The sequence below is a fragment of the Cololabis saira genome, chromosome 16, assembly GCF_033807715.1.
Source record: "Cololabis saira isolate AMF1-May2022 chromosome 16, fColSai1.1, whole genome shotgun sequence".
NCBI classification, from domain to species: Eukaryota; Metazoa; Chordata; class Actinopteri; order Beloniformes; family Belonidae; genus Cololabis; species Cololabis saira.
Genome location: NC_084602.1, coordinates 37429276 through 37501364, shown reverse-complemented (window position 1 = coordinate 37501364; position 72089 = coordinate 37429276). Strand labels below are relative to the sequence as shown.

Genomic DNA, 72089 nt, shown 5'->3' with positions numbered 1-72089 from the left:
TTTGATGTATAACACACCTGGGTGCACGTTACGGTTCGGGCTGAATTAACTGCCGAAGGAATGGCATAAATTTCGCCAAAATGACACAATTTATTCAAAATGGCCGACATCCTGTTCGGTTTCGGCCATGGCTCCAAGAGACTTTTCTTTAAGTTGTGCCATGATACAGGTGTGTAGCGATTTTCGTGCATGTACGTCAAACCGTATTGTGGGGCTTGAGGCACAAAGTTTTCCGGGGGGCGCTGTTGAGCCATTTTGCCACGCCCATTAATGCAAACCATTAAATATCAAATTTATCGCCAGGCCTGGCTTGTATGCCAAATTTGGTGCCTTTTGGGGAACTATCAAATATGGACCAATCAGATGAAGGGGGGGTGCGCTTGTTGGCGTCTAGCATCGCCACGGTAACACTTTTGAAAGAGAAAAGTAATGCGTGTAGTCGCAGGATGGAGACGCACATTTTGATGTATAACACACCTGGGTTCACGATACGGTTCGGGCTGAATTAACTCTCGAAGGAATGGAATAAATTGCGCCAAAGTGACACGATTAATTCAAAATGGCCGACTTCCTGTTCGGTTTCGGGCATGACGCCAAGAGACTTTTCTTTAAGTTGTCCCATGATACAGGTGTGTACCGATTTTCGTGCATGTACGTCAAACCGTATCGTGGGGCTTGAGGCACAAAGTTTTCAAGGGGGCGCTGTTGAGCCATTTTACCACGCCCATTAATGCAAACCATTAAATATCAAATTTTTCGCCAGGCCTGACTTGGGTGCAAAATTTGGTGACTTTTTGGGCATGTTAAGGGGGGCAAAAAGGCCATCACTTTGTCAGAAGAAAAAAAATAATAATAAGAAAAATTCCTGCAAATACAATAGGGCCTTCGCACTGAAGGTGCTCGGGCCCTAATAAAAATTCCTGCAAATACAATAGGGCCTTCGCACTGCAAGTGCTCGGGCCCTAATAATAATAATGATAGTAGTAATAATAATGATGATAATAATAATGATGACAATAATGATAATAATAATAATAATGATAATTAAAGCTGCAAGCAGCGATGAACGGGCCCTCGCACTCACGGCCACCGCCCCCATAAGCATATCAGAAATGACACCACCCACGACTTCCTATGTCAAACCATTCAAAAGTTATAGTAGAAAATCGGGACAACCAATCAGAAGAAGGGGCAGGGATAATTCAGGCCAATGAAGCTCAAGGACTCAATACCGATTCAGGTGACATCACCCACAACTCTATGTCAAAACATTTAAAATTTATGGCAGGAAATATGGACAACCAATCAGAAGAAGGGGCGGAGCTAATTTTCACCAATTATGGTCAAGGACTCAATATCGAGTCCCATGACACCCCCCACAACTCTCTATGTCAAACCATTCAAAAGTTATGGCAGAGAATAGTATCCTAGGGGGCGCTGTTGAGCCGTTAGGCCACGCCCATTAATGCAAACCATGAAATATCAAATGTATCACCAGGCCTGGCTTGCATGCAAAATCTGGTGACTATCAAATATGGACCAATCACATGAAGGGGGGGCGCGCCTTTTGGCGTCTAGCGTCGTCACGGTAACACTTTTGAAAGAGAAAAGTAATGCGTGTAGTCCCAGGATGGAGACGCACATTTTGATTTATAACACACCTGGGTGCACATTACGGTTCGGGCTGTATTAATTGCTGAAGGAATGGCATAAATTGCGCCAAAATTACACAATTAATTCAAAATGGCCGACTTCCTGTTCGGTTTCGGCCATGGCGCCAAGAGACTTTTCTTTAAGTTGTGCCATGATACAGGTGTGTACCGATTTTCGTGCATGTACGTCAAACCGTATTGTGGGGCTTGAGGCACAAAATTTTCCGGGGGGCGCTGTTGAGCCGTTAGGCCACGCCCATTAATGCAAACCATGAAATATCAAATGTATCACCAGGCCTGGCTTGCATGCAAAATCTGGTGCCTTTTGGGGAACTATCAAATATGGACCAATCAGATGAAGGGGGGGTGCGCTTGTTGGCGTCTAGCGTCGCCACGGTAACCCTTTTGAAAGAGAAAAGTAATGCGTGTAGTCCCAGGATGGAGACGCACATTTTGATTTATAACACACCTGGGTGCACATTACGGTTCGGGCTGTATTAATTGCTGAAGGAATGGCATAAATTGCGCCAAAATTACACAATTAATTCAAAATGGCCGACTTCCTGTTCGGTTTCGGCCATGGCGCCAAGAGACTTTTCTTTAAGTTGTGCCATGATACAGGTGTGTACCGATTTTCGTGCATGTACGTCAAACCGTATTGTGGGGCTTGAGGCACAAAATTTTCCGGGGGGTGCTGTTGAGCCATTTTGCCACGCCCATTAATGTAAACCATAAAATATCAAATTTATCGCCAGGCCTGGCTTGCATGCCAAATTTGGTGCCTTTTGGGGAACTATCAAATATGGACCAATCAGATGAAGGGGGGGTGCGCTTGTTGGCGTCTAGCGTCGCCACGGTAACACTTTTGAAAGAGAAAAGTAATGCGTGTAGTCGCAGGATGGAGACGCACATTTTGATGTATAACACACCTGGGTGCACGTTACGGTTCGGGCCGTATTAATTCTCGAAGGAATGGCATATATTGCTCCAAAATTACGCGATTAATTCAGAATGTTCAAAATGGCCGACTTCCTGTTCGGCTTCGGCCATGGCGCCAAGAGACTTTTCTTTAAGTTGCGACATGATACAGGTGTGTACCGATTTTCGTTCATGTACGTCAAACCGTATTATGGGGCTTGAGGCGCAAAGTTTTTTCGGTCTGAACCAATCAGATGAAGGGTGGGCGCGCTTTTTGGCGTCTAGTGTCGCCACGGTAACGCTTTTGAAAGAGAAAAGTAATGCGTGGTTTCGGAGGATGGAGACGCACATTTTGATGTATAACACACCTGGGTGCACGTTACGGTTCGGGCCGTATTAACTGCCGAAGGAAGGGCATAAATTGCGCCAAAATTACACAAAATTAATTCAAAATGGCCGACTTCCTGTTCGGTTTCGGGCATGACGCCAAGAGACTTTTCTTTAAGTTGCCACATGATACAGGTGTGTACCGATTTTCGTGCATGTACGTCAAACCGTATTGTGGGGCTTGAGGCACAAAGTTTCCAAGGGGGCGCTGTTGAGCCATTTTGCCACGCCCATTAATGCAAACCATTAAATATCAAATTTTTCGCCAGGCCTGACTTGCATGCAAAATTTGGTGACTTTTTGGGCACGTTTAGGGGGGCAAAAAGGCCTTCCTTTTGTCAGAAAAATAATAATAATAATTAAAGCTGCAAGCAGCAATGAACGGGCCCTCGCACTCACGGCCACCGCCCCCCATAAGTATCAGAAATGACACCACCCACGAATTCCTATGTCAAACCATTCAAAATTTATAGCAGAAAAAAGGGACAACCAATCAGAAGAAGGGGCGGGGCTAATTTCAGCCAATGAAGGTCAAGGGCTCCATAAAGAATCTGATGACACCACCCACGACTCTCTATGTCAAACCATTCCAAAGTTATAGCAGAAAATCGGGACAACCAATCAGAAGAAGGGGTGGGGCTAATTAAGGCTAACGAAGCTTAAGGACTCATTACAGAGTCCCATGACACCACCCACGACTTCCTATGTCAAACCATTCAAAAGTTATAGCAGAAAAAAGGGACAACCAATGATAAGAAGGGGCGGGGCTAATTCAGGCCAATGAAGGTCAAGGACTCCATACAGATTCCCATGACACCACCCACGGCTCTCTATGTCAAACCATTCCAAAGTTATAGCAGAAAATCGGGACAACCAATCAGAAGAAGGGGCGGGGCTAATTAAGGCCAACGAAGCTTAAGAACTCATTACAGAGTCCCATGATACCACCCATGACTTCCTATGTCAAACCATTCAAAAGTTATAGCAGAAAAAAGGGACAACCAATCAGAAGAAGGGGCGGGGCTAATTAAGGCCAACGAAGCTTAAGGACTCATTACAGAGTCCCATGACACCACCCACAACTCTCTATGTCAAACCATTCAAAAGTTATGGCAGAGAAAAGTATTCTAGGGGGCGCTGTTGAGCCGTTAGGCCACGCCCATTAATGCAAACCATGAAATATCAAATGTATCGCCAAGTCTGGCTTGCATGCTAAATTTGGTGACTTTTGGAGAACTATCAAATATGGACCAATCACATGAAGGGGGGGCGCCCCTTTTGGCGTCTAGCGTCGCCACGGTAACACTTTTGAAAGAGAAAAGTAATGCGTGGTGTCGCAGGATGTAGACGCACATTTTGATGTATAACACACCTGGGGGCACGTTACGGTTCGGGCTGAATTAACTGCCGAAGGAATGGCATAAATTTCGCCAAAATGACACAATTTATTCAAAATGGCCGACATCCTGTTCGGTTTCGGCCATGGCTCCAAGAGACTTTTCTTTTAGTTGTTCCATAATACAGGTGTGTAGCGATTTTCGTGCATGTACGTCAAACCGTATTGTGGGGCTTGAGGCACAAAGTTTTCCGGGGGGCGCTGTTGAGCCATTTTGCCACGCCCATTAATGCAAACCAGGAAAATATCAAATTTATCGCCAGGCCTGTCTTACATGCCAAATTTGGTGCCTTTTGGGGAACTATCAAATATGGACCAATCAGATGAAGGGGGGGTGCGCTTGTTGGCGACTAGCGTCGCCACGGTAACACTTTTCAAAGAGAAAAGTAATGCGTGTAGTCACAGGATGGAGACACACATTTTGATGTATAACACATCTGGGTTCACAATACGGTTCGGGCTGAATTAACTCTCGAAGGAATGGCATATATTGCTCCAAAATTACGCAATTAATTCAGAATGTTCAAAATGGCCGACTTCCTGTTCGGTTTCGGCCATGGCGCCCAGAGACTTTTCTTTTAGTTGCGACATGATACAGGAGTGTACCAATTTTCGTTCATGTACGTCAAACCGTATTATGGGGCTTGAGGCGCAAAGTTTTTTCTGTCTGAACCAACCAGATGAAGGGTGGGCGCGCTTTTTGGCGTCTAGCGTCGCCACGGTAACGCTTTTGAAAGAGAAAAGTAATGCGTGGTGTCGGAGGATGGAGACGAACATTTTGATGTATAACACACCTCGGTGCACGTTACGGTTCGGGCTGAATTAACTGCCGAAGGAATGGCATAAATTGCGCCAAAGTGACACGATTAATTCAAAATGGCCGACTTCCTGTTCGGTTTCGGGCATGACGCCAAGAGACTTTTCTTTAAGTTGTCCCATGATACAGGTGTGTACCGATTTTCGTGCATGTACGTCAAACCGTATCGTGGGGCTTGAGGCACAAAGTTTTCAAGGGGGCGCTGTTGAGCCATTTTGCCACGCCCATTAATGCAAACCATTAAATATAAAATTTTTCGCCAGGCCTGACTTGGGTGCAAAATTTGGTGACTTTTTGGGCATGTTAAGGGGGGCAAAAAGGCCATCACTTTGTCAGAAGAAAAAAAAAAATAATAATTAAAGCTGCAAGCAGCGATGAACGGGCCCTCGCACTCACCGCCACCGCCCCCCATAAGCATATCAGAAACGACACCACCCACGACTTCCTATCTCAAACCATTCAAAAGTTATAGCAGAAAAAAGGGACAACCAATCAGAAGAAGGGGCGGGGCTAATTCTGGCCAATGAAGGTCAAGGACTCCATACAGAATCTGATGACACCACCCACGACTCTCTATGTCAAACCATTCAAAAGTTATAGCAGAAAGTCGGGACAACCAATCAGAAGAAGGGGCGGGGCTAATTAAGGCCAAATAAGCTCAAGGACTAATTACAGATTCCCATGACACCACCCACGGCTCTCTATGTCAAAACATTCAAATGTTATAGCAGGAAAAAGGGACAACCAATCAGAAGAAGGGGCGGGGCTAAGAGACTTTTCTTTAAGTTGCGACATGATACAGGTGTGTACCGATTTTCGTGCATGTACATCAAACCGTATTGTGGGGCTTGAGGCACAAAGTTTTCCGGGGGCCGCTGTTGAGCCATTTTGCCACGCCCATTAATACAAACCATGAAATATCAAGTTTATCGCAAAGCCTGGATTGCATGCAAAATTTGGTGACTTTTGGGGAACTATCAAATATGGACCAATCAGATGAAGGGTGGCGCACTTTTTGGCGTCGAGTGTTGCTACGGTAATGCTTTTGAATGAGAAAAGTAATGCGCGTCGTTGCAGGACGGAGACGCACATCTTGATGTTAAAAAAGACACACAAGTTGTTGACAACCTTTGCATTGAGCTGGAATCGAACCCTCGATCTCTCACATGAAAGACGGCGATGCTACCCCTCAGCCACGAATCAGCTTGGCTGTTTTCTGACTGACTGATAGAGGAGAGACCAACATAGCGATATAATAGAGTCCCGAATTGTTTTTTCGTATTTTTTAAAATATTTGTAAGATATAAATATTAGTAAAACCCCACTATTTGTGCTTTTGTGATAGCATGTTCCAGTCTTTACTTCCTAGACAAACACACTGCATGGAAGGGAGCGTTTGATTTATTGTTCACGTAACGTTACTTTTATTTTTCACAACCAAACCACGCACTTTATTTATGTCATTTGCACCGGGCAAGGACAAAAAATAAATGATTCCACAAAAAATTCCAGAGATTTTTGTGGTTGGCTGACACATTACCAGCATATTTCAAATATGTCAAACCATTCAAAAGTTATAGCAGAAAAAAGGGACAACCAATCACAAAAAGGGGCGGGACTAATTCAGGCCAATGAAGGTTAAGGACTCAATACAGCTTTTGATGACACCACCCACGACTCTCTATGTCCAACCATTCCAAAGTTATGGCAGAAAATCGGGACAACCAATCAGAAGAAGGGGCGGGGCTAATCAAGGCCAACGAAGCTTAAGAACTCAGTACAATGTCCCATGACACCACCCACGACTTCCTATGTCAAACCATTCAAAAGTTATGGCAGATAAAAGTATTGTAGGGGGCGCTGTTGAGCCGTTAGGCCACGCCCATTAATGCAAACCATGAAATATCAAATTTATCGCCAAGTCTGGCTTGCATGCAAAATTTGGTGACTTTTGGAGAACTATCAAATATGGACCAATCACATGAAGGGGGGGCGCGCCTTTTGGCGTCTAGCGTCGCCACGGTAACACTTTTGAAAGAGAAAAGTAATGCGTGGTGTTGCAGGATGTAGACGCACATTTTGATGTATAACACACCTGGGTGCACGTTACGGTTCGGGCTGAATTAACTGCCGAAGGAATGGCATAAATTTCGCCAAAATGACACAATTTATTCAAAATGGCCGACATCCTGTTCGGTTTCGGCCATGGCTCCAAGAGACTTTTCTTTAAGTTGTGCCATGATACAGGTGTGTAGCGATTTTCGTGCATGTACGTCAAACCGTATTGTGGGGCTTGAGGCACAAAGTTTTCCGGGGGGCGCTGTTGAGCCATTTTGCCACGCCCATTAATGCAAACCATTAAATATCAAATTTATCGCCAGGCCTGGCTTGTATGCCAAATTTGGTGCCTTTTGGGGAACTATCAAATATGGACCAATCAGATGAAGGGGGGGGTGCGCTTGTTGGCGTCTAGCATCGCCACGGTAACACTTTTGAAAGAGAAAAGTAATGCGTGTAGTCGCAGGATGGAGACGCACATTTTGATGTATAACACACCTGGGTTCACGATACGGTTCGGGCTGAATTAACTCTCGAAGGAATGGAATAAATTGCGCCAAAGTGACACGATTAATTCAAAATGGCCGACTTCCTGTTCGGTTTCGGGCATGACGCCAAGAGACTTTTCTTTAAGTTGTCCCATGATACAGGTGTGTACCGATTTTCGTGCATGTACGTCAAACCGTATCGTGGGGCTTGAGGCACAAAGTTTTCAAGGGGGCGCTGTTGAGCCATTTTACCACGCCCATTAATGCAAACCATTAAATATCAAATTTTTCGCCAGGCCTGACTTGGGTGCAAAATTTGGTGACTTTTTGGGCATGTTAAGGGGGGCAAAAAGGCCATCACTTTGTCAGAAGAAAAAAAATAATAATAAGAAAAATTCCTGCAAATACAATAGGGCCTTCGCACTGCAAGTGCTCGGGCCCTAATAACGCGAAGAATTCCTACAGATACAATAGGGCCTTCGCACTGAAGGTGCTCGGGCCCTAATAATAGTAATAATAATGATAATAATAATAACAATGATGATAATAATAATGATGATGATAATAATAATAATGACAATTAAAGCTGCAAGCAGCGATGAACGGGCCCTCGCACTCACGGCCACCGCCCCCCATAAGCATATCAGAAATGACACCACCCACGACTTCCTATGTCAAACCATTCAAAAGTTATAGCAGAAAAAAGGGACAACCAATCAGAAGAAGGGGCGGGGCTAATTCAGGCCAATGAAGGTCAAGGACTCCATACAGAATCTGATGACACCACCCACGACTTTCTATGTCAAACCATTCAAAAGTTATAGCAGAAAATCGGGACAACCAATCAGAAAAAGGGGCGGGGCTAATTAAGGCCAGCGAAGCTTAAGGACTCATTACAGAGTCCCATGACACCACCCACAACTTCCTATGTCAAACAATTAAAAAGTTATAGCAGAAAAAAGGGACAACCAATCAGAAGAAGGGGCGGGGCTAATTCAGGCCAACGAAGCTTAAAGACTCATTACAGAGTCCCATGACAACACCCACAACTTTCTATGTCAAACCATTCAAAAGTTATGGCAGAGAAAAGTATTCTAGGGGGCGTTGTTGAGCCGTTAGGCCACGCCCATTAATGCAAACCATGAAATATCAAATGTATCACCAGGCCTGGCTTGCATGCAAAATTTGGTGACTTTTGGAGAACTATCAAATATGGACCAATCAGATGAAGGGGGGGTGCACTTGTTGGCGTCTAGCGTCGCCACGGTAACGCTTTTGAAAGAGAAAAGTAATGCGTGGTATCGCAGGATGGAGACGCACATTTTGATGTATAACACACCTGGGTGCACGTTACGGTTCGGGCTGAATTAACTGCCGAAGGAATGGCATAAATTTCGCCAAAATGACACAATTTATTCAAAATGGCCGACATCCTGTTCGGTTTCGGCCATGGCTCCAAGAGACTTTTCTTTAAGTTGTTCCATAATACAGGTGTGTAGCGATTTTCGTGCATGTACGTCAAACCGTATTGTGGGGCTTGAGGCACAAAGTTTTCCGGGGGGCGCTGTTGAGCCATTTTGCCACGCCCATTAATGCAAACCATGAAATATCAAATGTATCGCCAGGCCTGGCTTGCATGCCAAATTTGGTGCCTTTTGGGGAACTATCAAATATGGACCAATCAGATGAAGGGGGGGTGCGCTTGTTGGCGTCTAGCGTCGCCACGGTAACACTTTTGAAAGAGAAAAGTAATGCGTGTAGTCGCAGGATGGAGACGCACATTTTGATGTATAACACATCTGGGTTCACGATACGGTTCGGGCTGAATTAACTCTCGAAGGAATGGCATAAATTGCGCCAAAGTGACACGATTAATTCAAAATGGCCGACTTCCTGTTCGGTTTCGGGCATGACGCCAAGAGACTTTTCTTTAAGTTGTCCCATGATACAGGTGTGTAGCGATTTTCGTGCATGTACGTCAAACCGTATCGTGGGGCTTGAGGCACAAAGTTTTCAAGGGGGCGCTGTTAAGCCATTTTGCCACGCCCATTAATGCAAACCATTAAATATCAAATTTTTCGCCAGGCCTGACTTGGGTGCAAAATTTGGTGACTTTTTGGGCATGTTAAGGGGGGCAAAAAGGCCATCACTTTGTCAGAAGAAAAAAAAAAATAATAATAATATTAATAATAATAAAAATTCCTGCAAATACAATAGGGCCTTCGCACTGCAAGTGCTCGGGCCCTAATGATGATGATAATAATAATAATAATGATGATAGTAATAATAATAATAATAATAATGATGAGGATGATGATAATAATAATAATAATAATAATAATAATGATAGTAATAATAATGATGATGATAAAATAATAACAATAATAAAATAATAATGATAATAATAATGATGATGATGATGATAATAATAATGATACAACAAGAGAGTTCCTGCTGAAAACAGCAAAAATTACAAGAAAAATACAATTATTTATAACCCAAATGTTTATGTTGACTACCTTTTAATTTTCTCTCTCAATAATAACAATAATAAAACATGTTATTTAATACCCTTTTGCTCCAAAGGTCACCTCACAGAAGAATTCAGAAATAACAAAAGCAAAAAAAAATTTAAAACAATAAAATAAAAACCAATTTAACTTTCTGTCTAAGTTTTTGTGTCCTAATTTTTTTATTTTATTTTTTTTAAGTAACAAGTTTCTTGATTTAGTTTTTCTGTCCACCTGTAGACGGGTGTCCTGGTCCTCGTGTCCACCTGTAGACGGGTGTCCTGGTCCTCGTGGACAGACGTCTCCAGGTGTCTCAGGTCTGAATGTTTCTTCTCCAGCTGCAGGTTCCAGATGTTTCCACTGACGTCCAACAGGAAGTAGATCCGGACTCATAGGACAGAACAGTCCAGTGGATCTCTGGCGCCCCCTACAGGCCTGCAGGGGTGACGTTTCTCCAGCAGGGGTGACGTTTCTCCAGCAGGGGTGATGTTTCTCCAGCAGGGGTGACGTTTCTCCAGCAGGGGTGACGTTTCTCCAGCAGGGGTGATGTTTCTCCAGCAGGGGTGACGTTTCTCCAGCAGGGGTGACGTTTCTCCAGCAGGGGTGATGTTTCTCCAGCAGGGGTGACGTTTCTCCAGCAGGGGTGATGTTTCTCCAGCAGGGGTGATGTTTCTCCAGCAGGGGTGACGTTTCTCCAGCAGGGGTGATGTTTCTCCAGCAGGGGTGATGTTTCTCCAGCAGGGGTGACGTTTCTCCAGCAGGGGTGATGTTTCTCCAGCAGGGGTGATGTTTCTCCAGCAGGGGTGACGTTTCTCCAGCAGGGGTGACGTTTCTCCAGCAGGGGTGATGTTTCTCCAGCAGGGGTGACGTTTCTCCAGCAGGGGTGACGTTTCTCCAGCAGGGGTGATGTTTCTCCAGCAGGGGTGACGTTTCTCCAGCAGGGGTGATGTTTCTCCAGCAGGGGGCAGCAGACGCCGAGCAGCCGCTTCCTGCCCCCCGGTGGTAGTTTTCTTTTCTTTTAGACATTTTTATTGGTTATACATTAAGCAATATACATATGTTCACAGCGTTAAAGGTTCTAGAGAATAAAGAATACAAGCATAGTGTGGCTGTAAAATTCAAATACTTACAAACAGTACTGGAGTTGAGGGGGGATGAGGGGGGATGGCATCCCCCCCTGAAATAAAAACGGTCCAAATCATCCCCCCTGTAAAACTGCCATCCCTCCTTTCCATCCCTTATGTCATTTCATCAATGAATGTGGTTTTACTGATATTTCAACATTTAGAGTCATCACCAGAAAAATAACACCAGAAAAATAACTTATTTGACAATTTTCACCTGTTTCAAGTCAATTTTCACTTGAAATAAGTAGGAAAATCTGCCAGTGGGACAAGATTTATCTTCTTATTACAAGTAAAAAAATCTTGTTCCACTGGCAGATTTTTCTACTTATTTAAAGTGAAAATCTACTTGAAACAGGTGAAAATTGTTGTTTTTTTCAGTGATGACTCTTGTTTTAAGTGTAATGAGATTTTTCCTACTAAAATGAGACATTTTAACTAGAAATAAGACAAATATTCTTGTTAAGATTGTGAGTTTTTGCAGTGATCCATGTTACTTATCCTGTGAAGGACAGAGTCATATTGATAAGTTCAGAAAAGTGTTTTTTATTGTTGTGTTTTGATGTATTTGATGTAAGCCCAGTGGATATTTAAAGCTTACAGAAGGCTGCATTTAACTGCTGCTATGTCATTCCTGCAGTATTTCTGCAGCTGTTTTGGTCACTGCTATTATTTGTAATATATTATATTATTTGTAATCAGCACAAATTATCTGTCCCCATATGATAAAATCCACCATCCCCCCTGATTTCTTTTTACAACTTGAGTACTGGTTACAAGTATAGAAGATCCCTCTACCCGTCCCCCAACCCTCCCGACAATCCCCATTGTCCCTTTGAGTCCAGATGTACATAAAAATGATTGTCCATTACTCCAGTGTAAAAAATAAAAATTTTAAATTAAAAAAAAGAAGAAAGAAAAAAAAAGGAAAGAAAGGGGAAAAAAAAGGGGGGGTACACTATTAAATTGCAAAAATAATAATGAGGGATATTATGAGGGAAAGCAGCCGCCGAATAATATTCTAGTTGTCATTCAGTGGTGTTTGTAAATTATCATAATACTCCAAAAAAGGTGCCCAAATTCTCCTAATGTTTTGTGAGGAGCCTTTAATGGTGTATCTGATTTTCTCCAGCTTAAAAAAATGCATAAATTCTCTAATCCACCTGGTGAAGTTAGGTGGAGCTTGTTCTTTCCAGGAAAGAAGGATGAGACGTTTAGCAATCAAGGAGGAAAAAGCTATACAGGACTGTCTCAGAAAATTATCATGGTTTACAGCTTAAGAAAACTCAAATATCCTATCTCAAAAAATTCAAATATTCTGGGAATCTTAATCTTAAACTGTAAACCATAATCAGCAATATTAAAATAATAAAAGGCTTGAAATATTTCAGTTGATTTGTAATGAAACCAGAATGTATGACTTGGTTTTTTAAATTGCATTACAGAAAACAAAGAACTTGAGTCCAAATAGGGCACATACAGGATTGGGGTTGATGACTTTTTGAATCATTGTGGAATATGCGTTAAAAATGTTGGTTAAGTTTGGGGCAGGACCAGAACATGTGGTAGTTTTATCTTCTCCACCTCTTATTAAAGACAGAAACCACCAGCAGATCTTTGGTAGATACATGTACCTGTTTATTGTTGTACGTGGACATTAGTACCCAGACGGCACAGACAAACTTCATTATTACAAATCACTTTCTTTAAAAACAGGGTGACCTTTTTATTTTTATTTTTTAATTCTTTTATCTGCGGGAAGATCCTTTCACAGAAAGGACGACGGACGAAGACATACAGACTCTCACAAAGTGACGCCAGAGGAGTAAGTCTTTTTGTGAACCCTTAAAGGACGCGGGTTATTACTGTATGGCTATGTACCTTAAAGACACCCTATGTAGTAACGCCACGTCCGGCCACAAGGGGGGCGTCTACACCACCCGGTTTGAAAATACTCACAATAACGGTCCAGCGAGTCTTTAGGACCACGCCCTTGTCTGGTGCGCCCCCGTGTGGTCGGAGGTGGCACTACAACACTTTGTATCTTTAACAAAAGGCTGTTTTATTACAAGTAACACGACTGTCAGTCAAAATATCCCTTTAGACACTTTCCATTATTGAGTAATCATAAGTTTATAACAGTCACAAACAAACGGTAAGAAATATAGACGTTCCTTTTTAATTACATGATTATATCAAATCGTGTTATGACATAAAAGCTTTTTTTCTTTAAAAACCCGCGGAGAGAACGACAGTTTGACATCTTTGAAAGTAACATTTTGTTTTACCGTCTTTTTATTTGCTTAGAAAGAGGACGCTGGGGGACCAGGACACTTTCTCATGACCTCTGACCCGGACGTAACAGCAAATACGTGGCGGGGTTTCCAGGAGACTGACAGCGCCCGGTTGTGTAATAATAATAATAATAATAATAATAATAATAATAATAATAATAATAATAATAAGACTAAAAACATTGGCTTGACGACTGAAATCAACATTTTGTTTCACTTTTCTGAGCCATTGTCAAACATTTCAATACTCAAAGCTGCTCTAAGTTGCAGTACCACCTCTGGCCACATGGGGGGGGGGTTATTGATCTGAGGGGGTAACCTCCCTTTAACATCACTCTGTCACATTAAAAGGTCCAGTAAAAGCATCGTACACCAGAACCTGACCTGGGAACCTTCGTGTGCTGTGCTGCCCCCGTCTGGTCAGAGGTGGAGTTACTACATACAGTGGCTTTAAAGTGGATGTGACATGATTCCTCTAGTTTTTCGGGCATTTTAACTGCTACAAAGCTGAATTCTTACGTCAGGCGTTACAAGCTTAAGACAAACTGAGATGTACGGGATGTTTTTGTCGTTCCGTGTCACATGACGAGGATGCCGTCGTGTCTTAAAGTATGGAGGATTTTTAGTGCCAAAATTAAATAAATACATAATTAATTAAATGTTTTATTAATTAATTAAAATGGGAATGAAATATATCATTCATCCATTAAATGTGTCATTAATTAATTACATGTGTAATTAATTAATTAAAATAAAATTATTTTTAAGTAAAAAAATCTAATTATTTCAATTTTTAATTAATTAATGACACATTTAATTCATGATTTTGTGTTGCATGTGAACCATGAAATATCAAACACTCACACGCACGAAATCATTAATTAAATGTGTCATTAATTAATTAAATACTGGAATAAAAAAAAAATGTTTTACTTAAAATGAATTGTATTTTAATGAAATAATGAAATATTTAATTCCAATTTTAATTAATTAATGACACATTTAATTAATGAAATATTTCATTCCAATTTTAATTAATTAATGACATTTAATTAATTAATGATATATTTAATTCCCATTTTAATTAATTAATGATGTATTTATTTATTTAATTTTGGAACTAAAAATCCTCCACATTAAAGGGGCAGCGCGCGTTTATTATAAAGATGGCTTCTGAATATGCGTCATGATGTCAGCGATATAACCGACAACGGAGGAAGGAACGTACGGACATTTCCACGGCGAAGGTTTTCAACACGTCACCATTAACTGTTTGGAGGTCGGATGGTGCAAAACTAACGTAGATCATCAGTTGATGAGGCACAAAAGGCCGTGTGAGGTTAAACGTTTAGGTCCTGTAACCCCCGGTGAGGCCTGACGGATCGGGCCGGTCCTCGGTACGGAAATGTCCGGCCTGTTGGAGGAAGGGGACGTGTCGTTTTCCACAAGGTCCTCGGAGAATACCGGTCCACGCTGGTTTGATCCCGGTATCAATGTGGGTGGAGCTCCGATGACGCTCCATCTCAAACTGTCTCACCGCGGCGCCGTTTTTAGCAGATATGCGTGATTCTGCTGAATCTCTCCAAGTTTTCTCTTAAGATTTGATTGTAGAACTTAAACTTGAGTTAAAGTATAATTCATAATAGAGGGTTTGCATTGACGTCACTTTCCCACTGGACCAGCCCCCTTACTCACACTGAGTGGCAAAAACATCAGCAAAAAACAGCTGCAACTAGTGGAGAAGACGAGTTTCCTGATATTTATATGTACTTAATTTCTACACCAGGAAATACACGAAGCAAAGCTTGAAGGCTTACAAAAGTCTTGACGCTTGGTCCGACTTCAAGGCAGGATTTGTTGGTGAAATTAAAGTGATGAGGACACCGAACTTTATGATTTGACCGTTTAACGTTAGCTACCCAAAAATCCAACATTACCTGATACAAAATGGGAACCACAAATCCACACTGCAAAAACTCAAAATCTTACCAGGAATATTTGTCTAATTTTTAGTTAAAATGTCTCATTTTTAGTCAAAAAATCTCATTACACTTAAAACAAGAGTCATTACCAGAAAAACATTATTGTGATTTGACAATTTTCACCTGTTTCAAGTAAATTTTCACTTGAAATAAGTAGAAAAATCTGCCAGTGGGACAAGATTTATCTTCTCATTACAAGCAAAAAAATCTTGTTCCACTGGCAGATTTTTCTACTTATTTTAAGTGAAAATTTACTTGAAACAGGTGAAAATTGTTGTTTTTTCCAGTGATGAGTCTTGTTTTAAGCGTAATGAGATTTTTTGACTAAAAATGAGTCATTTTAACTAGAAATAAGAGAAATATTCTTGTTAAGATTTTGAGTTTTTGCAGTGTACGTTTCGGTGTCTGGAATCCAGTTGTTTCTGTGAATTGCAGCGATCCATTTGTCTCTCTAAAGCTTATTTTTCGGCAGTTTGTAAAACGATAACTCTATGAGTACAGTCGATCGCACAACAGCTCTTTCCATTTTAGATGTTTTCCAGTTGCTCAAACTGAAAGTTTACGCTGCCACTCAGTCTTTCTGACACTCAGTGGAATAAACCTGCTGTGAAGTCTCATCTGTGACGTCATGCACATCCCCTCTATAAAGCATGAATGAACCTGTGTGGACGTTGTTGTCCCGGTTTCGGACATGAGCAGAAGATTTCAAAGCTGCAGCTCTTTATAATCCGATCCTTTAACTCCAGACGTGGCTCCAACCTTCACTGGCGTTAATTCAAAACGTCAGAAACGTCCAGATTTCGGCTCCGTCGAGTTGCATTTGTTTGACGTTTAAAAGATAAAAGCGGCTCAGACCCGCTCAATACTGTCGCGTTTGATCGTAACACTGAACGACACGCAGATATGACTCATATAAAAAAAAAAATACATCCCAAAGACATTTGTGCTGAAGTGAAATAGAAAAAGTGTAACAGGAAGTGGAGCAGAAGTGTCAGTTTGAACGGCTCCCGCTCCGGCGGCTCCGGAGTCGATGGGAACTAAACTGGATTCAAACTGGACGTAAAGCTACATGTTCAATCTTCAAATGCATGAAAAGTTAGTTTGATGCTCCGAAGCGGCGGACTGGAGGTCAGAAACTGTTTCTGACGAAGGGGGGGTGTGATTGTCACGGCGACGTCTGTCGCCTGCATAGACCGATGAAAGGCACGAGTGTTGGCGAGTCCCGCCCGTTTTCCTGCAGAAATGACTCTGAAATGTTCGATCACGCTGCAGGAAAATAACGTGGAGACAGTTTTCTTTGGTTTGCAGAGACGAGCCACGTCTCCGTAGGACTTTAAAACGTTGGCAAACACAGTTTTGGAGACGACAGGCGAACATGTCGGGTCCCGTGGCGTCGCCTCGCCGGCGTCTCCATCCCTGAGGCCTGAAACCAGTCCTGCGTCCGGCCCGGAGGCGCTGCGGTAGGGAGCCAAATCAAGGCCAAAAGTTTTGCTAATTTGAAAATAACATTTGAACCTGAAAATTCTTTTTTAGTTTCAATTTTTTTTTTCAGTTTCAAATCTTTTTTTTCAGTTTCAATTTTTTTTTTTTCAGTTTCAAATCTTTTTTTTTCAGTTTCACTTCTTTTTTTTCAGTTTCAAATCTTTTTTTCAGTTTCAAATCTTTTTTTTTCAGTTTCACTTCTTTTTTTCAGTTTCAAATCTTTTTTTTTCAGTTTCAAATCTTTTTTTTTCAGTTTCACTTCTTTTTTTTCAGTTTGAGATCTTTTTTTTCAGTTTAGGACTTTTGAAAGTCTACTGAAAAAAAAAAAATTGAAACTGAAAAAAAAGATTTGAAACTGAAAAAAAAAAATTTTGAAACTGGAAAAAAAGAATTGAAACTGTAAAAAATAATTTTCAGGTTCAAATTTTATTTTCAAATTAGCAAAACTTTTGGCCTTGATTTGGCTCCCTACCGCGGCCGCCGCGCCTCCGTCACACCACGAACTCGGGCACCTCGTCGCTGCTCAGGTCCAGGGAGAAGTACTTGTTGGTCCTCTTGATGGGGAACGGCTGCTGCTCGGCCAGCATGCCGGCGCGCTGCTCGGCCAGGCCGGGGTAGTTGGTGCCGGTACCGGTGCCACCGCCGTTGCCCCCACCGTCGCTCAGCTCCTGCGCGCAGCCAAACGTGTAGCTGTGCGCCGTGTCCTGGCACAGCTCCGCCCACTGCTGGCAGTCCTTCTGGTACAGCCGCACGTCGTCCAGCGACTGGCTGTGGCGGTCGGTGGACGACGGAGCCTTCCTGCAGACGGACGTCTGAGGGGGAGGAAGCAGATCAATCAAACTGATCAGCAACGACCAGATGCTTTTGGATAAAGTTGGTGTTAATTATTAATTAAGTTGTACAAGTTGGTGTTAATTGTGTGGATTTCATCTTATTTTTTTTTTTGCTTATTCATTTTCCGGACAGATTTCGGTTCGCTACTCCTCCTACAGATTTCATACGACCGAGGCGCATCATATATCAAAACGTGCGGCTCGAACGGAAAAAGTGTGGTATGACTTTTGGTGTTGAAATTCCCATTTTTCCCAAAGTTATTCCCCCAAAAAACGCCCAAAAAAACCTGATTCAAAGCGGATGGGAAAACATTAAAAAAAAAAAAAAAAATCACCTTTTTTCTGACTCATCTAACTTTCCCATACCCGCACATAGAAATGTCATTCAAACTTCAAAACGGAGGAAAACTTCTCTTCTCTCCAAAACACCAACACCTACACTGTTCAAGATATGAGCCCTCAAGCGAGGACTGGAAATCACTTTTTTGTCAAATCTAGAGTGGAGCTCTACTTTTCTAGAGTGCGGGGAAGAGTAAAAAAATAACCTGAATTTTTATTTGTAACTCGAGCTCACGGCCAAACCGTGAAAAGGAGACCAATAATTCTTGGTCCGAATGTAGACATAGATGTTGGGATTTATAAAATGTGACTTTGACAGGCGGGGTATGCACAAAATTTAAACAGGGGGGGGATAAAGCGGCGCGAATTCCTGCCTCTGTCTCCATTGACTGTAATGTAATCAAAAGTTTTCTTCAAAAAAATCTCACTTTGTTTTCGCACTGCCGTTACAAACACATTTTAAGGAATATCTGAATAAAATTAAGATTGTCAGAATCTGCCGGGTTCTGTGTCTCTCACGATGTCTTTGTTTTTCTGCTAGGAGCTACGGTTTTCTCACAAATCAGAGTTATTTGAGAACTTGAGGCAAAATCTTGGTTTTTCTCACAGCCAACATTATTGTATATATAAATATATAAATTTGTATATTATATATACAAATTAGCCCCGCCCCTTCTTCTGATTGGTTGTCCCTATTTTCTGCTATAACTTTTGAATGGTTTGACATAGAGAATCATGTGTGGTGTCATCGGACTTAGTTTTGAGTCCAACACCTCTATTGCTTGCAAAATGCAACAATGTACAAAAATGGGCAGCAGCCCGCCGTGGCACTCTCGAAATTTCTGCGAGGAAATTGTCTAGTTATACTTATTATATATTTATAGTTATATTTTTTACAATTAATTAATTGTACATGTATAATTGAGTATAATTAATTAGTAATTATAATTAAATAATTAATTTTAATTATTTTTTTATCTTTAACGCCAGAATTAAAAGTTCAGTATAGGTGGGGGAATGAATCTGTACCTGCGGCAGCGACTCGATGCTCTGTCCTCTCATCTTGACGACGGTCTCCGAGGAGCTGGAGGTGGAGGAGCTGACGTCCTTCACTATCAGACCTGCAGAGAACACAAGAACCGGGTTCAGGTGAGGAGTCAGAACCAGACCTGGTCCCACCTGAGAACCAGACCTGGTCCCACCTGAGAACAGGTCTCTACCTGAGTATCCGTGGTTCTGCTCCGGGGACATGGTCAGCATCTCCTCGGTGATGTGGATACAGAGCTCCTGGTCCAGCGCCATCTCGTGCAGCTCCTCGTAGTCCTTGGGGTCGTCCACCAGCATCTCGATCTCTGCTGGAGCAAAACACGGCAGTGAGACGCCAGTGAGACGCCAGTGAGACGCCAGTGAGACGCGGGATCGTCGTCCCTCCTCCCCAGACGCGGAGCTAGAGGGGGGGCCGGGTCAGCACTGAAAGCCCCAGAAATCTGATTGCCCCCCCCCAAATGCCGCCCCAGATGATTGACAGATCAGGGCACCGCGTACGTCTTGGCTAAAGGAGCCAGTTGCGTTTTGAAATCAGCGACTCCTGACTGCTACGTCCCTCCTGTACAGTAGTTGGCGCTATGAACCACAAAGAGTTGTAATCCACCTTATAGAATTAGTGTCAGACGTTTTCTTTGCTGGAGTGCCGGGAGCCAAATTAAAAACGGCTAAGAGATGGACAAAATAAAAAGAGGAAGAGGAGGAGAAGGATACATATCCTTGGTGGACAGTGAAGTCTTCAGTCACTTTTTAAATCACTTTTGCGTTCAGATAAGAGATTGTTTTGCTACAAGCCACGGGTATCAAGCTAACGTTAACGTTACATCTCATGGCGTCTACAGATCAATCACCAGTGTCAGTTTCCAACGGCTGCTCCACATTAACGTCTACATTTAATTCGGGTTGTAGCTTATATTTACGTTCTGTTTGTGAGTGAGTAACTGTGTGAGTGAGTAACTGAAAAGTGTAGGTTTGTGTACATTTACCATTTTTGTTAATTGCAGTTATTGTTTTCTTTACATTTTGTACAGTGTGAATAAACTTAAATTTATACACAAATCTCATCTTCTGTGCTTAAAACATTTCAACATTTAGAGACTCCGATTGTACCGTATTGGCCCGAATATAAGACGGCCCTGATTATAAGACGACTCCCTCTTTTTCAAGACTCAAGTTTGAAAAAAGACTTTTTGAACACCAAATTCAATTTTTATACAGAAAATAACTACAGTACATCTGAAACAAATGATTATAACAATATATTCGAGAAAAAAAAGCCTGTTATTTTGCCTCATTCAAATCACCATCTTGAAGTTTGCATCATAACTGGCCGATCTTCAACCAGCTTTTCTCCAGATTGTCGCTACGTTTCTCCATTTTCTGTTATCTCTTCTTTTATTTTCTTCTCTTTTCTTATACTATTTTTTATTTTTCTTCTTCGTGCCAGGGGTTCCTTTGGCCTGGGGAGTTAAGTTCAGCATTTGCTTTAAAGATATCTGGCGCCATCTAGCGGTGTGAATGGGTATAACGTCTAGACCCCGAATGTAAGACGACCCCCACTTTTTCAGTCTTGTTTCAATGTAAAAAACACCGTCTTATATTCAGGCCAATACGGTAATTGATTGTTCGAGGAACTAATTAATTGTCATAGTCTGTGGACCCCCTGAAACAGCCCTGGCACCCTCTGGCCCCCCCAAGGGTAAAAGTCTAGCTCCGCCACCACTCCCCCCCGACGGGGATCCTCCCGGTTCTCTCACCGTCGTCGTCCAGGATGCGCTCCTTGCCGCTGCTCTCGATGCCGGAGGTGTGGGAGCTGCCGTGGCTGGTGGTGGAGGAGCTGCAGGTCCTCAGGGGCCGGTGGGCCGGCTGGCCCGGGGCCCGGAAGCTGTCGGCCTCGATGCCGGACGTGTGCGAGCTGCCGTGGCTGGTGGTGGAGTGGCGGGACAGACGCTTGTGGTGGGAGACGCTGCCGGCGCTGCTGCCGCTGGCCCGCGAGCGTTTGTCCAGCTGGTCCATGTCCAGATCCAGAGCATCGCTGATGTACGACTCCCGGTACTGCTTCTTCTCTGGAGGGGGAAAAACAGACGGAGAGAGAGGCGTTAGCACTAAAGTCAGTTATGACTAAATATCAACGAACCTTTATCAACTGAGGAAAACGAGACACAACGAAAATGCTGGTCATGTGACGATAACGAAAATTAAATATATAATGCAATATTGTAGAGGAATAAAAACCAGAGTAAAATGTAGATTACTAAATAAAATGTGTCTTCATTTTCGTTGATCAAAACGAGATTAAATGTTGTAACAAAGATCCTTAATCTTCATGTTTCAAGTAGCTACCTCTGGTTTAGTCTTTAGATCTTTGGATCCACTTTCCTACATAGACGTGGAAAAGAAAACCCAACGTGTCGTTGAAAAAGAAAATACGTTAGAGTATTAGGGCCATGCAGGAGAAAAAATATTTGAGAAGGGAATTTTTTTTTTATTGTGCACTTCGAGAAAAAAGTCGAAATGTTGAGATTAATGTTGAAATACAATTTCAAGAATAAAGTCGAAATTTCGTGAATATTTCATGAAAAGTTGAAATACATTTCTATGTTTTCTCGAAATTGTACTTCAACATTAATCTCGACATTTCGACTTTTTTCTCAATATTTTGACTTTTTTCTCGACATTTTGACATTTTTCTCAAAGTGCATAATTAAGAAAAAAAATCTTCCTCTTTTAAAATATTATTTTTATTTTCTCCTGCCTGGCCCTAATGCTCTTCCGTAAGAAAAAGATGGTGAGAAATGCAGAAAAATAAATATGTTGTAAACTCAAATTAGAGTCTTCTGTATCTGGAATGAATGTATTCTTGAGTCTATAAAGTAACAATAATATAATAATAAGATAATCTTGTTTGAATTGTAAAATGGGTTTGGCTAAATACAATCTTTGAATAAAACTAGACTAAAATGGACAATTCTGACTAAAATAAGACTAAAATGGTCAGACTTTTAGTCGACTGAAACTTGACACGACTAAAAGGAGAATGAACGTGACTAAAACTAATAAAAACTAAAATAATAGCTTGACCCAAAGGCTAGACTAAAACTCAAACTGAAACAGGCTGACAGAAACAACAGTATTTAGCTCCGGGTCTCAACTCCCGGAGCTGCAGGACGGTTTCATGTTTCAGTTTCCCAACAGCGACTAAAACGTCCCCAGAGGGAGGAAGTCGTGGTGAAACGTCCAACACTGACCACGACAGACAGAACCGCATGTAAACAACAGGGAGGTCAAACCCTAATGTTTGTTTTTATGTGGATCCACGTTGTTTTTCTTTGTTCGGTCATCTGAAAACACTTGAATATTCCTCTGAGAGAGAGAAGGGACATCAGCCGTCTGGGACTAGTGACCAGTGGCGTCTCTGTTGCACACCTCGTACCCCTTTTACACCAAACCGGTTCCTGGTCCTATTCTGGTTCTGGTTCTGGGCCAGGGCTGAGTTTGGAACCAGGTTTTCTGTTTCCACTGACAAAGAACTGGCCAGAAGAACCGGTTCCAAAGTAGCACCAACTCTTTGCTGGACTAGATCGGGGGTCGTCAACCCGCGGCTTTAGCTTTAGCGCCGCCCTAGTGGCTCCTGGAGTTTTTTTTTTTAAATGTTTGACCTTTTTTTTTCCTTTTTCTCTTTTTTTTCATCTTTTTTTCTCTTTTTCTTTCTTCATTTTTTTCTTCTTTTTTTTCTCTTTTTCCCCTTTTTTTCTTCTTTTTTCCTTTTTTTCTTCCTTTTTCCTTTCCTTTTTAATCTCGACATTTGGACTTTTTTCTCGACATTTGGACTTTTTTCTCAACATTTCGACTTTTTTCTCGAGATTGTACTTCAACATTAATCTCGACATTTCGACTTTTTTCTCGACATTTTGACTTTTTTCTTGACATTTCGCTTTTTGCCATTTGCCTTCATTCTTATACATACAAAACTTTTAATTTTTTGCGGCTCCAGACATATTTGTTTTTTGTGTTTTTGGTCCAATGTGGATCTTTCAATATTTTGGGTTGCTGACCCCTGGACTAGAGGAAAGAACCGCTTACGTAAGCGGAGGGGGTGGAGTTATTAAGACCAACGGCAACAGCAAGACTGGGAGACGGAGACATTTTCAAATCAGAATGAATCTGGATGCAGCAAAGCATCATGGGAGGAGGAGGAGACAACCTGTCTTTTAGAGATGTGTCCATGGAGGAGCTACGTGAACCAAGTCCTGTTAGAGCAAATACCTGGTTGTTGCTGAAACTTTCACACAAACACAGAGACGTAACTGACGTTTGCAGAGACGTAATGACGTGGTTCCTCTTAACACCCGAGCTGTGGAAAAACTAACTGGTTCTCAGCTGGTTCCTAGTTGAACAAGTTGTGAACCAGAACCAGCTCTGGAACCGGTTTGGTGGAAAATGGGTATCTGTGGTCTACTTATCAGTAAGCCACGCCCCCTCAAACGCAGTTGAGCCAATGGCTGTTGAGTATCAGCTCCACAGGGATCACAACTGGGACATCTGCACTTTCAACTCCACAGGAAAACACTGGAAGATCCTGACCCTGAACTAGGGCTGTGCGATTAATCGATTTTAAATCTAAATCGGATTTATTAATCAAGACGATGTTAAAAAAAGGAAAATCGGAAAATGGATTTTCCTTTTTTGCAGCTGGCTGCATGCGTCTAGTCATCTTTGTTTGGTCAAGAAAATTGTAAATGTTGTCACTTTAATAAACTCGAGGAGGATTTACAGTATCTTTCAATTGCACTTCATTCCAATAGGGAAATTTGTTTGCTATTTTTCTTTAAAAATAAAGATAAAATATTTGAAACAATTTATTCCATTGTCTTTTGTAGTTTTACCAAAAAAATCGAAATCGAAAATCGGGTTTTCAGAGAAAAAAATCGGGATTTTATTTTTGTCCAAAATCGCCCAGCCCTACCCTGAACCCAAACGGATCAGAGGTAAAAGTCTGCTTGAACTAAGATTTAAGATCAACAAGCTGGTTTATATGTTTAAATGAAATCAAAATAGCACAAATATTGGTAGAATTAGGGGTGTGTTTTTTCTGAGTGACAGCTGCATCACAGTCCATCGTGTCAAACAGGAAGCTGTCATCACTTTAGTTACTTTAGTTACTTTTATCTATCTATGACGGTCCAAGTGACAAATACACCTGACAAAACCATCAAAGCCACTGACCGAGCCCGGCAGGTACTCCAGGAACTAAATAGTAGTGATGCACCGAAATGAAAATTTGTGGCCGAAACTGAAACCGAAAATAATAATAAACACTTGGCCGAATACCGAACAGTTCACAGTTTTTCATTTATTTTGCGAATTTTTTCACCATTGCATAAATCAAATAAATTTGATTTAGGCATGCTTTTCAAAGAAAAAAATCTTTTACAAAATTACAAGGTAGAAAATATTTATTGAACATAAAAAACTGAAAATTCTTTAATTTCCAGCATTATGTTGTTTTGGTTCCACCTCCTGGTGAATGTTAGGTAAAACTCTTATGTGGTTACTTTTTGGTTGGTTGATTTATGTTTGTGTTGCGCAAGCGTAACGGGAGCGGCCAGTCTATTTCCTTATTTTACAACGCCGTTATTAATTGTTCGTTTTTTTTCCCACTTATTCCACTGAACACCGAAAATGTTTTTTTTCGGCCGAACAATTTTGGTTACCGAACAATCGGTGCATCACTACTCCAGGTACTAACAGGTACTAGCAGGTACTCCAGGTACCGCAACCATCAGATTTGTAAAGCCCGGTACCGGAGTCAGACAGGGAACTAGAGGCCGACTGATGCAGCGTTGACGTACCTTCGTTCTCCTCCAGCCGGCGGACCTGCTTGAGGACGGGCTGCAGGTTCATGTAGAGCCGGTGGCTGTTGCTGAGCAGCTGCAGGAGGTGGCGCGAGCGGACGGGGCAGCCGGTGTAGTAGATGAGCTTCCGGGCCGAGGGCAGGCCGTCGGGCAGGATCTCAAACTTCTTCCCCTGAGGACGGAGGGAACATTAGCAGATGAAAACATTACTCTGATTTACAGCATTTCATATTGTGAGATTACGACGCGGGAATGTGGATCGGAGACGAGTCGGTGCCAGAAGAACCCGGGGCTGAACATCAGCGACGCAGACGTCTGTTCTTGTAAACTATTCTGTTTAAATACAGTTCAGCCATCAGTTCCTGGGTCTGTTCTTCATTTCCTCGCGAATACAGAGCAGTTTTTTTTCTTTTCTTTTCTTTCTCAGCGGTTCTGGTCGTTTTCCGGGGAGAGACTTGTTGGCTGCATGCACGGAAAAACTGAAATGGAGGGTTTGAGTTTCCTCCAGCGCCTTTTTCTGGCAGTGACCCGTCGGCGAGGTCGTGTTCGGTTCAGACGTCTGAACATTTCAGCGTTTTGATGACAACCCGATTCATTTCTGACCGAACTGTACTTTGTTCCTCTGACTCGGGGCTCGGCAACCCGAGGCTCTTTAGCGCCGCCCTAGTGGCTCCTGGAGCTTTTTCAAAAATGTTTTTCCTTTTTTTCTTCTTTTTTTCTTTTTTCTCTTTTTCTTACTTTTTCCTTTCCTTTTCAATCTCGAAATTTCGACTTTTTCCTCGAAATTTTGACTTTTTTCTCGACATTTCGACTTTTTTCTCGAAATTGTACTTCAACATTAATTTCAACATTTCAACTTTTTTCTCGAAATTTTGACTTTTTTCTTGACATTTCGACTTTTTTCTCAACATCTCGATTTTTTCAAGAAATTTTGACTATTTCCGCGTCATTTCAACTTTTTTCTCGACATTTCAAGTTTTTTCTCAACATTTCAACGTTTTTCTCAAGATTGTACTTCAAAATTAATCTTGACATTTCGACTTTTTTCTCGACATTTTGACTTTTTTCTCAAAGTGCATAATGAAAACAAAAAATCTCCCCCCAGTTATAACTAATATAGAAACATGCAGCATGTGTTGCCTTCATTCTAAGGTTTATACAAGACTTTTCATTTTTTGCGGCACCAGACATATTTTATTTGTGTTTTTGGTCCAATATGGCTCTTTCAACATTTTGGGTTGCCGACCCCTGCTCTGACTGAATCTAAACGCTTAAGCGTCGTTAAAGACCTCCGGCTTTGTATCGTCGGGGGAAATCGTTCAGGCCTGACAACTTTGCTATAAAAGATCATTTTCGACTTCCTGTTCAAATCTCTGGACCGGCAGGAAAACGCCGGGTGGAAACTGCAGGATAAATTGTCCCTCGTGTTGAGTGAAACCTTCGAAACGGTGAAACAAAACTAGTCCTACAACTGAAGTAGCAGCGAGGGGGCGCCACAGGGCACTGTACTCGCACCACTGCATTTGTGGGGGGAATCAGGGATGGACCAGAGACTGAGGACAGAGATCTGGAGGACTGGTGGGAACAATCGTCTCATCCTGAATGAGATCAAGACAAAAGAGGTGATTGTGGAGTTTAGGAGAGCCGAGAAATCGAATAGTTGTTTCATTATGGGAGATCCTTCAGACCTCTACAAGAGATCCTTCAGACCTCTACAGAAGATCCTTCAGACCTCTACAGGAGATCCTTCAGACCTCTACGATAGATCCTTCAGACCTCTACAGGAGATCCTTCAGACCTCTACTGGAGATCCTTCAGACCTCTACTGGAGATCCTTCAGACCTCTACTGGAGATCCTTCAGACCTCTACTGGAGATCCTTCAGACCTCTACTGGAGATCCTTCAGACCTCTACTGGAGATCCTTCAGACCTCTACAGAAGATCCTTCAGACCTCTACGGAAGATCCTTCAGACCTCTACGGGAGATCCTTCAGACCTCTACGGGAGATCCTTCCTTCCAACAACAATAAACCTCTACAAGGACTCTTTGAAGAGACTTAAATTACATGAAAACTACAACAATTAACTTCCTTCTGGGGATAAATCAAGTGTTTTCAAATCTGTAATCGATTTGAATTTGAATAAAAAAGAGGTTGTTTGGGTTTTACATCTCTAGTGGAAGTAAAAAAACACACACAGAAGGGATTCAGTGATTTGTGGATGTAAACAGATCCTGATGGGACACTTGATTGGTTTTCTACATCCTTCTGTTTTTATTCGGGGATAAAAACCCAGAAACATCTGAAAACTGCGGACTGGGGGGAGAACTGTTCCAGCGAAGAACATCCCAGAATCAGCTCCCTGCTGCTGGACAGAAATGTCAGTCCTTCATCTACTTTAAAGCTGCTCTATGCAGCGATACCACCTCTGACCACACGGGGGCAGCATGTCACAAGCATGTTCACCTTCCAGGTGCCACTCTGGTTTCACGCTGCAAGTCACTGGAAGAACTTTCCAGGCTTTTCTGGTGGGCCACACACGAGGACCTGGCGGCGTCCGACCAGCACCAACCAAGCCAGAAGCGAGTTAGGAGCTGAGCTGCAGGAGCTGCAGGAGCTGCAGGAGCTGCAGGAGCTGCAGGAGCTGCAGGAGCTGAGCTCCAGCGCCGCATCCGCAAGAGGATGTCGTCATCCTCCAGGGCGGGGGTCGGCAACCTACGGCTCTAGAGCCGCATGCGGCTCTTTAGCGCCACCGTAGTGGCTCCTGGACCTTTTTTTCCTTTTTTTCTCTTTTTTTTCCTTTTTCTTTTTTCCCTTTTTCTTGTTTTTTTTTTTATTTTTTCTTGTTTTTTTTTATTTTTTCTCTTTTTCTTTTTTTTCTTCTTTTTTTCTTCCTTTTCCCTTTCTTTTTTAATCTCGACATTTTGACTTTTTTCTCAAAATTTTAACTTTTTTCTGGACATTTCAACTTTTTTCTGGACATTTCGACTTTTTTCTCAACATTTTGACTTTTTTCTCGACATTTCGACTTTTTTCTCAACATTTTGACTTTTTTCTCGACATTTCGACTTTTTTCTCGACATTTCAACTTTTTCTCGACATTTCAACTTTTTTCTCAAGATTGTACTTTTTTCTAGAAGTGCATAATGAAAAAAAAAATTCTTCCCCCAGTTATAACTAATACAGAAACATGCAGAATGTGTTCATTCTAAGGCTTATACAAGACTTTTCATTTTTTGCGGCTCCAGACATATTTGTTTTTTGTGTTTTTGGTCCAATATGGCTCTAAAACATGTTGGGTTGCCGTCCCCTGATCCAGGGGAAGCAGATGGAGCTGGAGGATCGGGGCGGGGGAACGTACGCGACCTCGTTACCTCGGAGCAACGTGACTCTCCTGGCCGGAGCAACTCCCTCCTGTAAACCCCGATACCAAAGATGATCTCAAGTCGTCCCCGACGCCAAAACCCAGAAGGAAAAAAGCGTCGCAGCATCTGGTGCTGATTGACCCGCGGGTCCCCGGGCCTCGTCCCGCCTCGGGCTGGATGACGCCACCGGCGGGGCGGAGGAGAGGGGTGTTAAGCTGAAGGGTGGGACGGGGCCACGGCGGGGCAAAAAAAAGGAAAAAACCCGCAAAAACACAAAGACGAGGCAAACAGGACGACTGCAGCGTGAGCTGAGAAACACGTGCTGAAATCAGACCAGAACCAAACACCAAACCTGGAGCCCCCTGGGATCCACGAATTGGAGATTAAAAACTGAATTCACTTAAAACGTGTACAGGACTGTCTCAGAAAATTTGAATATTGTGATAAAGTTCTTTATTTTTTGTAATGCAATTAAAAAAACTAAAATGTTTTACATTCTGGATTTAAGATTAAGATTCCCAGAATATTCTAATTTTTTGAGATAGGATATTTGAGTTTTCTTAAGCTGTAAGCCATAATCAGCAATATTAAAATAATAAAAGGCTTGCAATATTTCAGTTGATTTGTAATGAATCCAGAATGTATGACATTTTTGTTTTTGTAATTGCATTACAGAAAATCACAATATTCTAATTTTCTGAGACAGTCCTGTATACCCCAAAACCAACGGTAAATTACGATAAATCTACGTGGACGGCCGCACCTTCCACCGTGCTATCAGCTAAACTCATCAAAAGATCTAGTTTTCCCCGAAAACCTCAGTTTTTTTAAACTCCACGGTACCTGAAGTGTTCCTTTTTATTTATATCTTGTTGCTGTTGGTTTTCTTTGGTTCATTAATTAGAAATAAAGTGACGTAAAACCCTGTTTTTATAATGGAAGTGGACGGGAGAGATGACAGTTTAGTCCGACCTGGCAACGGGGGCGGGGCTTGACTAAGGGTCAATTTGCGTAAAAGATGTTTTTTTTCTTGGACTAAATTAACTTTTCCTTCGATAAAATACTCCAAGAGGGGTCACTAAACGCTGGGGACACTGCTGTCTTCTCTGCCCCCTCCCGCCCCGCTGCCCTCATGAACAAAACAAACAAATGCCGGTGATTCATGGCCAGCCGTGTCTGGTGACCGAATAAATTAGACAAGCTGAAATGATTTGTTTACAGCATGAGCTCTTCCAATTTCTTTCTTTTTTTGCACTTTAAATGGATATTGAAAGGAGTATTTGAGTTATTTATATCTTAGTTATTTATTTCATACTAATAACTTTGACTTTTTTTTGTTTATGCCCAAAAAAGGAATGTTTTGTTGGACATGAGAATAACTAGTGCCATGTTTTGGCCTTTGACTATGTTTAAAAGTATGAAAACATTACAGTTTTCAGTTATAATTGCATAAATTGTGTATATTTCATTACTTTATGTACTGTCTTGGGGTTAAATTTGCATAAAATGCTAAAAACTAAATTCTCAAAAGTTAAAAAAAACACAGAAAATGTGGGCCACGAGGGAACCGGAGACGGTTAATTAAACGGATGAAGAAAGATGTCGTGTTTATCGGAGGAAGAGGAATCTCTGCTGCTGATTAGGTGGAAATATGCAGCGTGCGGTGAAACGTCTGATTAGTTCCAGAGACGAGAGAAGGAGCTGGTTCTGATCCACAAACATGACAGGAAGTGGGGAAACCCGGTCCAGAGAGATGAGGAGGAAGAGGAGGAGGACGAGGAGGAGGAAGAGGAGGAGGAAGAGGAGGAGGACGACGTCTCAGCGTCCACTCACCACGAACACCAGCTTGCCCACGTTGGTCCAGGGGAAGTCGTACAGGAGCTGCCGCACCGAGCCCACGTTCTGCAACACAACACACTCGTCAGGACCATGTTTAGAATACTACAGACCAGGTTTAGAGTACTACAGATCAGGGGCCTCATCTATAAAGCTTGCTTGCGCAGAAAAAGTGCCTGAAAGTTGCGGAAGCCACCTTCTACGCAAAGCCTCGGATCTAAAAAGAAAAAACTAACCGAAAAATCTGCGTATCTCTACGGCAACCCTCACCCTCCCGTAAGAATTTACTTAAGACACGGGGACAGGCTGTGAGGTGGTGAAATGAAGCCAGATTCATGTCATACTCTTAATAATGTCATCACATATCACAACATAATATCAGACTTATAATAAAATAGTGCTGGTAACGGAGCAGGCGGCGGGGGAGGGAGGGGGGGGGGGTGCCGCTCCGAGCCCACTACTCCACGCCGAAGAGGAAAAAAGAAAGTGTTCTGATTAAAATAAGGAAAGTTGGACTATATAACAATTGCGTTCATAAGGATAAAGTTTTTAAAAAAAATAAAAATTAAAGACATAGTCTCTTCTCCCCGTGTGTGTCTGCCTGTCATGCACGGGTACGTGCGCGCATGTTGTGTTTTACTTTTAAGCCGGAATTATGGTTCCGCGTTACACCAACGCAGAGCCTACGGCGTATGGTGCGCGTCGCCGCGTACCCTACGCCGTAGGCTCTGCGTTGGTGTAACGCGGAACCATAAATCAGCCTAGAGCAGCTCTGAGGGGAGACGGGAGGGAGGAGGGGGAGCGGGCCCCGTCCCGTCTTCGCATCGCCCGCCTTCGCACAGAGAGTCTGGATGGTTTGCAATCACAGGCTGAGCCTACCGTTAGTTTTTAAACTGTAAAAAGTGGGGGGGACAAAAACATGATTTTGAAAAGTGGGGGGGACATGTCCCCCCTGTCCCCAGTGGTAATTGCGTTGTGGCACTAACTGGCAGCAACGGCGTGCTGCCACTCAATCGCTTTATTTTATTTTATACTATTTATATATTTATTCTAACTTTTACTGTGACCACCAAATAATGTGGTTTTCCTGTCCTCCACCTCATCTACAACATCTAAATCTAAGTCTCCGTGAAATTCAGTGGCACGGTTGCTCGACACGTCTCATTCATTCTGACGCCAAACAGGCTGCAGGAAGCCACTGCGCATGCTCAGTAGGCTCATCCATCTGCATTTATGGTAAAAAATGGGCGTGTAGAGGGTGGGATATGAGGCGGATTCAGCTGCGCAACCTTCCAGCTGGACTGTGATTTATAAAGAGAACATTGCGTGCAAGATTGCGTGCACATGGTTTTATTGATCCAGATTTTTTTTTGCGCCCGCCATTTTCGGCTTTTGGGTGTACGTGCACTTTTAGTATGAATCCTACGCAGTCCATTTTAAATGAGGCCCCAGGTTTAGAGTACTACAGAGCATGTTGACAGTACTACAGAGCATGTTGAGAGTACTACAGATCATGTTGAGAGTACTACAGAGCAAGCGATACCTGAAATATTTGGATTCCACGTAGAGTCAGTCCCAATGTGAGAGACGCTTCCACTTCTCTTTTGTCCTGTAGAAACATGAAGGAGGTGTTTTACATCACAGGTCTGACTCCCCCTTCACCCCCCAGGTGTGATGCTGGTCTGATCCTGACTCCCCCGCCCCCCCCCCCAGGTCTGATCCTGACCACCCCCCCGTCCCCCGTCCCCCCCAGGTGAGCCTCCTCTCACCTTGTAGAGGCGGTAGTAGTGCACCGTGACGTCGTCCAGCTGAGCACACTCCTTGATGTATTTCAGATGAGCCTCCGAGGCCGTCAGGGCGAACTGGTCCTTGTGCATGTTGGGGATGTGTCTCAGGATGTAGTCGCGGCCTCGCTTAGCGATCACCTGAGAACAAGGAGGAGAGGGAGACGGGGGTCAGGCTCCGTACCGGGGAAACTGTGAAGCTCCTGGAAGTAAATAATGGCACTTTTACACCAGCACCTACTCAGCTCGGCTCTTCTCCACTCGGTTTGGTTCTTTCCCACTAGGGGTCTAACGTGCCGAGTAGATACTGCCGAGGTTCTAAATGGGCTTTTACACTAGTTCCTACTCAGCCCGACTCGACTCGCTTTGCCCTCGTTTCTTTTCAATACCCAGAGCAGAAGTAGGAGGTTGGAGAAGCTGCTGTGTCGTATTTGATTGTGTATCTAAAGGAAGAAGACAACAACACTAAAGATGTAGAACCTGGAGGAGATGATAGATGTGCTGCTGGGTCTGTGGCTTGTGTTCCAGATCCAGTTAAAAAAATGAGAGTGAGGTGTTTGATATTAGGTTAAAAATGAGTGAGAGAAGCTTCAAGCGGAGACGCTTTTTAATATTTTTAGTTTAGCCGCTTAGAACCTCGACAGAATAGAAACAGAAAAGTATCTACTCTGCACGTTAGACCCCAATTGGAAAATAACCAAACCGAGTGGAGGCGAGCCGAGCCGAGTAGGTACTAGTGGAAAAAGCGCCATACGCGGCCTGAGTCGGGCTGTGACATCATCACACTACAGACCACTGATTGGTCGGGGGGTTGGAGTCAGACGTCTGAGTCAGGATGTGACATCAGAGAAAGAGACTCTGACGGAGCTTCTTGTTCATTTTATTCCAGCAGCAACGGCAGCAGAACTCTGTTTGGTGATCCAACTCTGAGGTGCAGATGTTCATAAACCTGGTGCTGAGGAGAGAATTAAAAAGGGATCTAGACGGTGATAAGGAACGACCAGATCTACCAGGAGCTCTGTCTCTTCATAGCTGCTCACGGATCCAGCTGACTTTTCAGCAGCGCAGAGACAAACTAGAAAAATTAAAAAGTGTCGCCGCTTGAAGTTTCTCTCACTCTCATTTTTAACTGGATCTGGAACACAAGCCACAGACCCAGCAGCACATCTATCATCTCCTCCAGGTTCTACATCTTTAGTGTTGTTGTCTTCTTCCTTTAGATACACAATCAAATACGTCACAGCAGCTTCTCCAACCTCCTACTTCTGATTTGATTTTTGATTTGATGATTTTTAATTCGAACATGCATGTTAAAAAAAAAATACAAAAGAGTAAAAAAAATAAAGTACAAATGTATATATATATATATATATATGTTTGTAGACAGAAGGCAAGACAGCTCTTGGCCTCACGGATCCACCAACATGTTCAAAACGGAGTAGGATTGAAGTAAACACTTACAGTATCAAGTCCTACTCCTGAATCTTACATACATTCTTACATATAATAAGAGTTTCAATAAACGTACTTATAAAACACACATAACCAAACACACCTACTTTAATAACTATTCAATATAGTCATATAATACTCAATTATATGTATATATAAATATAGTCAAAAACAAAACAAATCAAAGCAAACAAAAAGAAAACAAAACAAACGCTCAGCATTTAGTTGTGCTACTATGTATGTATGTAATAATAGAAGTAATTATAATACTTAGTATTACATCATCATGACTTTACAATAATACTACAATATAATAGAGAACAATAGACAGCAATGATATAAAAATATACTTGAGTAACTATATAAGAGTAGATATGCTGGTTCATATATTTACTCCCAATTATATACACAAAAACAACCATGAATCTATATATCGACATATATCTACATATAACTATAAATCAATATATATCAATAGAGATATAGATATATAAATTCTGCTCCAGGTGCTGGATTGTTATGGAAAAGAAACTAGAAAGTAGGTTCTAGTGGAAAAGCTCCATAATCCTCCTAATTGCCACTAGATCTGGAGGTTTTACCGTAAGGTACGGCACTTATTTGGTCTTGCAGCAATTTCCTGTGACTCGTCGTCGGCCGTGATAAAGAAGCGGGAGGCTAATGGCAGGAAGCGCAGGGCAATCAGACGGGCGTGGCGGCCGGCGGCGTGGAACCGCTGCCAGGAGCAGAGAAAACTAACGGCCTGCCACTTCACGGGACAGAAATAACCGAGATGTCCCAGTTCCCGTCACCCCCCCACGCTCCCGAGCTATTGTTGGGTGAACAAGATGAATGTTTGGCAGCGGGAGACCCAGATAGAAGCCCGGCGGCACCGGCCACACCTCCGGTGACGCAGCGCTTCACTCGCCGCTGTTGCACAAGGACGGCCGCGAGTCAGAACATGATTATCGGAGCCTACAGGTTTGACCTAGTTAAATTTAAGACTTTTTAATACACTTTTAAGACAATTTTTAAGACCAAAAAGACAATTCACTGTGGTCGAGGTTGCCAGATCTGACAGGTTCCAGCTTAAACACGATGTAAAAGCCGCTGAAATAATGAGAAACCAGCCAGAATCAAACATTCTCTATGTTAAAACCGTCAATTATTAAATGCGTAATAAATTTCAAGTCATAAGCAAATGAAGCCAAAAAAAGTTCAGGCTCCAAACAAAGATTACAATTAAATTGAGCAAATTAAAGAAAATCAAATATCAGGGAGTTTATTGTGTAAGTTTCTACTTTTCTCTGCCACAATGGAAACTTTTTTGTTCATAATTTCTCCTAAATATTTAGTAAAAACCAGGAAAAGCAGCCCAAATATACAGGACTGTCTCAGAAAATTAGAATATTGTGATAAAGTCCTTTATTTTCTGTAATGCAAAAATGTCATACATTCTGGATTCATTACAAATCAACTGAAATATTGCAAGCCTTTTATTATTTTAATATTGCTGATTATGGATTACAGTTTAAGAAAACTCAAATATCTTATCTCAAAAAATTAGAATATTCTGGGAATCTTAAACTTAAACTGTAAACCATAATCAGCAATATTAAAATAATAAAAGGCTTGCAATATTTCAGTTGATTTGTAATGAATCCAGAATGTATGACATTTATGTTTTTTTAATTGGATTACAGAAAATAAAGAACTTTATCACAATATTCTAATTTTCTGAGACAGTCCTGTATATCAGTTTAACACTCCACAGAGATGTTTTTTGATTAATTTCTGCGTAAAAATGCCTTGAAATGACGTTTGTAATAAACAAAACAAACAAACTGAACTAAACTCGTGACATCTGCAAGGATGGATCCAGGTTATAAATATTGACATGACTTTTATGTTAAAAGCGTCAAACGTATCGTAGATTCTGGAGGTCGTTAAGACCTGCATTAAAAAGTTCAGGCTCCAAACAAAGACTAACAATCAAATTGAGTCAATTAAAGCAAATAAAATATCAGTGAGTTTTTACTTTTCTCTGCCATAATGGAAACTTTTTTGTTAATAATTCCTCCTAAATATTTAGTAAAAACCAGGAAAAACAGCCCAAATTTGATCAACCCGCCAAGTCCGTTATTTTGAAACCCGCTCAACAAGTCGGGGTTGCCAGATCTGACAGGTTCCAGCACAGGCACGTTGTCAAACCCGCCGAAATAATGAAAAACAATTCCAAATCAAACATTCTCTATGTCAAAACCGTAAATTATTAAGTGCGTTATAAATTTCAAGTTTCACATCACCACTAAAAAGCCCCAAAAAGTTCAGGCTCCAAACAAACACTACAATTAAACTGAGTAGATTAAAGCAAATAAAATATCAGTGAGTTTATTGTGCAAGTTTCTACTTTTCTCTGCCATAATGGACACTTTTTTGTTCATAATTTCTTCTAAATATTTAATAAAAACCAGGAAAATCAGCCCAAATACATATTTTTCAGCCCAATGGGGCTGAAACTTGCCCAACCTGGCAACACATATTTAGAACATTCGCAGGAGATTCTCCTCAAAACGATTAAATAAACTTTTTAATGATAACTGGATGCATTCCCTTTAAAATTAAGACCCTTGGATTGAGATTTAAGACAAATTAAGACATTTAAAGGCCTTATTTTAGCCAAAATGGAATTTAAGGACGAATTTAAGGACGTCAACCTTTCCACCTCGCTCACTCCACTGCATTAATATTCCTTCACTGGTTCCCTGTTCAATACCCCATCAAGTTAAAACTCCACTTAATCACCTATAAAGCCCTGAATAACTTTACCCCCACCAGGACTCTGGAGGACAGAACCTTATTTACTTATTACTTTATTACTTATTCTTATTTGTTCTTTTCTCTTTTGCCAAACTCTTTTCGCTCAAACTGTGAACTCCTTTAAATCAGAGTGAAAAACATTAATGTTTACTGAAGCGTCTTTAACCCTGGTACTGTCTTTGGGTCAAAATTACCTAATTCTCCTTCCTTCCTTCCTTCTCTCCTTCCTTCCTTCCTTCCTTCCTTCCTTCCTTCCTTCCTTCCTTCCTTCCTTCCTTCCTTCCTTCCTTCCTTCCTTCCTTCCTTCCTTCCTTCCTTCCTTCCTTCCTTCCTTCCTTCCTTCCTTCCTTCCTTCCTTCCTTCCTTCCTTCCTCTTTTTTCTCTTCCTTCCTTCTTTCCTTGTTTCCTTCCTTCCTTATTTTCTCTGTTCCTTCCTTCCTTCTTTTTTCCCTTCCTTCCTTCTTTCCTCCTGCTTACTCCTTCCTCGTCTCTCTTCCTTCCTTCTTCCCTTGTTTCCTTCCTTCCTTCCTTCCTTCCTTCCTTCCTTATTTTCTCCCTTCCTTCCTTCCTCTTTTTTCTCTTCCTTCCTTCTTTCCTTGTTTCCTTCCTTCCTTCTTTCCTCCCTTCCTTATTTTCTCTGTTCCTTCCTTCCTTCCTTCCTTCTTTTTTCCCTTCCTTCCTTCTTTCCTCCTGCTTACTCCTTCCTCTTGTCTCTCTTCCTTCCTTCTTTCCTTGTTTTCTTCCTTCCTTCTCCGTTCCTTCCTTCCTTCCTTTCTTCCTTGTTTTCTCCCTTCCTTCCTTCCATCCTTCTTTTCTCCCTTCCTTCTTTCTTTCCTTCTTTTCTCCCTTCCTTCTTTCTTTCCTTCTTTTCATTCTTCCTCCCTTCTTCTCTTCCCTCCTTCCTTGTCCCGTAGACAGCACAAGGTTTAAATGAGAAGGGCTAAGTAAATCTGATGCATTATGGGTATTATTCCGTATTTGAGACAGAAATGTGAGCGGTAATCCTGCTCTGTTCCACATGTGCTCCCCGTTATCTCACATCTCCCGCTCTGTTGTGCTAATGTGACACATGTTAGGATTTACTCACCCACGGGGGGAAGTAGGCCTCGGGTTCAAAGTACTTCCCAAAGTGCTTGTTGCGTTTGAAGTTTCCGAGGTCGGCCTGCAGGGCGAAGGCCGCGAGCAGGAAGTAAGCCTCCTCCCTCTGGATGCACTGGGACAGCAGCACCTGCTTCCTCAGGTGCCAGTAGTAGTAGTACCGCGCTACGCGGTCGCTGTGGCGACAGAGGAACGTTAGGACCGTTAGGACCGTTAGGACGGTTATCTGAGGGGCGGTGGTGTAAGAAAACAGTCTCCACTCACCTGATCAGCCTCCCGTTCTCTACGTAATACTGAGCTCTGAAGTGGATGATCATCGGGGGGCCGAACTGGTCGATGCCCTGGAACACAAACAATAACAAACAATTCAGTGTGAATGTTTACTTATTAGTTAGATACGTCCAGAAGGAACACCAAAATAGGACTTCCTAAAATAAATAAAATGAAAATGTAAGCAGTCTTATCCTTACAAAGAGAGTGAGACATGAAGACCTGGTACCCCAAACACGCGTTCAACATCACCATCTGCAGACAACTGCAGAAATGCTCCATTTGAAGGACTGACTGACACTGAGGACGTTCATCATGTCGTAATAACCTGCTGATTGTTATATTTCTGTCCTCTGGGGTCAAAAACCACCCAGTCAATCAAACCAAGTCCCCAATTCCATTGAGTCCCCAATGGAAGTGAGTCTCTAATCGAACCAAGTCCACAATTGTCAGGAGTTCACAAATGTACCGAGTCCACAACTGAACCGAAACCCCAATTGAACAGAGTCCACAAACAAACCGAATCTCCCTCATTCCTCAATCAAACCAAGTCTCCTGTTGAACTGAACCTCCACTCAGTCCCCAATCGAACTGAGTCAATAAACAAATCGAGTCCCCAATTGAATCCAGTCCCCATTGGAACCGAGTCCCTAATAGAGCTGAATTCCCAATCGAACCAAGTCCCCAACTGAACGGAATCCCCAATTGAATGCAGTCCTCATTTTAACGAGTCCCAAGTGAAACCAAGTCCCCAATTTTACTAAGTCCCCAATTGAACCGAGTCCCAAATTGAATCCAGTCCTTATTTGAATCGAGTCCCAACTCAAACTAAGTCCCTGATTTTACTAAGTCCCCAATGGACCCAAATCCCCAATCGAACCGAATCCTCAATTGAACCGAGTCTCCACTCAGTCCCCAATTGAACCGAATCCCCAATTGAACCAAGTCCCCAATGGAACTGAGGGCCAAATCAAATAATCCTCATTTGAACCGAGTCCCAATCAAACAGAGTCCAAAATTGTTCTGAGTCCCCAATCGAAACGAGTTCCCAGTGGAACCAAATCTACCAGACGGGTGTGAAAACAGCGGAAGAGTTAAAAAATAACAAATAACGCAAAAGTTCTAGATAAACAATATAACACAAAGCTTTAATTCCAAGGGTTTGGGCTGGTGCTGATGAAACTGGTCAATAATCGGGCCTGATTATCAGAACCTTGTCAGACTCTTGTCAGAATCTCTTCGTAACAAAGAGAAGTGTTGTGTTCAGGTCAGAACCGACCGGGTCCACAATCATCTCAGGGTTAAATCTGAACCTCCACCCGACCGTTGGGCCGTTGGGTCAGGACTAAGAATAGCTCTGCTGGTACCGGATCAGGGCAGAATAGCTCTGCTGGTACCGGATCATGGCAGAATAGCTCTGGTACCGGATCATGGCAGAATAGCTCTGCGGGTACCGGATCAGGGCAGAATAGTTCTGCTGGTACCGGATCCAGGGCCGGACTCTGCCACATATTCTTTACCCCCAGGAGGCTTCGGTTCTCCGGCCCGACCCTAAACACATTCATGTCCGCGCTAAATAAAGAAAACCAGCACCAGCGACCCGACATGAACCGGACACTTCAGTCCCAGCCCATGTCATTACTAGACCTGTGTTGAAAAGATCGATTTTCCGATTCTAAATCGATTCTCATATTAATTCCTAAAAATCGATTTGAATGTCTAAAGATCGATTTTTTTTTTTCATCATCATTACAACTTTTGGTATTTTTGTGTTTATGCCCAAAAAAAGGAATGTTTTATTGGACACAAGCATAACTAGTTCCATGTTTTTGCCTTTAAATATGTTTAACGGTATGAAAACATTAAAGTTTTCAGATATAATTGCATGAATTTCTTTGCTTTATACACCGTCTTGGGGTTACATTTGCATAAAATGCTAAAAAAAAATTCTCATAAATGGGAAAAATTTAAACCGATTTCATTCATTCATTTGCTGCCCTGGATCTGTTTGGTAATTCTGCCCCACGATGTTTCTGCAAAGCATTCTGGGAGCTGATTGGTCCTTACAGCATCATTAGCTGCAATACTTGCTGTTTAATCTCAATATAATACTAGTAGTAATATGTTGCACAACTACAGTCATATAATTCATGCAACAGCTGAAAAAACTGTTTTAATAACACTAACCCAAATCAATATCGGAATCAAATCGAATCGGATCGAATCAAAGCGTGACAATCGATTCTGAATCTTAAGAATCGGAATCGAATTGATCCTTTACATTTGAATCGAGCCCCAGCCCTGGTCATTACGTCACTGCTAACATCAGTTATGTCGCTGGAAACCGTTTTTTCTGGCCCCGGAGCCAGTTGTTTGTCAGTGGAAACAAAAAACCTGGTTCCGAACTCAGCACTGGCCCAGAACCAGAACCAGAACCAGAACCAGCCCTGGAACCGGTTTGGTGGAAAAGGGGTAATTATGATCCAGTTCCTGCTATAAAACAAATCCCATTAAATCCTGGACTGAACGTGTAACAGACGGTTCTCACCTTGCTGGCTTCCCTCTTCCACTCCTTGGGGCAGTACTTGGAAAGCTTCTGGTCCAGCTCCATGTAGATGTGTTCGTTATCTGTGGGACAGACAGGTTTAGCTGCTTCGCTCTGAATCACAGGTCTGGTTTACGGCCGGGTGTCGTGGTGCCTTCGTTGTTTCAGTCTCCTGAAACGTTTCAGTGTCCTGAAAAAACGTCTTTCACAGCTGCTGCAACTTCTGAGCGACGACGAATGTGGGAACGTTATCAACTCAACACTGACGATTACCAGTGTGTGGAAACATGCACGTTAGGCCTGTGTTGAAAAAAATCGATTTTCCGATTCTAAATCGATTCTCATTTAATTACTAACGATCTATGTCTAAAGATCAATTTTTTTTCATCATTAGATTATCGGAACTTAGAGGTTTGACCAAGTTAAATTTAAGACTTTTTAATACCATTTTTGGACAAATTTTAAGACCAAAAAGACAAGTCACTAAGAAATCCAGCACTGAGGTCGAGGTTGCCAGATCTGACAGGTTCCAGCCCAAACGCGATTTAAAACCTGCGAAATAATGAAAAACCAGCCCGAATCAGACATTCTGTATGTTAAAACCATCAATTATTAAATGTGTAATAAATTTGAAGCCAAAAAGAGTTCATGCTCCAAACAAAGACTACAATTAAATTGAGTAAATTAAAGCAAATATAATATCAGTGAGTTTATTGTGTAAGTTTCTACTTTCCTCTGCCATAATGGAAACTTTTTTGTTCATAATTTCTCTTAAATATTTACTAAAAACCAGGAAAAGCAGCCCAAATATATATCAGTTTAACACTTCATATAGATGTTTTTTGATTAATTTCAGCGTAAAATGTCTTGAAATGACGTTTGTAGTAAACAAAACAAACAAACTGAACTAAACTCATGACACCTGCAAGGATCCAGGTTATAAATATTTGCATGAGTTTTATGTTAAAAGCGTTAAATGTACGGGTTCTGGAGGTGGTTAAGACCAGCATTAATGAATGTTTTAGGCGTGTGTTAGCCGGGCCTGGGGCCTGGGGGCCGGCGGGTCTGAGGGCGACCGAGCCAGTGGGCCGGTGGGCCGGTGGGCCGGTGGGCCGGTGGGTGGCCTCTGTTTGCCTCGGAGATTTCACGCTGTTCAGACAAACACTCCAGGAATGTCTCACAATCAGACCCGTTGGCTCCTGCTCAGCTGACCTGCTGGGACGCCGGCGGCTCATCTGGAGGCCAGCTGCCTGTTTCCCGTCACCCCCCCAACAACTACACCCCCCCACGGCCCCCCCAACACCAACACCAGCACCAGCTGTCTACAACTGTCACCCGTCGTCTGCCTAGACACAGTGACTCAACCCACTCGCTCTGTTACGTCACTGAAACAACTCGGGTCGAGGCCCCGGGTCCTCAGACCAGGGCTGGGCGATATATCGAGATTTTAATATATATCGATATATTTTCAAACGCGATATGGTACGAGACAATATCGTTTATATCGATATAGCTTTTTTTTTTTTTTTTATGATTTTGATATAGCTTATTTTGTGAAAAATTGACTTGAATGTTTTATTTGAGATTTGCACAAATGTTTTGTTATTTGCACAACTGTCAACCTCAGTGGAAAAGTCTGCCTGTTACTGTCTACATTGTATTAATTGCACAGTGTATTTTAATTTAATTGTTATGCAGGAAAGGGATATTTGTTTTATTTTATTCAAGAAGCATTTTTATTCTATATATGCAGGCAGTTTATTTTTATTTCATTTGTTTTATACATTTTGATATTGTGCAGACCTCTGTTAATAAAGGAACCTGTGTGACATTTGGCACGAGGCTTTGTATTAAAACTGACTGTTTTTTTAAGGGTTTGCCTCAGAAAAAAATGAAGCTAACAGAGATGCTAACAGAGATGCTATGCTATAATGCTTTGGGGGAAACCCCAATTATGGCACAGAAAAAATATCGATATATATCGAGTATCGCCATTTAGCTAGAAAATATCGAGATATGACTTTTGGTCCATATCGCCCAGCCCTAATGTATACCAACCCACGCTTAGCCGAGCTAGCGACCGCCCCGGGACACCCCCTTCAGGAAGTGACAACACCGCGAAAGCCATAATAACAACACCGTAGGAGTAGAAGAAAACAAACAACAAAGAAGGAACCGGAAGAACCCCAACACGAAAGTGTGTGTGGCGCCACCTAGTGTCGTGGAGTCAAACGCACCTCACTCAATATTCAATTGTCTCCTTGCGCACGTTAACTTGGATTTCTGGGAAACTCCAGTTTAATCCTGAGCTAGATTGTTCCCAATAGCTGGATTTAGATGTAAATGTAACCATACTGACTGATGTGGGGTGTTAAGACCTGGATGCAGGATCAGATGGAGGTTCCTTCAAGAACCGATGCACATAAGGACTACGAATGAGAACGACTTAAGAACTGGTTCTGAGGCGAGTTGGGAGGCAGAAGTGATGAAACTAAACTTACTCTGGATGACGCTGAGTCCAAACAGGTGACAGTCCTTCAGTCTGAGGAGGTCACACACCTGGACCAACAGTTCCTGGGACAAAGTCTTCACCTGCCGACCAGAGTTCAGGAGCCTCGTTAGAGATAGGAACTTTTTAATCAGTTGACTCGTTATGCAGATCTGAAACTACCAAGTAAACAGACTCACATTGACGATGATGTTGAGCGTGTCGTCGTTGGGCAGAAATACACAGACGCAGCGGCGGTCCTGCATGGTTTTGTTGTTGTTGAAGCTCAGTTTGTTCATCTTCGAGTGGCTGGGACGGTACGGGCCTCTCTGCCCGCGACGGGGCTCCGGCGGACGCCCCTCCACCAGGCGGCGGCGGCGGCGGTCCGGTTCAGCTGCAGCCCGGGACAAACACGGCGGCGGGCTGGGAGGGCGGGAAAGAAGGGGCGGGGCCGAGCATGAGGACCCAGCTGACGTCACTGCGGAGAGGAAACAGGAGCTGGAGTTAGAGGCTGGAACTACAACCAGTTTACCATTAGAGGTGGGCAAAGATATCCATATGGCAATAATATTGCAATACTTTGCCGGCCAATTCGATATATCCATATTCCAAATTTGAGTATCAATTTTATTCCCTTAATTATAAATCATGTTGGGCTGCTCGGCGGCGCAGTGGTTTAAGTAAGCGGCTCATATACTGAGGCTACAGTCCTCCTGCAGCGGTCGCAGGTTTGAATCCTGGCCTGCACACCTTTGCTGCATGTCATCCCCATTCTCTCTCTCTACCCCCTTGCTGTCTGCAACTTCAATAAAGGGCCACTAGAGCCCCAAAAAAAAGAATAAATCATGTTTCAGACGGGTTCTAAATTTAGTATGACTTTATTGTAACATGGGCTTAAATAATATTTAGTGTTAATTTCATATTAAGTAAATAATATGAAAAAAATATGCAAATAAGTTGCAACTTTAGCTTGTATAGTTACAATATTATACTATAATGCACTGACTGAAATGTTTATTTTTCATAAAATGAAATTTGTCAGTTTTCATAAAACAGTTTGATTCTGGTTAAGCTGCACTGATGTGTCCGTATTTACGTAGAAGTTGATAATACAAGCACTAAAATGTGTATTTTCTGCATTCATTTAGTTTTTTATATTTTTCTGTTAATTTGCAGACAGAAATTATTTTTATGAAATGGATTCACTGCAGTCAATAATTTCTTCAGTGACAGATATCGTAATGTGTCATGGATGAAATGTCTTGCAACATGTTGATTATCGCAGAATCGCTGTATCGTGATTTCATTATCATTGGCAAAATATGGTGATAGTATCGTATCATGAGATACCTGGTGATACCCAGTCCTTTAAGACGGATACATTTTAAGTTAAACATTTAAATGTTCTTCTCAGTGAATTGAATTATTGGATGTTTTGGAGAAGCCATGGTACTATGTTTACTTAACTGTAGGCTAGACGAGCTACCTCATGTTCAGTCACAAGCTAAGAAATCTGTCAGAGAATGTACCCAGAACAGGCCTCTTGCTGCACTTTATAACTCTCTATTGTTACAGTAATTGTAAAACTGCACTTTAATTACTTCAAAGGCTTGTTAAGTATAAACTGTCAATAAATTGAACATATTTTTCTCAACACATCTTTTATTCATCTTGTCCAGCATTTCCAAACTGTAGACTCTGTCCAATCAGAGACATGTACGTTTTTAGTTTTCGGTTCAATTGATTCAATCCAAGTAAATAGAACATCACATGATGTCACCAAAACCTCTTTGTACCTTTTAAATCCTTCAGAAAATTATGTAAGTGTATCAGATTATATCGAATTGCATCAAACCGTATCGTTGGCCGAATATCGTGATATATATCGTATCGTGAGCTGAATATCGTGATATATATCGTATCGTGAGCTGAATATCGTGTATCATATCGTGAGATCAGTGTTTCGCTACAGCCCTATTTTCCATGATAGATTATTTGGTAGATGAAAGAAAACAAAGCAGAGTTCCTGTTTATATCTGTGAATACTGAACATCAACAACTCCAGAACACGTTAACCCGTGTTTGGAGGTTCATATCCGACTTATAAAAGGCAAGAAAATCCACCTTTGAACCCTGACTTGGATGGATTTATCAAATACTGCAACCGTCCCTGTCCTGTAGCCACATGTAGCTCCCAGTTATCAGGGCAGAGGTCACCGGAGCCATTGAGGCCATTTTTAATCATAAAAAACCCAAACACACATGGGAGAAAAAGTCCAAATTTGATCCTAAAACACCTTTTCCATCTAAACAAAACCACAGTTCCAGCATGAATAAAGAACCTCGGCGATGACTAACAGGAATCTGGTTCCGGTGCTGGTTTGGGCCTCGAGGAAGTTCAGCGCCAGGAAAACCAGGCCGGACCTAAACTTTACTCGACAAGACCCAGAAGCAGAACCAGACGAACCTTATCAGCCGAAACGCTGCGATTGCTATCGTTAAAATCACGCCGGCGTCCCGGGAAGGAATCCAAGAACACGCAGTTAAGAAACAGCGGAGATCAAACTTTGACTTTTCTTCCTGGCGTCATGGCAACGTATTTCAGCCAAACTAGTAACGGAAACTGTTGAACATTGAGGTTGAATGTTTGCACTTAATCATCGACACCAGACGGGACGGATCCAGAACAAGGTGGAGAACAATCAGCATTTTATAAAGGTTTATTCACGGAGGATTAAACTTGGTTCTGGAGCTGCTAAACCCACATAGTTAATGAAACAGGAATGGAGATCGGACCCGCCTTAAAGAGCCCGACTGTGGGAGCCTCAAATGACTCAATTGTGGCTTTAACAAGGCTGCAGCTGTGAAAACAAGCCTGAAATTAACTGACCACGCTGACATCAACGGATCAGCTGCAGTTCTGCTGCCGGGCCCGGGGGAACCGGAGTTCTGCTGTTAGACCAGAGGAACCGGGCCCTGTTAGACCTGGAGGAACCGGACCCTGTTAGACCCGGAGGAACCGGACCCTGTTAGACCCGGAGGAACTGGACCCTGTTAGACCCGGAGGAACTGGACCCTGTTAGACCCGGAGGAACCTCTGCTGCTCGGGGACATCTCAATAACGTAAGGCCACGTTTCCACTTAGCCGGGTATTTACAAAAACGGATATTTCCTCCTCTACGTTTTGAAAAATACCATCATTTACACGAACCTGCATAAATAGCTGTTAAGGTGCTATGAGCATCCAGACCTACAGGGGGCAGTGTAACGAGAAGATAAAGTCATGCTAGCCAATCAGAATCCTGGAAAAAAACATCAACAAATGACACGAGTAACTTCCAGTTACTTCCAAGATGAACGAGAGTCTTTCGTTTGGAGTGACAGAGGAGTGGAGTTACTTTTAAGTGTGACTTTAGAATATAAAACATATATGTACATGTACCTATGGACATGTGTATGTGTGTATGTATATATGAGTAAGTGTGTGTGTATGTATACACATATATATGCATACACAGTATGCGTGTATGTATGTATGTATGAATGTACTGTATATGTGTAGGTATGTGTATGTACTATTGTATTATTGATTATACAAATACTGTATGACACTGTACTAGTTTATAAAACTAACATTTTTTTGTGAAAAGGGTAGGCGTCATAAGCTTAGGCTTCTGTCTACGCCTTTTGGTCCTTGGTGATTAACTAGAATTGTATAAAGATTGTATATATCAATGTATATGTATATATATATATATATATATATATATATATATATATATATATATATATATATATTTGTGTGTATACACCAAAAATTGTTGTTTTTTTTTGTTTGGCACAGACGAATTGCACCTGTACTGGGAATTGAAAAGGACCAATAAAATAAACTAAACAGGTAAAATACAACAAAATATTGACAGTGGCCAAACAAATTGTAAACATAGGTCGCACACATGATGCTGGTGAAGATTCATTCTGTCGTATAATGTGACGTTCTGAAGCCTAAATGTCTGTTTCCCTCCGTTTACAAGCAAACGTGAAGACGGAGTTTTTGCAAATCTCCACTTTGGCCGGAGTTTTCAGAAATGATGGTTTTTGGAGACTTTGAGCTTCATTTTCGTGTAAACGAACGACCAAAACGCATGAAAACACCACCGTTTTTGCTACGTGTAAACGGGGCCTCTAATGTCCTGCGCTGCACTTAGGTCCAGCCAGCAGGCCCGTCTCTACAGGCATCAGTGTGACCCAACAAAACCCGAGCAGCAACGGCAGCAGAACCGCTGGACCCGTGTGGCTGTGCTTGAGTAACGGTCCTGCTGCTGCTGCACACTCGCTGATGGACGGTTCTCATTAACCCGGGTCGTTAGCAGCACCGCAGTCAGCAGTCTGCTGATGACCCATGATCCTCTGCTGCACACGTCTGCACCAACGGACCTGCAGGCTAACACAGGAAACCCACGAACACGCCAGCCGACTGCCTCGTGCTCTAGTGCCGGTCCGGGCGGTCCAGTGGCCGGTTGTACATCGGTCTGAGCCGTCTTACGGCAGTGAGGGTGATTAGAAGTGAAACCGTTATAATCGGATCACTTCCCTCCTCCACTCACTCATCCAGAGAGCAGACGTGATGTGAGGGACCCAGAGATGTTCCCAGACATTAAAAATAAATGAATAAATCAACATTAGGTCCATAAGGAAGAGGATTAAGGCCACTGAAGGAAAATACATTAAATTCAGAGAAAAAAAATCTGAATTTTGACTTTAATCTCAGAATTCTGACTTTAATCTCAGAATTGACCCTTTATCAGCCTTCTGATTGGTCCCTGACTGACCAGTCAGAAAAATCATCCTCTGTTGCTACATCCGGTTAATCCGGTTGGAAAAAACAGCCGTCTCTCTCGTTCACATCAATGGAAAAAGTTTTTACTTGCTTTGTATCAAAATTTGAATCACTGGATTATTTTTTTGTAGTGTAGTGTACTTTGTATCCCCAAACTGGCAGAAATCTGATCCGTACTTCCAAAACAAAGTCGGCTCGGCAGCAGCTACAAGTCATAGCTACAACCGTGGAAGCATTTTATTTATTTATTTATCTTAAAAAGGTTAAGCGGTGTGTTTGGGGCACTTTTTCAGAAGCCTTAAACAAAAAAAATTTTGGGAAGATTTTTTTTATCTGTCAGAATTCCGACTTTAATCTCAGAGTCGACTATTAATATTATAATATTCGTATATAATAATATTATATAATGTCATCTTGTTTCGGACAGGATAAACGGGAAATAGCGGAGCGGTGCTGCTACTGCTGCTGTTACCATGGTAACAGCTGCTACCGCTGCTGTTACCATGGTAACAGCTGCTACTGCTGCTGTGACACGTCACTTCCTCCCAACAGCAGGAAGTGCCATGTGGCTCTTAATAGTACGTCCGAATTAATGCATACTACTGATATTTACTCAAAAGTGTGCCAAACTTAAGTATACTTTTTATACTGTTTAGTACGGCATTTTGGATGCACCGTGTGGCTTTTTTCTCAGAATTAAATAGTTTTTTAATCCTGTTCCGTAGGACTACAAAACCGCACTGACAGAGGATACAGATATGATCCCCAGCCTGGACGAAAAGTCACTTCTAGACAAGGCCTAAATAAAAGTTTAGTGCTGGTTAAAATATGTAGAGAAACAGGTCTTCAGAGACGGGACATCAATCAGTCGCCTAGGAACGTCTTGGTATCCTCCCGGAGGAGCTGGGGGACGTTTAGGCCCGGGTTGACAGATGCCGAGCTCATCAGGGGGTCACATCCACAGACGGTCGGGATTCGGCCCCTTGATCGCTATGCAACGTGAAAGACTCGTCAATGAGCCCAACATCTGGAGCCGTCCGGTCCGGGAGGTATCACTTCCTTCCTCACTTCCACCCGCCGGCAGAGCAACTGCAGCCCGACCGTGAGCCGTTCGTACAACCAAAATCAGAACGCAGGCTTTGTCAGGGGTAATTTTATCAGATGAAAGTTTGCAAATGTAAAACCGCTGCCTGCTGGTTACCTCATACTCTCTAAGAGAAATAATCCAGTCCCCATGTTTCACTCGCTGTGCTTTACGATAGCAGGAAAGACAAACGTGTAAATAACACAGCCTTTTATCAAAGCACAGTTTAAACAGAACAGAACACAAGAAGAATAATAATAAACATTCATAGATACTCTATCACAACTGATTAAAACAAAGTAAACACCAAGTGTTCTCACACATGTAACGTACGGTGCTGTCCGGATCTAAAATCATCATTGCTATCTTGTTCTTTGGCGAGGAGGGATTTGTTTCATCGGTAAATTTCAAACAAAATGAACCTATTTTCCTTCCCATGTGTCTATAATCTGGACGGTTAAAGTTGCACTGTCTCTTTTAAAACCTAAAACTTCTTTTTCCAACGATGGGTCTGACAAAGCAGGAGCAGAGGGAACTATTGAGGGTGTGAAGAGTGAAACACTCAGGACTTGAGTACTTGCAGTTTACTTGAGACGACAGAATTATCAGTGCGAACACGTTTAAGCACTTACAATAGGAAGTGTGAGATTTGGACGAAGTCTTTGGCTTCAAAGTGGACATCAGATGATCTTTTCAGGTCTGATCTAGAGACTCCAGCACCAGCTTCACACAACAGGAGGAAATATCACAAATAATGGTGCTTTATTGAAAACATAAAAGTGATTTTAGCTGTTGGTGAAGGGTGGGGGGGTCTCCCGTGAACGAATATCTAATTCCTGATGCCATCAGCTCAGAAACTCAGTAAATCAAGCTACGTTTCTACCAAAATAACGGGAAAAACAGGAAAAAGGAATAAAAACAAAACAGTTTGTAGGCTCAGCCCGATGTTCATCCGTCCTGGTTGTGAAATAGAGCTGCAGTGACTCGTCGACGTAATCGATTACGTAAAAACGTCCACTTGCATGGAGAGCGTTGATGCGTTTTGCACGCCGCATGTGCACGACACCCTGCTACAGCGAGTACGAGGAGCAAACAACAATATAATAGAACTTTTACCTCTTAAAACCTGGATCGAGCATCAAGTTTGGGACTTTTTCAGGGAGAAAACCAACAATATGTTTCTTTGGATGCTCTCTAATATCTAAATAACGTAGCAGAACATCAAGACCGCCGTGTGTTTCAGCAGAAAACATTCTGTGGTTCTGTGGCAGCGACATAACAACAATATAAGCATTTACCTCATAATTATGTGACTGTAAACGCGTTAAAAGTAGTTTGTTATTTTATAGTTTCACCTGGAAGCAGGGGCTCGATCATTTTCTGGTGTAAAAGACAAATCGATAAGCAATATTGATATTTTATTATATTTTCACTTATACCACTACAGTCACTCTGTTGTAGATTTTTTTGACATTCGTATATTTATATATTTTTTTGTACATAAGGAGACATGCCCTGTTCATTTTTATTCTATTTTATTTTCAACGTCTTGCTGCTCAGTTGTCCTGCAATTGCCCCTCGGGGATGAATAAAGTTTTCTGAATCTGAATCTGAATTTTATTGTTTATGTTGTCTGTCAATATATATTGAGCAAATATACATCCGACTTTGTGCTGTCAGCTGGTAAAAGATCATTTAGGCTTAAAAAACGAACATATTCAACGTGAATTGTGCAGTGATTAACGCTGGTGATGGAAAACCAGCCAGTCAATTACGGACTTTTACACAAAGTGACGTCTTAAATTGTGTTTGCACTTTTTGGGCTTTGAATAAGTTTAAGGTTGTTCTGAATAAACCAAATGATGCTCTACAACACTTTTGCTTTGGTTTATGTATGAAATGTATTTTATTTTTTCAGATTTAAAAGTAAAAAGTTGTGAGAATGGTACAATGTATTATTTGTTGGCATTTAACACAAAGAAGTTTGAAAAAGTGGGAAAGACAATCATCATAAGATTAATTAAAAAAAATAATCATTAGATTAATTGACAAAAAAATTATGGAGAAAAGCCTTATTTTGAAATGACACGTGTCTGATGCAGAGACGATACGTCCTCCTACACGCCCACACGTCTTACGTTATGTTATGCAGATAATGATTCCCTACTCGCCTTCAGGCCCGGGGCGTTAAACAACACGCCTCACGTTTATATGGCCCAACACATGTTAAACAGGCGATAATAGCAGGATATCATCTAAAAACGCCTTCTATTATGAAGCTCACGAGGCTAAAGAGGCTAAAAACAAAGGCAGGAGCCGCATCGTTGATCCGGTTCATCTATTCAGACTGATCCCAGTTAGACCAGTTAGACCACCAGGTCAGACCTTTGAGGAAATCAGAACCTGGAATTGGGGCTGGGCGATATATCGAGATTTTAATATATATCGATATATTTTCAAACGCGATATGGTACGAGAAAATATCGTTTATATCGATTTAAAAAAAAATTTAATTTTTTTTTTTTTTTTTTAATGATTTTGATATAGCTTATTTTATGACAAATTGACTTGAATGTTTTATTTGAGATTTGCGCAAATGTTTTGTTATTTGCACAACTGTCAACCTCAGTGGAAAAGTCTGCCTGTTACTGTCTACATTGTATTAATTGCACAGTGTATTTTAATTTAATTGTTATGCAGGAAAGGGATATTTGTTTTATTTTATTCTATACATGCAGGCAGTTTATTTTTATTTCATTTGTTTTATACATTTTGATATTGTGCAGACCTTTGGCACGAGGCTTTGTATTAAAACTGACAGTTTTTTTAAGGTTTTGCCTCAGAAAAAGATGAAGCTAACAGAGATGCTAACAGAGATGCTAACAGAGATGCTATGCTATAATCTTTTGGGGGAAACCCCAATAATGGCACAGAAAAATTATCGATATATATCGAGTATCGCCATTCAGCTAGAAAATATTGAGATATGACTTTTGGTCCATATTGCCCAGCCCTACCTGGAATTGGCACAGAAGATTGAAAATCTGTAGTTTAACAGTAAAACGTATTGATCCAAGCTCCCGTTAGCGATCCTGCAGCCTGGTTTGGTGGTTTTAAACATTCTTGGCTGCTTTTGTACGTCATCGCTTAAACCCGCCCCCCCACCCCTACAACATGTTTAATACGTAACACTGTAGCCTCGATAAACATCTAGTTAACGATAAACGATCCGCTGACATCGATACGAGATGAAACTATCAATCAGACGTGTGCACATGAATTACTAATGAATACATGCTAATAAGAGGCTTTTTGTGGTCTGTTTTCCTTTTATTTCTTCCTTTTACTCTCTAGTTACTGTCTTTAACTGTCTAGATCAGGAGTCGCCAACCCGCGGCTCTAGAGCTAGTGGCTCCGGGAGCTTTAAAAAAAATGTATGACCTTTTTTCTTCTTCTTTTTTTAATCTTTTTTTCTTTTTTTTCTTCTTTTTTCCTTTTTTCTCTTTTTCTTACTTTTTCCTTTCCTTTTTAATCTCGATATTTCGACTTTTGTCTCAAAATTTCGACTTTTTTCTCGACATTTCGACTTTTTTTTCTCGACATTTCGACTTTTTTCTCGAAGTGCATAATGAAAAAAACTGTTTTAACAGTTTTAACTAATATAGATAGATGCAACATGTGTTGCCTTCATTCTAAGGCTTATAAGACTTTTCATTTTTTGCGGCTCCAGACATATTTGTTTTTTGTGTTTTTGGTCCAATATGGCTCTAAAACATTTTGGGTTACCGACCCCTGATCTAGATTAACCAAGGAATAAAAATGTGAAATGAGAATTTAGTTATTTACTGCAATCTGATGTGAATTTAAGGGATTACTTTTAGATTAACATACAATAATGTCTCATATTGATTTCCTGAATCCATTCGGTTTAAATCTTATCGTGGAAGAGTTTGTGATATTGTCATCCAGTTAATTGGGATTAAATATCTGTCCGATAATGACAAGTTTAATAATACAGGACTGTCTCAGAAAATTAGAATATTGTGATTTTCTGTAATGCAATTACAAAAACTAAAATGTCATACATTCTGGATTCATTACAAATCAACTGAATTATTGTAAGCCTTTTATTATTTTAATATTGCTGATCATGGCTTACAGCTTAAGAAAACTCAAATATCCTATCTCAAAAAATTAGAATATTCTGGGAATCTTAATCTTAAACTGTAAACCATAATCAGCAATATTAAAATAATAAAAGACTTGCAATATTTCAGTTGGTTTGTAATGAATCCAGAATGTATGACATTTTTGTTTTTTTAATTGCATTACAGAAATTAAAGAACTTTATCACAATATTCTAATTTTCTCCTGAGGACAACAGCCTGGAGACTGAGGCCCGTCTCGTTGGACCTGCTGTGAGAAATCTCGTAACCGGCTTTTTTCTTACGACCACAAACATTTGGAAACAAATTGAAAAGGTATTTGTGGAGCTGGTGATCTCAGAACATGGAAACCTTCACGCCTTCGTCCCCCCCCCACAGAAACGCCCTGGCAGCGCCGCATTTACACGATCCCTGGATGGTAAAAGTGGACTCTTGCGTAATTCAGGGATGACTGAACGGACCGTCGCAGGTTTGAAGGTCTTATGTGTCATGTCTAGTCTGTAAATGAGGCGTCACTGCAGAGGAGGGACGTCACCCGTGAAATAGGAAGGTGGTTTCTCTTAAACACTATTTGAGAGTGCAGGATGATGAAACGGTGCAACGCTGAGGTCCGTCTGCAGCAACACCAGCACAAAAACCAGAAGCCTCTTTAAAAAACTAAATTCAGAACATAATTGATGGAACGTTGTGTTTCTGTAAAAGGTGTCAGTTTATGGAACAATCTGGATACAGAAGCCAAAGAATGCAAATCAAACATTACATTTAAAAGAATAATAAAAGCTAGTTTGATGAAGAAATATCATGATAATTGTTAAGTTAAGGTGGGTTTTCTTTTTTCTCTCTCTCTTTTTAGCACCATTGTCATATTTTTTTCTTTGAATCAAAAAAGAGTGCGACTATATATACGACAGCTATTTTGTGTTATTTTATAACTTTTTTGTCGTTTTGGTTTTGTTTTTTGTTAGTTTTTTTAAATGACGTTTATTGGAAAGTGTTTTTTTTAAATTGCATAATTAGTTTTTTTTATTATTACATTAATTGAAATTTGATTTCTTAGGAAAAAGGGAAAGATGAAATAAGCTTATCCCTCTTTCTGTTCCCTTTCATTCAAGGAAAGAGATTTGTTGTAATTATATTGAACTGTTTTTTGTTGTTTTCTTTTAATTTCTTTTAATCAATAATCATGTGTACCTCATACTGCTGCACCTATCACTTTTTAAAAATTGTATATGGGTCAATGACGTGACGCCTATATTTTCTGAAAAACAGATGTTTTTTCAATTCAAAAAAGGTTTAAATGGATAAGAAAATACAATATATATGACCGACCTGTCCCACATATGGACTCATTTGAATTTTACAAAAAATACTAGTTATTTGGGATTTTGTTGTTGTTTTAAGCACCAGGACTCTTGTTTTGAAATCTTGTTTTGGAATCACTCTAAATGTTTCTAAATCAATCTTCTTCTATCTGGCATGATTTCTGAAGTGTCTTGTAGTGTGTAAGATTGCAAAACATTTGTATTTGTATTTCCATCATAATATACGAACAAAGTTTGACTGATTATGTCCATTTTATGAAATATCATGTGGCGAGACCATTAAAAACACAACCATTTTTGTATAATACTGAAAACTTTGTTAAGGAAATTAATTTATTTTAATATGAATCATGGTTGCACCACATGACCTTTTTTTTTTTTTTTTTTTTTTTTTTTTTAAGGTTTTTTTGGGCTCTAGTGGCCCTTTATTGGAGATGCAGATTGGAAAGGGGTAGAGAAAGAACAGGGAAGACACGCAGCAAAGGTGCGCGGGCTGGATTCGAACCCACGACCGCTGCAGGAGGAGGACTGTAGCCTCAGTATATGGCCCGCTGCTTAACCCACTGCGCCACCGAGCGGGCCGGACACATGACCTTTTTTAAGGCTAGTGCCACTTTATCTTGACCAAAAACTCAAAAAATTGACCTGTTGAAAATCCTTATTCGTCATTGACCCATATATGTTAATAAGAGCCTATTGCCTATTTACTGTACAGTGAGCGAAAATAACTGAGTCAAATTTCATGTCTTGTCTGACCTGACTTAGCCAAATAAACGTGATTCTGATTCTCATTCTCATTATGATTTTGATTAATGAATGAAATAAAGAATAATAAATGTCTAAATGTCAAAGAGCAGCGGGCCCGGCTTCCTCCGGCCTTTCAGCCCGGATTCTGTCAACGTGGCAGACTGGAGTGGAGCGTGACAGCAGAGACAGGGATGCTCAGACCTCTGTCACCGCTGCACCTCTCCTCCCTCGTTCCCTCGTTCCCTCCCTCCGCCGACACCAGAGAGGTTTAGATAAGGTTCAGAGAAACTTCCTCCGCTCCCGACGGAGGCTGTCGCCACGCCGGCTTAGCCTCAGGTACAGCGGCTGTCAAAGCACGGGAAAAAGAAGAGATTTACACAGCGGAGAGCGAGGGAACGAGGGAGGGAGGGAGGGAAGTGGACGGAGGCAGCGCTCAGAGCTCAGGCATGAAGAAAGAAAAAAAAACTGCTGCAGTCAGGAGAATTCCTCACTAACATCTGCTTCTCGTTGCAACAATGGCGGCCTTTGATTCCCGACGCATGAAAACGCGCTGCACCCACACCGTCTCCGTACCCACAATCCTCCGGCAGCATCCTTGGCTGGAACGGGGGGGAACGTGGGACGACGGCGCGGCGTTAATGATCCGGGGGCTCAGCCATGTTCGCAGGCCCAGAACAGAAAAGCAACGTCAGCTCGCCCCGACATAGTTTCCAGTCATCACGAGAAACATTCAGAGCCGCTTTCCAACGGACGGAAAAATTAAACCGTTGTTTGATTAACGTGCCAGTCGTCTCCGGCTCTTCTGAGAACCGTTTCTGCTCGTTGGATCCCTAAAAACACTCACAAAACCACCACCTCCACCTATGAAGCCACGTTACACTCCTGCATTCCTCCTTTTCTTGAGTTTTATTGATGTCAAAAGCTGGAAAATCTACACAACCGGCTCTGCAAAGATACAGGACTGTCTCAGAAAATTAGAATATTGTGATTTTCTGTAATGCAATTAAAAAAACAAAAATGTCATACATTCTGGATTCATTACAAATCAACTGAAATATTGCAAGCCTTTTATTATTTTAATATTGCTGATTAAGGTTTACAGTTTAAGATTAAGATTCCCAGAATATTCTAATTTTTTGAGATAGGATATTTGAGTTTTTTTTTTTAAACATGTTTCTTTATTGGGTAATCCATGTAAATTATATTACACAATAAACATTTCTTTTAAAGGGTTCGACAGAATACCCCGTTTTATATTTTACCATACACACACAAAAAAAATAAAAAATAAATAAATAAATTAAATTAAAAAAAATAAATCAATAAAATAAATAAGGACACAAAACTTAACATAACAAACACCCCAAAACACACACACTGCAAAATGCGTAATTATAAACAGGTCCGAAAGTAAGTACCGATTACCAATGAAACTCTGACTGAAGACAATAATAATAGGAAAAATAAAGTAATAAACTAAAATACAGGACACGCAAAACAGCAGCAACAAAAAAAATTAAAAAATAAAAATAAAAAAAACAAAATAAGATAAATAAATAAAAATTAAAATAATAATATAATAAAATAATAATAATAATAAGATATTTGAGTTTTCTTAAGCTGTAAGCCATGATCGGCAATATTAAAATAATAAAAGGCTTGCAATATTTCAGTTGATTTTTAATGAATCCAGAATGTAGGACATTTTTGTTTTTTTAATTGCATTACAGAAAATAAAGAACTTTATCTCAATATTCTAATTTTCTGAGACAGTCCTGTACAAACCAAACTTTCGTACAACTACCGGTACGAGAACAGGCCGGTTTCATGGGTTCCAGATGCCGACACGGACGGCCCTCGCTGAAATATTTAAGGGTTCCCCTGCGAACACCTAACTTTTATACTTTATATTGAAACAATAAGTTTGAATCTGCCTTTTTTCTTTTTACCTGGCAAGAGATGGATTTATTCAGGTTGTAAGAAATGTGACTGAACTGATGGGAAACAGGAATAACTTTGGTCAGGAGTTGGATTATTGCCCCCTCTGTTCTGCTGATTCTCTTAACCCCTTCCTGACCAACCCGACTACAACTACGAGGTTTGTCGGAGTAAATCTGGTATCGACATAAAGGAAACACATGTGAGGTCACAAAAGAAGAGTTTTTATCTCCGTCTGACTAAACATCCACATTCCCGAGGGTCGTTTTCATTCAGACCCAAATGCTGCGCCAAAAGCCACATGACACACTGTCAGCGCTGTCATTGGTCGATCTCAGTCACTACGTTTATATCAGGGGTCGGCAACACAACATGTGGAAAGAGCCATATTGGACCAAAAACACAAAAAAACGAATATGTCTGGAGCCGCAAAAAATAAAAAGTCTTGTATAAGCCTTAGTATGAAGGCAAATGTCGAGAAAAAAGTCAAAATGTCGAGAAAGAAGTCGAAATGTCGAGGAAAATAGTCGAAATGTCGAGAAAAAGTCGAAATGTTGAGGAAAAAAGTCAAAATTTCGAGAAAAAAGTTGAAATGTCGATAAAAAAGTCAGAAAGTGTCGAGAAAAAAGTCGAGATATCGACAAAAAAGTTGAAATGTCGAGATTAATGTTGAAGTACAAACTCGAGAAAAAAGTCGAAATGTCGAGAAAAAAGTCGAAATGTCAAGGAAAAAAGTCGAAATATCGACAAAAAAGTCGAAATGTCGGGATTAATGTTGAAGTACAATCTCGAGAAAAAAGTCGAAATGTCAAGAAAAAGTCAAAATTTTCGAGAAAAAAGTTGAAATGTTGAGATTAATGTTGAAATACAATGTCGAAAAAAAGTCGAAATGTAGAGGAAAAAGTCGAAATTAAAAAGGAAAGGAAAAAGGAAGAAAAAAAAGAAAAAAAGGTCAAACATTTTTGAAAAAGCTCCAGGGAGCCACTAGGGCGGCGCTAAAGAGCTGCAGGTTGCCGACCCCTGGTTTATATGCACTAACAGAAAGTCGAATCGTTGCCTTAATCCGACTGATATCGGAGTTTTAAAAGCCGTGTTTACATTTTAGCTGGTTGTAGTGGAACCGAACTGAAGCTCTTGAGATCGAGCTTTTAGTGCCAGATGATACGTCCTAATCCGAGTTATTCCTGCATGTATACGCAACCCACGCTTAGCCGCGCCGGGACTCCCCCTCCTGGAAGTGACGACACCGCGAAAGCCAGAATATCAAAACGGTAGAAGAAGAATACGAACAAAAAAGAACTAGAATGCAAAAGTGTGTGGCGCCACCAAAGATCCTCGATACAGAAGATAGCGCATTACCGTTACTGCCAATGGTATGAAATGGTATACACTTCCTGTCTCCTAAGTGGGCGTGGCCGCCCCTCTCCCCACATCGTTTTGGAACATACAACACTAGATACAGTACAACTTTCTTCCAAAAAGACTTAAATAATAAAAATAACAGTATTATTAACCAAAGAAGCAAGTTTTATTTTAGTTTTAAACTTCATTTTATCCGATGGGAAAACGATGAGAGCCAAATCTGGCGAGAGTGTGTTGCTCAGACAGAGACAGGTCTCAAACAAAGTTCATTTTCTCCTAATCTGTCGGTCTGAAAATTGCCATTTTGGTGTCAGAATGTTCAGAAGGTTTGTGGCTTTTGAAAAATGGGTCCCATATTTACTTAGGTTACTATGGGGCGAAGGAATTGGTAATAATCTGTGCTCACATTCACTTTTCCCATAGGACTCAATAGACTCAGGACCTACTTCCGGTCTCCTAAGGGGGCGTGGCAGTCACGTGACACAGATACAGGAAACACAACCGTAGTGGGCTGTCTCGTATATTGAACGTCTCTGGCGCCACCTAGCGTCACGGAGTGGAACGCACCTCACTCAATAATCGATTGTCTTCTCGTCTCCGTTTACCTGGATTTCTGGGAAACTCACGTTTAATCCTTAGCTAGATTGTTGCCAATAGCTGGATTTAGATGCACATGTAACCACACCGAGTGTTGGTAGAGTGTCATGTTTCCATGACAAGCAGAGCAACGCTCTGCATTTTGACCCAGAGTTGGTTGTTTTTTTGTTCTTTGTCTATTTCTCTCAAGGCACACGATATGCTTCATAAATGAAGCGTGACAGATGAACAAAACAGATGACGGTGAGTTCTTAACTTGCTTAACTAGCCACTAAATTTATTAATGTTCCTTTTGAAGTTTGTGCATGCGTTGACCTTTCCAATATGTCAGCGCTCCGCTGTCCTGTGGAGCCTTTTCTCAACTCTGCAGAAGGAAATATCTGAGGAATGGCTGGACAAATGGGGGTCAAGACCCCTCAGGAACCTTCACCTTCACACCAACACCATCGAGCCGCAGGCGATAAATACACGTCACTTCAGGTGTTATCCAAACAGAATTCATTCATATTTAAGTTTTTTGGAGACTATTATTGTCAGACATTTCCAGAGGTAACAAGTTACATTTACTCCGTTACATTTACTTGAGTAAGTTTTGGGAAATGTTGTACTTTTAGGAGTAGTTTTGAATCACTATACTTTTTACTTTTACTTGAGTAGATTTGTGAAAAAGAAACTGTTCCTCTTACTCCGCTACATTAGGCTACGTTGAGCTGTTACTTTTCTTTTATCCCTTTTATCCACGTACGCGTCAATCTCATGACATCACTGGGTGATTCTTTGGGAAAAATGTTTGTTTTTGCATGTTTTGTCACATTTACACAGACTCAAACACACACAGAGTTTCTATGAGTTCATGTTTGTTCTAGTTCTGCCTGGTTAAAAAAGAAAAGTACAAAGGCTTGAAATTTTGTGAAACTTGTGCTTAATTTCTTAAGTTATTATTTTATTATTTATTAAAGTACTTGAATTTACTTTAAGATTATTTTAATTTAAACTATTTTTTATTAATTTTAATTTATTTTATTGATTAAATTTGCCTGAAGATGATTATTTTGTACTTTTGTCTATTTGAATGGTTGTGTTAAAAAATAAATCAGACGTTACTCAACAGTTACTCAGTACTTGAGTAGTTTTTTCACCAAGTACTTTTTTACTTTTACTCAAGTAATTATTTGGATGACTACTTTTTACTTCTACTTGAGTCATATTATTCTGAAGTAACAGTACTTTTACTTGAGTACAAATTTTGGCTCCTCTACCCATCTCTGGACATTTTATGATTATGATGTGAAACATCAAGAGTAAGACCAGATTGAGGGGACCGGGCCTTCTCCGTTGCCCCCCCTCTCAGGCTGTGGAATAAGCTCCCCGCTGAGTTATGGCTTATTTCTGACCTCAGCATTTTTAAATCTGGCTTAAAACCCACCTATTTAAGACGGCTTTTAACACAAATCCGCTGCTTCACGGATTTGCATTGTGCATCGTGTTCTGCATTCTGATTGGCTAAACAGTCTCCCCGCTTCTTCACTTCCTGTGTGTCAATAAGGATATGGTTCAATATGTACATGTTAGGGATGGGGGGTATGGACTAAAAAATGTATCACGATAATTTCTGGCATTTATCCCGATAACGATAAAAATGACGATAAAAAAAATACCAATTCAACTCCATCTTTTTAACTATAAATCTATCTCGCTCTCAGATCCGCCATGTTTGTTACACAAAAACGTATCAACGGGAATTTATCCTTTCTTTCTTTCTTTCTTTCTTTCTTTCTTTCTTTCTTTCTTTCTTTCTTTCTTTCTTTCTTTCTTTCTTTCAGGCAGGCTCATTTCCTTCCTTCTTCCCTTCCTTCCTCCTTTCCTTGTTTTCTCTTTTCCTTCCTTCCTTCCTTCCTTCCTTCCTTCCTTCCTTCCTTCCTTCCTTCCTTCCTTCCTTCCTTCCTTCCTTCCTTCCTTCCTCTTTTTTTCCCTTCCTTCCTTCTTTCCTCCTGCTCTCTCCTCTCCTTCCTTCCTTCCTTCCTTCCTTCCTTCCTTCCTTCCTTCCTTCCTTCCTTCCTTCCTTCCTTCCTTCCTTCCTTCCTCTTTTTTTCCCTTCCTTCCTTCTTTCCTCCTGCTCTCTCCTTCCTTCCTTCCTTCCTTCCTTCCTTCCTTCCTTCCTTCCTTCCTTCACGTACGTTGTGCGTGGATTTAACGCAGAACCATAAATCATCTTTACACAAAAACATCATCAACAGGAATTTATAGTTTTTACCGCGAGATGACAAATTCTTATCGTGAGGAATTTTTTTGACGGTTTATCGTGAACGGTAAAATATCACCCATTCCTAGTACATGTACATGTACGTAAAACAGCTCGCCAAATTTAAGTTTGCAAATTTTCTCCAAAACCCATAATGTCGACAAAACGTCCTGCATCGATTCTCCCGTTCAGATCCAGTTACTCGGTTCGCTGATCTCCGCAACTAGAAGCTTTGTATAATAATTGTAAAAAAAAATATAAAGGTTACTACTTCACAGATTTCAACTATCACGGGTTCTTTTTGGAACGTAACCCCCACGAAAAACGAGGGATTACTGTATCCTTATTTATCCTTTTTTTTATTCATTACTTGTTGTAAAGACTTTGGCAAAACCAAAAGGCTGATGTAAAGTGCTATATAAATAAAGTACATTACATTACAAATTCAGAGTTGGGTTGCAGAAACTTTCTTTTGGACTTCCTGAGCAAAGAAAGCGAGTAAGCGAGTAAGATTTTGTCACACGATCTTAGACTGTTGCAACATCTGGAGTCTTGGCTTTAAGGCAGCAAAATAATTTCAAACTTTTGCACTTTTTAGCTCCGTCAGTCTAAACTAAAAACACCAGATACCGGTGGGAAGAGGTCGACTGAGTACAAACTGGTGGGCAGAGTGCTTCACCAGCAGAAACACCACTTTTGGTCTCAGAATCTGTTGTGGATTCCATCTGGCGTGTCGTGATGTTGGGAAGTGGTTGTCGTGAGGAAGTATCTTCATCTGTGCCACACTTGGCAAAACCCACTCCAATAAAAGTTGTATTTTGAAAAGTTTTCATTTCTCTGCTGTCAGCGGGATACAGCGGTAAACGAATTACGGGCTGTAATAGTAGACTTGTTTGGCTGCTGCACAAGTACCTGAATGCCCTTGGTGAGTTTGCTCAGCCCCTTAAAACTAATCTAACACAGGGGGGAAAACATTCCCATGATCCCCTGCCCATAATATCATCTATCAGACGTTTGTGAACTGTTAAGACCGACTTGCAGCGAAGACAAACATTCTGTTCCTGGCTCTGAGTAAATCAAAATATTTGACAAGCCAAACCACTCATGATCCAAGTTTGATGGAAGTCAGGATGGGAATCACAGCAGTTTACCCACAACACTGACAGTCGACTGTTTCTTCAATGTGAGAATTCCTCGCACAAATCAATGACAAACGTCTCGGCCAAATCTTTGATCAAATGTCACGCTCACAAACTGCTGAAAGCCAGACTTGTACTTATGCTGTTACACAAGTCGCAGAGAGATTTTACATGGCCTCGGGCTGAACTACTCACACAAGCCAGACTTAAATGGCTTTAAGTCACAGAAGTCAGAAGAAGAAGAAACCGCCGTTCTTCTAACTTGAAGACGAAGATACGAGGCAGACGAGTCAGTTGCACACTGGACCTTTTTCTGAAGGCTTTTTTTTTATATTACATTTAGATAAATCAATTCGTATAGTGTATAATATAAAGGTATAAAGGTAAAAACGTTAACATAGAGCCCAGCATAAATGATTGCTCTTGTTAGTACTATTATCGTCAGATGCTCAGGTTGCAGAATAGTGCTACTACCTTGCTGTGGTGGCAGAGAGCCACAATTTCAAACACGCTACATTCATACTCGATGCAGTGGTTTCAGGGGACTTGTTTTGCTCATATTTTAAGTTTTTCTAGACGAGTCTCAACTATATTCTTCTGTCTTGGCCTTTTTGTCTTTAGTAGTTGCTTTACTTCCTGTCTTATGTGAAAGTTTTATTCTTTGTGGGTTGGTTTAGGTTTAAGGCTGCGACTATTCCTTGAGTAACTTGATTACAAAAAATCCTCGAGGAAGTTCCTCTGCACCGAAGACTAGTTTGATTTTAAAATACATTTAAAGCTCATGTTTCGCATGGATTGTTGTTCCAAGTCCCGGTCCATTTTGTGTTAAGCTTGAGTTATGGTTCCGCGTCAAAACGACGACATGCCAGAATGACCTCATATTGTGATTAGTATTCTGGCAGTGACGGGAGGGATTAGTTTGGTCTGTAGTTTGTTTGTGTTTTTGTTTTATTTCTTTTCATACTGTTTAATTGTTTTTTATATTTTGTACACTGGTGTATGCTATGATTAACATGCCCATGCCTACTCAAAATCTTTGTAATTAACATTCAGCATTTCACCTTTGTTATTTTGTGAAAATTTCAATAAAAAGATCTTGAATTAAAAACGACGACATGCCTACGGCGTGTGGTACGCGTCGACGCAGACCACACGCCATCACTGACGTCACCTCCCGAAAATTGTAACTACGCGTCGAGGAGACGCAGACCAAACGCAGACGAGAGGGCTGTGATTGGTTCACTTGGAAGCAACGCATTTACGGTTTCCGGTTTGAATCAGTCATGAACTTTCAGCGCTCTTTTCTTCGTGTATGTGTGATTTTTTTTGTTTTGGTTTTTTGCACAATAGTTGTCCTTATTTCTTTGATTCACTGTGACCGGAAAAAGTCGGATAAACCATTCAGGAAAAGATCGCGAACTAGCGGTCACCGGGGGAACTGCACTGCGGAGAAATGGAGTGACGGAGAAGTCCGAAGGTTCACGACGGCGTCACGGCAACGGCGTGTGCTCTGCGTTGGTTTGACGCAGAACCATAATTCAGGCTTAAGACTCTTGTTCCAAGTCCAAGTCTACTTTATGTAAGACTCTTGTTCCAAGTCCTGGTCTACTTTATGTAAGACTCTTGTTCCAAGTCCTGGTCTACTTTATGTAAGACTCTTGTCCAAGTCCCGGTCCACTTTGTGTAAGACTCTTGTTCCAAGTCCCGGTCCACTTTGTGTAAGAATCTTGTTCCAAGTCCCGGTCCACTTTGTGTAAAACTCTTGTTCCAAGTCCCGGTCCACAGCCAAGCATTTCTGTTTAAACGTTGCACAATTTAACTGCAGTGTTTAAGAACATTTGTTATTTTATTTCAATTTTATTTAAACAATGTTTTTTAGGGGTTTTTTTATGTCTCAGGAAATGTTAAGTTTGAAGTTATTTTATTTATTTTTATTGGAAACGTTAACAAACAGTTTCCCAGTTTGCATAATATGTAAATAAATGTCAATTTTTCTTTTAAAGGAAATAAGCTGGTTGTTTTTATCAACTGATCTGTCTTGTTTTCTATTGCATATTTATAAATGTGCTTTAATAAAGGAAAAGTAACTTTTATCCGAATACTCGATGGAATAATCTATAGAATAATCGATTACCAGAATATTCGACAGCTGCAGCTCTTTAGGTTAACTTGTTTTCCGCCATCCAGATTGTTCACACCTGTGTTACATCAGCCGCCATGTTTATATATTATCCTGCCTTTTACTCCCTCCCCTGCCAGTCCGTTGTCATTTTGCTCCTTAATTTGCTCCTATCATAACTCCTCTTGTTGCTTCTTGCATTTCGATTCTCTTCATTCTTTCTGGTTTCTCCTGCCTCCGAGTCTCCTCTATTTGCGTTCTGTTCCCATAAAAACCTGACAAATATAGTTGGGAATTTTTTTTAACCCTTTCCTTAGACGCCATAAGGGAAACGTATGTGGTGTTTTCCGAGCTGTAGTACAATTGTAAGTGAAACCTCAAGCAGCAATGGGTTCTGGGTGAGGTACAACTTCAGCTCACCAACAATTACGGAAAAATTCATTCAACATTCAGAGCATCTGGCATCCATGTGGCTTTGAGGAAGGAGTGCGAGCACACATGTTGCCTCTCACACACACACATGCATGCAGATCTCAAACTGCCGGCATTGCCAGACATGTTAGAACAGAGTCAGCAGTCGCTCCCTCGCCTCCCCGCCCAGCATTCAGGCCTGGACTCTGCATGAGTAACCTCAGAAAACTAGCAATCGCAGCGCAACACCGCAGGGAACGCCAACCTTGCCATTACGTATGCTCAAAATAGCGCACGCACCCTTAAAGATGAGTTTAAAAAAGAAAAAAAATTCCAGCAATTATAGCAAACCTCAACCAAGCCCAGTTGTTTTCACTGGAAGAGCTGAAAAAAACAAACTCTCTCTGGCTGAATGAAAAGTGTTTGTGCAGGTGATTCCTTCTACTTCCTGTGTGCAGCTTTGCTACAGGATTTTCTCCTGCTGTTTACGCCGTCAAAAGAGTCCCAGGGCGGAAACGTTGGATACGTTTTCTCCAGAAAAATGCTTGTGAACCAGTTTAAGACACGGAAAAGAAGAGTGTTACAACACAGTGACTTAGCTGCGCGGCTCGTGGTTCAGAGCGTGAAAAGTACCTAAATCCAGCCAACATAAAATATCCCGCAGGAAGCGCTAAGACTTGTAGTGAGGAGCAATGTGAATTATGCTGATAATATTCTCAGAGGATGCCGGCAGGTTAAACCACACTGGGCCACTTCCTCGACAAGACTTAAGCTTCGTTAAGGAGGCCAAGTAAGCAGAGGGGGGAAAACACAATCCAAGGAAAAAGGGACAAAGGCAGACAAATGCAGGAAGAGCCGGTCCATTTTTCCTGCATCTCTTTGGTTTACCCGAGACCTGGATATCAAAGGTCACGCAGCATCCCTGTAGCTGCAGTAAAGGCATCCCACGCTGATGTTTTTAACCAAACACAAACGTTTGTGCAGGCTGCTGCGGAGCACTTTCACGGCTCACGGGGCCGTAAAGCCAGTCTAAACACATTAAAGACGCAGCCTCTGCAGAAATTAGGCCGTAAAAGTTCCTGAGATACAAAGTGTGAATCATCAAGCAGCTACTACAAAGGCTACAGCGATAGCAGCAGAGAGCCCAGGGTACCTATATAATTTACACGAAGAGAATTCGACTAAGTACATGCCCTCATACTCTAGACCGAAGAGATAAGACCTGCAAGAGCGCTGCAACAGATAGAGTTTCTCATACTTTACGCTAACGACAGTAATCTCATCTTTTCTCTCCGAGCTGTAACGATCTTATTTATCGGTCACCTTGTCCTGACACTCAGAAGACAATTCTTCCTTCACATAATATTCCTGTATTGAGGACAAAGGCAGATAGAATCTGAGATAAAACCGGAAATTACCATTTTTTAAACTCTGAAACGGTATGAAAACCCCTCCGAGCGTCTCAGGTTCCCCACCAAAAACACTGCATTACGCAATCTGTGTGTAATAAATGATCCCTACCCGTTAAAGCATGGAAAAGCAATTTCCCACCTCGGGAGGAGGTAACACAGGTGAAATGAGTGTGATAGCGAGGGTGGCGTGATGTTCAGGACGCCGTCGGAACAAGTTTACAAGCAGGTGAAAAACACAGTAGGAACAAAATACCACAAGATTCTTGACCACATTGGTCAGAGAGACAGAAACCGTTTGGCCAAGCCATATGACGAACTCTCTAAGTCGCGCACCACCTTCCAATCCCAGAGCGCCATCGTACTTTGTGAAAGCTCACACGGGGGGGGGGGTATTTCGCCTCCGTGAGACCACTGTGAATGCACAGCTGGAAAAAAGAGATCGCTAGTGAGTGTTTAAACCGTCATTTCTGTGTGAATGTAGTGACCAAAAACAAAGCGGTATAGAGAACATACCAAAGAAGTTGAAAGTATTAGGTTATCATTACAATATAATTACAGTGCACTAACTTCACACAAAACCGAAAAGGTATCACTTAAAAAGAAAAGGTAAAGAGTGTCTGGGTATGAAACATTTGCCCATTTGTCCACAACTAAAAGTTTTTCTTAACAGCAGTGCAACTTGTTGGCGATTGTCAGCAATGTCATTACCACTAGTTCTTTCCTCTCTGGGACACGGTTCGTATTCTACTGTATAGATAATAGTTTTGGCTTCAAACTGCTTTAAATTTGGAGATATAAACAGAAATGATTAGTTGTCAACAACCATAATCAACATCAGACAAGAGGAGATGCTGATCTGACTGTTGTGACGCCTGATTCTGATGGCACGACTTTACGCTCCTAAGACTCTGGTCTTCATATTCTCTTCATGAATCAGAAGGTCGTAGCGAGGAGCACCGTTGATAGCAGCTGCTACCAATGATGCTACTAAATTAAGTGATACTTTAAAGATAAGTTGAGTGATGTGAACTACTTAATTGATCCATCATCATTAATGTGGACTTAACAACCACTTTCCTTGTATGTATAAAAGTTTCCAACTCGACTTCTATACAACTGTTAATCGATGCCAGTCACCTAATGGCTACAAGGCAACTCTGTATTCTTTAACAGCCGAATTTCATTAAAAAATGGGCGGGGCATTGTCCAAAAGAAAGGTGCCTTTCCTCTACTCTGGCCAAACAGGTTCCTCTGGATCAGAGTTCAATTCCCAGGTGCCATATGGGAAGCAACCAATCACCAAAACAAAGCAAGTGATGCAAGCAGGGCGACAATCAGACGAGTATCAACAAGATATCCAAAATGCCTTATTGCCTTATTATTAACACAAAAGTTAAGATCCCGTTGGCATTTCCGCTGCCACCGTGGTTGTTTTGAATGCTGCATCCTGCATGAGTCATACAGCATGCCTGGTTGTGATTGGTTCGGTCCATTCTGTACCAGTAGGGATGCTTGTGAACAGAAGGAGAACCAGGTCCATTTCCCAACACAAAAATAAAAACAACATAATTGACTTGTTTCTTTTGCAAAGATGTAATCGAGCTGGGAATGCCTGATGCAATTATGGACCATCCCAAACGCATTCCAGCGAAGACTCATCTGATGAGTCAGGACACATACACGAGTGTTTCTGTTCGCGCGTTTCCTCCGTGTTTCCTACGAGAGCCCCGTCCCTTCCTGCAGACGCCACCTGCACCACCGCTGCTCGGTGACGGAGAGGTGTCTTTCCTTCCTCCTTCCCCTGCAAGCTGGAGGCCTGCCATCATGTGCGCTGGATGGGATTCAGATGTTAATCTTTCGATCCCCCGAGCCAAAAGAAAAAGGGGGGAAAAAAGTTGCGCAACAACTTCAGCAATACTATCCATCCTGGAGAAGGACAAAAATGTGAAACAACCGGCCACGGGACCCGAGTTCGGTTCCCCCCGGGGGAAAACACGACTCCAGGTCGAGCTCAACTTTGGGATTTATCTAGAAGCCAGTCGGAGAAAACACAATCTGGCATCGTTGAAGCTGAACTTTGCAAACACAAAATCGCAGTGCGAGGTACAAACACTTGTCATAAGTGGTAATTACCGTTGAAATAAGGAAAAAGGGGGAAAAAAATTGCAAAACAACTTCAGCGATACTATCCATCGTGGCGAAGGAGAAAAATGTGAAACAACCGGCCACAGGACCCGAGTTCGGTGCCCCAAGGGAGTTGAGCTCAACTTGGGATTTCTTTGGAAGCCAGTCAGAAAAAAACGTGAGCATCGTTGAAGCTGAGCATACCAAACACGATGTTTCCGAGTGTCAGTTTACTCCACGTTAGCAGGAAAACGCGAGCGTCCACACTTACCGATTGTTTCCCGACTTTTCTCTGGTCTCATAATAAACCGCACAAAACTGAAGTTTGCAAACACCAAATCGCAGTGCGAGGTACAAACACTTGTCATAAGTGGTAATTACCGTTGAAATAAGGAAAAAGGGGGAAAAAATTGTGCAACAACTTCAGAGATCCATCGTGGCGAAGGGCAAAAATGTGAAACAACTTCGGTGCCCCAAGGGAGTCAAGCTCAACTTTGGGATTTCTCTGGAAGCCAGTCAGAGAGAACACAACCTGGCATCGTTGAAGCTGAACTTTGCAAACACCAAATCGCAGTGCGAGGTACACACACTTGTCATAAGCGGTAATTACCATTAAAATAAGGAAAAAGGGGGAAAGAATTGTGCAACAACTTCAGCGATACTATACATGCGTGCAAAAGGACAAAAATGTGAAACAACTTCGGTGCCCCCGGGGAGTCCAGCTCAACTTGGGATTTCTCTGGAAGCCAGTCAGAGAAAACTGGCATCGTTGAAGCTGAACATACCAAACACGATGTTTCCGAGTGTCGGTTTACTCCACGTTAGCAGGAAAACGCGAGTGTCCACACTTACCGATTGTTTCCCAACTTTTCTCGGGTCTCAAATTAAGGCAAGGAAAGTTTATTTATATAGCAAAACTCAACACAAGGTGATTCAAAGTGCTTTAGATCAACATTAAAAGCGGCAAGACACAATTAAAAACATAAATAACAAATAAAATGAAATAAAATGATAAGAAAAGAGGTAAAATAATAGAAAACACAAGTTGTTACAAAGTAAGGGCAGATATTAAACTGAGGAGGGGGACACTGTTGACATTCCTGAGCACAAAACTGAAGTTTGCAAACACCAAATCGCAGTGTGAGCTACACACACTTGTCATAAGCGGTAATCAACGTTAAAATAAAGAGAAAGTGTGATAAAAAAGCAGAGATAACCACATTTACAGGCAGCATTCCTCGGAAAATATGGTCGCAGCATCTCTGTCGATGAGGCAACGCAGGTCATCGTTCCCCACTAGGACTTTAAGGGATTAGGGACAGTTAATAAACACAACACACACCGTTTCAATTACTATGGAAATGAAATTAGGAGGGAAATAAACCAAAAACGACCAGTGTTTGCTGAGAAGTCGCATTATTAAACGCGGGTAAAGCCCGTTGGAAAGAAACGAGGCAGCAAAACTCACCTTTTTGAAAGGGGGGCAAAATGGTTTATTCCGTGTGATAGAGAAATTAATCCACGTAGGGGTTTTTTTATTCGACCACGGCAGGATAGAAAGTTTTGGGAGGACTTTTTACGGAGTTTCTCGGGGAGAAACTCGTCGTCCTGCCGCCTCCGCTGAATCTGTGTGTCCGCGACCGCGCCGCGGAGCGGGACTAGGACTAAAGCCTGATTTATGGTTCCGCGTTACACCAACGCAGAGCCTACGCGGCGACGCGTCCCGTAAGTATCGCGACGCCGCGTAACCTACGCCGTAGGCTACGGCGTAGGCTCTGCGTCGATTTAACGCGGCACCATAATTCAGCCTTAACGAGCGGCTCCGGAGGGGGTGGCAAGAGGTTAAAGTGGACGGTTTTAAACCATTTAAACCGAAAATTAAGCCATTAAAGTAATTAAAAAAGAAATTAAATGTTAACTAAAATCATTCAGTGGCATGTTGGCGTCCATTTATCCCCGATAAGGTCGATAATCGCCGCGGCGGTCGGAGGTGCCCCCCCCCCGCCGGAGGTGGTATCGTCCACGGCTGCCTCTCATTCCATTCCTCCGGCCGGCCGGAGCTGCAGCTCCGCCGCAGTAAATTTGGAGGTGGCGACCGGGAGAAATGGTACCAGCGTTCGTCCGGGGGGTATTAAAAGAGCACTGCGGGGAAGTTTTAGAAATGTAGGAACGTTTATTTTTACGTGCAGCTGTTTTTTTTTTCTTTTATAGTCTTTCTCTCACCGGTAGTTGCTGTAGCAGGGTAATAAATCAGGGAGGATACCACGACCTAATTATAAACAAACCTAATTATACGGCATGATATAATGTGGGGCTTAAATAATGTTAGTTTAAACTTAATAGGACTATTTCAAGAGCTTTTATATTAGAGTTAATGGAGATTAATTCATTTTAAACAATATTTTCATTAATTTTGCACTTTTACAAGTAAAGGATGGATACATATTATGATCCACAGAAATAACAAGCAAAACAGGCAAACAAACAGAACAAAAACAAAACGAAACACCAGCTCAGATCCATATAAGCAAGTTTATTTATATAGCAAAATTCAACACAAGGTCATTCAAAGTGCTTTACATCAACATTAAAAGCGGCAAGACATAATTAGACAGTAAATAAAAAATAAAATGAAATAAAATTATGAGAAAAGAAGGTAAAATAATAAAAAGCACAAAACTAAGGCTAGTAGAGTACAGCAGGTACACATCTCATTCTTAAAATGGCAAGAATTATGTTTCTATACGGTCAAAACGTACAAAGACCGGGTCAAATACAGTATTACAAAAGTAATCTGTAACAATTCGAACGGTGAATTAAACCAATTTGACAATTCTATGCCACAAGCCTGTTTCCAGGTCTTATATATAGATAATACCCTGGGTTACAGTAAAAATGTACAGTATGACCAGTCAAGAAAATCCCTGCAACATGATATTAGAGACATCAGGCTCTACGTAGTTCAAGTATGGCTCCCAAACTTTATAGGATTGGTCTGTTTTTGAATGTAATATAAATGTAAGGTTCTCTAATGGCACTAGATCAAACACCACTCTTTTCCAGCTCACTTTTTCATTGATCCACTGCAATAAAATATTCTTTCTCGCTGCATAAGTAAGAATAAGATACAGCCTCCTGTTATGTTCTGGTGTTAAGTGTTGTCTTGGGAGGCCCAAGTCAAGAGATACGGGTCCATCTCCAGTTTTAAACCCAATATCTTTTCTATTTCAGACAGCACATTAGACCAATACATTTGCAGTTTACAACATGACCAAAAACAATGAGTAAAGCTTGAGTTACGGTTCTGCGTCAAATCGACGACGTGCACACGCCGTCACCGTGACGCGGTCGTGAACCCTTCGGACTTCTCCGTCACTCCATTTCTCCGCGGTGCAGTACCCCCCGCGAACGCTAATTTGCGATCTTTTTCTGAATGGTTTATCCGACTTTTTCCGGTCACAGTGAATCAAAGAGATAAGGACAACTATTGTGCAAAAAACCAAAACAAAAAAAATCACACATACACGAAGAAAAGAGCGCTGAAAGTTCACGACTGCTTCAAACTGGAAACCGGAAATGCGTTGCTACCAAGCGAACCAATCACAGCCCTCTCGTCTGCGTCGAGCGTTACAATTTTCGGGAGGTGCACGTCAGTGACGGCGTCAGTGACGGGTACCACACGCCGTAGGCATGGCGTCGTTTTGACGCAGAACCATAACTCAAGCTTTATGGTACCAATTTCTATCTTGCATT

At 41.5% G+C, this 72089-nt stretch overlaps 1 protein-coding gene across 2 annotated transcripts; it reads right to left on the bottom strand.

Annotated features, from left to right (window-relative positions):
• Positions 1-17522: 17522 nt before the first annotated feature.
• Positions 17523-69951, bottom strand: frmd6 (FERM domain containing 6). 2 transcript variants are annotated; one of them, XM_061743875.1, is made up of 14 exons: positions 69805-69951; positions 43034-43311; positions 42847-42937; positions 40349-40428; positions 37795-37871; positions 37520-37706; positions 32149-32304; positions 31923-31988; positions 30377-30445; positions 25177-25351; positions 21082-21390; positions 19501-19635; positions 19310-19401; positions 17523-17920 (listed from the first exon to the last, which is right to left on the bottom strand). In XM_061743875.1, exons 2-14 carry the CDS (start codon positions 43130-43132, stop codon positions 17600-17602), a joined length of 1857 nt encoding a protein of 618 aa, XP_061599859.1. In that variant the 5' UTR covers positions 43133-43311; positions 69805-69951; the 3' UTR covers positions 17523-17599. The 2 variants fall into 2 exon arrangements, with proteins under 2 accessions (XP_061599859.1, XP_061599860.1); XM_061743876.1 differs by having other exon boundaries at positions 19501-19632.
• Positions 69952-72089: the final 2138 nt, after the last annotated feature.

Bases quoted from the DNA above. Each gene is read 5' to 3' on its own strand.
- frmd6 (XM_061743875.1), bottom strand. From the start codon at position 43,132: ATGAACAAACTGAGCTTCAACAACAACAAAACCATGCAGGACCGCCGC. The intron at 42,938-43,033 runs GTGAGTCTGTTT...TCTGGTCGGCAG, and splicing joins CGCTCAACATCATCGTCAAT to GTGAAGACTTTGTCCCAGGA. The intron at 30,446-31,922 runs GTATCGCTTGCT...GTTGTGTTGCAG, and splicing joins GTGGAATCCAAATATTTCAG to AACGTGGGCTCGGTGCGGCA.